This window comes from Chenopodium quinoa, unplaced genomic scaffold (genome assembly GCF_001683475.1).
Source record: "Chenopodium quinoa cultivar QQ74 unplaced genomic scaffold, ASM168347v1, whole genome shotgun sequence".
NCBI lineage: Eukaryota > Viridiplantae > Streptophyta > Magnoliopsida > Caryophyllales > Amaranthaceae > Chenopodium > Chenopodium quinoa.
Genome location: NW_018744466.1, coordinates 2750361 through 2822449, shown reverse-complemented (window position 1 = coordinate 2822449; position 72089 = coordinate 2750361). Strand labels below are relative to the sequence as shown.

The 72089-nt window shown below is 43.0% G+C and overlaps 1 protein-coding gene across 6 annotated transcripts; it reads left to right on the top strand.

Moving 5' to 3' along the window:
* Positions 1-47256: 47256 nt before the first annotated feature.
* Positions 47257-69574, top strand: LOC110697518. 6 transcript variants are annotated; one of them, XM_021874885.1, is made up of 4 exons: positions 47276-47571; positions 48042-48269; positions 68711-68998; positions 69106-69574. In XM_021874885.1, exons 2-4 carry the CDS (start codon positions 48179-48181, stop codon positions 69345-69347), a joined length of 621 nt encoding a protein of 206 aa, XP_021730577.1. In that variant the 5' UTR covers positions 47276-47571; positions 48042-48178; the 3' UTR covers positions 69348-69574. The 6 variants fall into 6 exon arrangements, 3 of the variants coding, with proteins under 3 accessions (XP_021730577.1, XP_021730575.1, XP_021730578.1); XM_021874883.1 differs by having other exon boundaries at positions 48034-48269; XR_002506506.1 differs by lacking the exons at positions 68711-68998; positions 69106-69574 and adding an exon at positions 49490-49891 and having other exon boundaries at positions 47257-47571; positions 48034-48269.
* The last annotated feature ends 2515 nt before the right edge of the window (positions 69575-72089 follow it).

Below are 72089 nucleotides of genomic sequence, written 5' to 3'. Positions count from 1 at the left end.
ATTAAAGAGTATTTAGTCTCGTATTCTCGACGTATTTTCTAACTTAGAGTATTTCAGTTTTGAGCAAAAATGATATTTGAATTTCGGCGCCTAAATAATTTATTTTAATTAAATGGATAAACTAAACATTTTATAAAGAGAATTTTGATTAAATAAATAATAAACCAAAACTATAAAATTAGAGGTATTTTTGGATTTAAAAATCTGATTTTTGTAAATAGTATTTTCGGATTTTTCCAATAAAATCCAATTTTACTTAATATCTTGCTAAACTAATTATTTTCATGAAATAAAATTAATTTCCTAAAACTAAATAAATGTTGATTAGGGGATTTTTCCCTACCAATCACCACCTGACAAGTGGACCAATCAGGTTCTGCCATGTGTCCGCCACGTGGGCCAACAGGAGCCTTCCCCGTATAAGGTACTGATCAGTCCACCATGGACCAATTACAACACGACACGTGTCCTCCCCCATGCCAAATGGAGAAACCGGCCACCTAGGCCCAAAGTCTTGTGGAAGACCAAGAGCCCTAGGTTGACCTAAGCCTAAGACAGGCACGCATCCCAAGGCATATAAATATCATCATTAATCCTCATTAAAAGGGATTACGCCAATTAATTACTCTCACCTAGAGAAAACACTTTACCTTTTTCCGCATTAATTACTCCTTAAACAAGTACTAACTTTACCGTCGGAGGCGGAGCTCCTTCCACCCGGAGTCTCCGTTGTTTTACAGGTACAGGTGCCCGGTTCCAGTCTCGGAGTTGTAACTCTCCCGCAAGACATCAGTAAACCCCAAAACATTTTGGCGCCGTCTGTGGGGAGGGTACCTTTGAGATAGCAACAACGTTTGTACCGACTCCAGAAGAGAGGCATCCAGTGGACGACCCTCAAGTCTACTCAGTTGAAGCACACACAGCCTCAAACGGGACCCTAAGGGCCCGACGCACCCGTCACACCGAAAGGAAAGAACGGGTAGATTACTAAGCTGGACCCAGCAATCCAGCTGGCTCACCGCCTGATCAACAACAGGCGGTTGAAGGATCCGCTCCTATTACAAGAAACGAACTCATGACCTTCATGAGGGGGTTCAAGGGAGAGATCCAAGAATTAATCAATAAGAAGACGCCTGCTCCCTCCAAGGAACAGTCGGCTAGGAAACCTTCTCAGTCTGGAAGAAGGAAGCCTGTTCAGGGTCGAGAGGCGACCCTCCACCCTAACTCTAGGAAGTGGGAGCCGCCTTTGATTGACTTAACAAAGTATCGTTTTCCCTCACTAGGGAAGAGAAATCCCATTCGTCATGTACAAGAGGATGGGTCAAAGAAAACATACTCAGATGCTCGGCTATTGCTAGAGTAGAAAAAGAATGACCGACAGTCAGAGTCAGCCTTTACTTCGGACTTCCAAGATAGTCTGCACAATACCTCTATGAGGTATACTCAATCAAACTATGAGAGTCAGACAGGCAGTACCTCCCGTCGATCTGGATTTCATAAAGAGCAGGCGGTACCAAACATGCCATACATACCGCAACAACAATACTTCTTGCAGCCACCTCTGTTTGGAGGACAGGCGGCAAAAAATGTCCAACCTTTGGACTGGCAATTACGGTTGCTAAGACTTGGAGAACAGCCGTCCGCCTTTTCCAAGGAAATTACAGAGCCCGCCCAGCCGGCCAAAGTTAAGAATGTGCTAGTAGGCTCCTATGATGGCACTACTAACCCTGAAGACCATTTGATGGCGTTCACCAACCTAATGTACCTCCAAGGGTTGGATGATCCCACTAGGTGCAAGTGTTTCCCAGCAACTCTCAAAGGAATCGCACAACAATGGTTCGGTAACCTACCGACTGGTTGTGTGAATAATTTCAGGGCGCTTGCCTACTTGTTCACCTCCAACTTTGCTATGAACATCCCTGCAAAGAAGACGGCCCTTGATTTAGGGACCATTCAGCAGGGTGAGAAGGAGGGACTCCGTTCCTATATCAGGCGGTTCAACCTGATGAGGATTCAGATTCAAGGGCTGCCGGATGAGGTAGCCTATACTGATTTTTTTAGAGGACTTAAGGATGGGTCGACCTTCAAGTTCGACTTGGTCCGGAAACGAGTTGCGACTCTTCAAGAAGCTTTGATTGAAGCTGAAGCCTATATACAGGCGACTGATCTCTGTAATACTGGAAAGCAGTAAGATGGGCGGAGGTCTGACAAAAAAAGAAAGCGACCAAAGCAGTTGGCCAATAAAGATGAGAAAAAGAGGAAAGAGGTCTGGGCCGCAGACTCTTCTGGACAGCCGGCCCAGAAAAAGAAGAAGGAATTCAAACCATACTCTCCCAAGTATTCGTTCAACAAAGATAGCCAAGCTATCCTAAAAGAGACCAAGAGCCGGATCTCAATCGAGAAGCCGGCCCCCATGAAGGGTTCTACAAGCAATCGGAACCAGGACAAATTCTGTCATTACCATGAAGATGTTGGTCATGAAACCAACGAATGTATCAGCCTCATGCGCTACCTGGACCGCCTGGCTGAAAAAGGAGACCTTGACTCCTATGTCAAGAAGTCCAAGGGGAATGCTCCCCCAAAGAACAAGCAGCCGGCCAGAAAGAATCATCAACAAGCCGACAGTTCTGATACAGATGACGCAGTTGTTTACACTATTGCAGGCGGCTTCTCAAGAGGCGGCCCCACTATTAGGGGCAATAAAGACAATATCAGGTGGCTAGATGTTAATTCCGTTCACCACGAACGAACCGCCAAGAGTTCATTCCCAGAGATTGTCATCACAGAAGAAGATCTGGGAGGAGTTAAGGGGCCGCATGATGACCCCATTGTCATTGAGTGCAAGGTGGCCAACCAAAGAGTTGGCCGGATCCTCATAGATACTGGTAGCTCCTCTAATCTCATCAGTAGCAAGTTCTTGGCAAAGTTTAAGTACAAGACTGATTGCATACATCCGGTATCCCATCCTTTAGTAGGGTTTGGAGGAGGAGTCGTACACCCAGTAGGGCGAGTGGACCTACCCATCCGCCTGGGTGAGAAAGGGGAGGACCGTCACATGGTCGTTCGGTTCTTAGTGGTTGAGGAACTCTCGGCATATAACATGATCCTGGGACAACCCACCCTGAACAACTCTAAAGCTGTCATTATCCCCTCTCTTATGCTGCTCAAATTTGAGAAGGATGATGGAACAGTCGGCTCCCTAAGGGGAGATCAGAAGATGGCTCGAGAGTGCTACCTCTCGGATATCAAACCCACTGTGGTGGCTGCTGGCCCAAGTGGTGAAAAAACTGACCTTAAACTTATCAAGGAGGATGCGTGTGCTCAAAAAGCAGGCCGCAAGAAAAGAAAGGTTGCCCAATTGGGGGCCGAGAGAAAAGGAAAAAGATAGCAATCACTGACAGAGGAGCAGCCGGCTGGTGAGCATACGGATGTCGTGTTGGATGACTCACGTCCTGACCGAACAGTCAAGGTTGGGACGACTGCTCTTGAAATTTTTGGTGAAGATTTTCACTATCTTTTGAAGGAATTCAAAGACATCTTTGCATTCGAAGTTCATGAAATGCCAGGCATCAGTCCTGACCTGGCGGTACACAAATTGGTTGTGGATCCGAAAAAGAAGTCGGTCAGGCAAAAGAAGTGGAACCATGGTGACGAAAGAAGTCAGGCGGCAGCCGCCAAGGTTAAAAAGCTGCTTGATGCAGGGTTCATTCGGCAATGTTATTTCCCTGACTGGGTTGCAAATGTGGTACTAGTAAAGAAGCTGAATGGTACCTGGCGAATGTATGTGGATTACACTGACTTGAACAAGGCGTGTCCCAAAGATAGCTATCCTCTACCCAAAATTGACAGTCTGGTCGACTCAACAGTCGACCATGCTTTAATGAGCTTTATGGACGCCTACTCTGGCTTCCATCAGATTCCTTTGTGGAAAAAAGATCAGGAGAAGACGGCCTTCGTCACTGATCAAGGGCTATATTGTTACACGGTCATGCCGTTTGGTTTGAAAAATGCCCCGGCCACCTTCCAAAGAATGATAAACACGGTCTTCTTTGATCAAATTGGGAGGAATGTCGAGGCATATATCGATGATATGATTGTTAACTCCAAGCTTCAGACAGAGCATTTGGCGGACCTCCGAGAAACGTTCACCACACTCAGGTTGCACCATGTCATGCTCAATCCCAAGAAATGTGTTTTTGGAGTTGAGTCCGGGAAGTTCCTCGGATTCCTCATCAATCAGAGAGGCATAGAGGCGAACCCTAAGAAAGTGCAGGCGGTCGTTGACATGCAGTCGCCTCGCACAGTCCGAGAGGTTCAGAAGTTAACAAGTTGTCTAGCGGCCTTGGGAAGATTTCTCAGCCGGTCAGGCGACAAGTGCCTTTACTTTCTCCAGGCAATAAAGAAGAAAGCAAGGTTTGAATGGGGGTCGAATGCTGAGGCGGCTTTCCAAAAACTATAAGTTCACTTGCATTCCTTGCCAAGGCTGGTCAGTCCCTTGCCCAAAGAAGTGCTTTACATGTATCTGGCAGTATCTGACCATGCTCTAAGTGTCGTTCTTCTTGCTGAAAGAGAAAGCTGCCAACTCCCAGTCTACTTTGTCAGCCATGTGTTGAAAAATGCTGAGTTGAGGTACCCCTTAGTGGAGAAATTCGGTCTTGCTCTCTTCATGGCCATTAGTAAATTGAAGCCTTACTTCTTGGCACACTCAGTCATCGTGTACACAGATCAACCGATCAAGTGGCCACTGACAACCATGGAGTCGTCAGGCCGAATGATCAAATGGGCAATAGAGATTCAGAGCCTGGAAATCACATTCGAGCCCAGGAAAAGAGTAAAGGGGCAAGCCTTTGCTGACTTTATTGTAGAAATGACTCGGTCCTCTGATTCTCAAATTCCAGACCAAGTCTGGAAGGTTTATGTGGACGGGAGCTCCACCTTAAATGGCTGTGGAGCAGGCGTCATATATCAGTCGCCAGAGGGTGACAGGTATGAGTATGCTCTACGTTTCAACTTCCAGGCCTCGAACAATGAGGCAGAATATGAAGCTTTGCTGGCCGGTATCCGCATGTGCAAGGCGGCTGGGGCAAGAAAAATAGACGCCTGCTCTGACTCACAATTGATAGTGAGCCAGTATAATGGCGAGTACGAACCCATCCGGCCATGATCAAGTATTTGCAGGCGGTACGAAAAGCAATCGGATCCCTTGAAGAGTTTCACCTGACTCAAGTACCATGATCTAAAAACAATCAGGCGGATGCTCTCTCAAAATTGGCCTCCTCGGCCTCCTGTGATACTCCAAGAACCGTCTTCAAGGAAGTTATGGAAAAGAGAAGTATTGAAGAAGATCCTATTGGGGTTCTAGATCAAAGTTCCACTTGGATGGACCCAATCAGAGCATATTTAACAGACGGCACCTTGCCAGATGATCATCACCAGGCGGCCTCACTGAAAAGGCGAGCGTCCAGTTTTGAGATGATAAAGGGGGAACTCCACAAGAGAGGGTACCTTCAACCTTTCTTGAAATGTGTTACCCCAGAAAAAGGACGAGAGGTCTTAGAAGATCTTCACTCTGGTTATTGCGCTTCCCATGTAGGCGGTAGGTCGCTTGCTCAACGAGCAAGGCGGCAGGATTACTTCTGGCCTACCTTAGAAGCGGACGCAATGGAGATGGTGAAAAACTGTGACAAGTGTCAAAGGTTCGGCAAATTAATTCACCGTCCGTCTACTGATCTCACTGCCATCCATAGCCCACTACCGTTTGCTAAGTGGGGCATGGATATCCTGGATCCCTATACGCCTGCTACAGGCGGCAGGAAGTACATACTTGTTGCAGTCGACTACTTTACTAAATGGGTAGAGGCAGAGGCTGTCAAGGGAATCAAGACAAAGGATGTGATTTCATTCATCTGAAAAAATGTCATCACTCGGTTTGGGGTGCCCATGTCTATGGTTTTTGATAATGGTCCCCAATTTGAGACGCCTGCTCTCAAAAATTGGTTGGGAGACCAAGGCATCTCGCATTACTTCGCATCAATCGGTTGTCCTCAAGCAAACGGCCAAGTAGAAGCTTTCAATAAGATAATCTCAGACGGCCTTAAGAAGAAGATTAAACGAGCAGGCGGCCTATGGGCAGACGAACTACCACATGTCCTCTGGGCCATTCGGACGACTGAAAAAGGGTCGACTGGAGAAACTCCATTCCTCCTAACCTATGGAGCAGAAGTTGTTCTTCCAATTGAACACTACGAGCCGACTGGGAGTCCATGCGCCTGGCATTGGACTCACTTCCAGAAAGAAGGGGCAATGCAGCCCTACGCCATGAAATCTACCGTCTGAGAATGGCAAGGTCATATAATAAAAAAGTGCATAGGCGTCCACTCAAAGTGGGTGACTTTGTGCTAAGAAAGATGGAAGCAGTCGGTAGGGCTAATGAGTCAGGCAAGCTAACTTCCAACTGGGAAGGACCCTATCGAATTTATGAAGAGGTTCGGGACGGTACCTACCGCTTGGAAACACCAGATGGCCAACCCTTTCTACGAACCTGGAATGTAGATAATCTCAAAAAGTATTATTTTTGAATGATGTAAATAGTCGAGAGCTACTAATATAAATTTGTTATTTCACTTCATCTATTTTGTACTAGGAGGGGCATGCCTACTGGTAAAACAGTCGGCTACTCTCCATACTTTTCAAATACGCATTCAATAAAGAGGGGCATGCCGCCTGTACCTATACAGCCGGCTACTCTCCCCCAAGAACTACCTAAGGCCTATGGTTGAAATGATCAGACCATGCGCCCAGCCAATTGATCCAACTTTATTCAAAAAAAAAAAACTAATCCGACCTGTCCCAACATCATAGCAGGCGTCCGGCGGCATCCATTCGGATGAAATCCGTCGCAGAGAGTAGCTCCCTTTTGGGTGGAACATTGTTCTATAAACTAATTACACGGAACCTATACGACTGTCCACAAAGACAACCACGTAGCCGTTTTTGAGACAAGGATAACTCTATCACCGATCCAACGAGTGTTAGCAGTTAACATCCACATCGGATAACCGACAGTATTACTTGGGATAAGTACAGCCGATACCTCTTGAGTTAATAGCCAACAAACATTGGCGAATCAAGGGGTCCAGCCAGCCTCCGCCGCCTGGTACCTCTACTACTCAAACAAAAGTGACGGCGACTAAGTAACATCAATTGTCAACTTATAGTCACTCCCTAAAACTTGGTTCGAAATCTAAAAGGTTTTTGAATAGACCGCCTGTTTCTTAAATAGGAGCATTCAAACCCCTATTCTTACTAGCTTATCGCATCTTGAGTAAATAACCAACAAAGTTGGGGAATCAAAGGGACTAGCCGGCCTACGCCACTTGGTGCCTCTACTACTCAAGCATAAACATGACGATTGAGTAACCTAAAAGATTACCCATAATCACTCTCATACTTAGCCAGGATTCAAAAGGTATGACGAGTCTGCCTACCTAAAGGCGAACCAGAGCATTCGTACCCAAACCCTGCTAAAATGTTTTCTCTTCAAACCAAGCATGTTTGAAAAGTTGGTTCATAGGTCGACTGCTTTTTGGAAATCAAGGACTCGAGAACTATTTCTATTTTCCTTTCTAACTTATTTCAAGTTAAGCAAACCTAACGTTTTCATCAAAATATGTTGGGGTCCGACTAGGTAAATGGCCGACTGATCGCCTAACTTGGAACTAAGACAACCAGTCGACCAAGGGCATAGGCAGCCCTCACATTGTACCTGTTCGCAACGTTTGGCCATGCAAAACAGTCGGTATGACATATAAGCGGATATAAAGGATCCTCGACACTTAGCAAAAAAATTCGAAAAAAATAAAGCAAAATTCGAAACCTGGATAAGCAAAGACGACCAAAAAGATGGTCGCCGAAATCATATAAACAGCCGGCCATAAAGACCGGCAAAATATTCGGTACCCCGGCCCCCCGGCCGGGTAAAGAGATACAAAAACAAATGGCACACAGGCCGAAGAAAAGATTGAATATAAAAAGCTTTAAGGTTGTGGTAGAGTTTCGGTATTGATTGATGCCTGATCAGTAAGGGACGCCTGGTTCTGAGAGGCATCCTTCTTACTTGTCTCGGCATCAGGGGCAGCTTCTTTAGATGCTTCCACCACAATCGGCTGCAGAGCCACGTCTTCCGCCTCCTCTTCTGAGCTGGACTCGGCCGCCTGGTCTTCTTCAACCGCCTGCTTCATGATTTGCTGGTTGTACTTTTCAGTACAAGCAACGAACTTCTTCTCCCAGGCGGCATAATGAGCTTTTGGGAAGAGAGCCATCCAGGTCATTCTCATGATTTGAACCGAGTCCTCCATCATAGCTTGGGCTAGCTCCATTTTCTCCTTTTCGGCCTTGGCCGAAAGCTCATTAGTGAGGCTCTTCTCCTGTTGGACTAGGCGCTCTTTGACAGAAGCCAAGGACTTCTCCAAGGTCTCGAACTGAGTCATCTTCTTCTTAAGCGGCCTCAGCTCATCTTTGAGGCTCTTGACCGTCGCCTCCAATTCGTTGTTCTTCTTTTTGGCCGCCTCCAACTCAGTATGAATAGTGGCAGTGGCCTGCGTCTGATAATAAAGAATATCAGTTATCAAAAAATTCATTTTGGGCAATTTGAAACATTGCCTTATCAACGTCAGAGGTGGCCATAGCTTTAGCAGCCTTTACCTCTTTTATTTTGGCGTTGATCGGCCTACAAAGGCCGTGTACTCTCAACATGGTCTGAAAACAGGAAAAACAGGCGTCAGATTAAAGAAAAGCAGGCGGCATGCAAAGTAATAAAGTGGAAAAATATTCTAAGTCTACCTCAGATAGGAGACCCATGATTCCATCTAGGTCAAGGGTGTCGACTCCCTTGACCGCATCCCTTTCCTCTTGAGGGACGACCTTAACCATGGATTTGGCCATTTGGACCAAGTCCGGTTCTAAGGGGTCGTCTGCATAAAAAACGAAGAAAAACATCAGAAACATGAAGAGAGTGATAAAGAAATAAGCAAGTCTAGCAGAGCAGGCTATACTTCTCGGCGGCCGTGTAAGAACAAGCGGTGGGTTCCCCACACTTTGTGGGGTGGCCGGCTGCTTGTCAGTCGACTGTTTCCTGGTAGATCCAAGCGTACTTCCACCAGTCAGCTTCTGAACCTTTGAGTCCGGTTGGTGGGAGGATGAGGGTTTGGAAGTGCCCGTCTGCAAAAAAGGCGAGTGGTCAACCTTTATTAAGCAGCCTCTTAAAGACAATTTCTAAGAATCGAGACTCACTGTGGGCGTCTCCTTGGTAGGAGAATCTGAAGCAGTCCACTTTTGTTGCATTATGGAGGCGCGCAGCATGGAAGCCGCCTTCTTAGAATCAGAAATTTGGTCCATAGCGTCAACTGCAAGCAAGAACCACCAGAGTTAGGGAAATTTTTTCAAACAAATCAAAATGAAGGGCACATATTTTCAAGTGGCTGGCTACCTCTAGAGGACCGACTGCTAAGGCCACAAGCGGCCAGGAAAAACTCGTCATAGAGCCATTGAAACTCTGGGACGCAGTTTAGGGGCACCTGCTCTCGTACCCCAGTAGTAGAGTTTGCCCTAATCTCTACTTTAAACAGCCCTCGGTCCAGGATCTCTTCCTTGGCCTTGAGGGGGACAAGCGGCATGCTTTGACCGCGTGCTAGAAGAGGCGGATCCTTGTTCCACTTGTTGTAGCGTTTGTTTAGCAGACGGTCAGGGCTGGCAATGATGAGGAAGGTGTTTCTCCAATCCTTCCATTTATTTTCCTTGCCCCTTGTCATCAAATAGCCTTTGTGGCTCATTATTTGGTACCATCCGGTACGCTTGCCTTAGGGGTCCGGCTGAGATAGTTCATATGGGTGAACGCCTCAAAATTCGGCTCCACCCCGTGCATTTCACATCCGGATACGTAGCCAAGAATGTTGAACCAAGAATTAGGGGCTAACTGCCAAAGCCCCACCTCGTATCCATCGAGGATTTGCTGAACGGTCGGATGCAAGGGAAATCGCAATCCAGCTTTGATGGCCGCCTCGTAGCAGCCAAAACAAGCGACCCCATAGCTGGACCCTGCGGGCCAGATGACGGTATCCTCGCCATCCGGCACAAAAACTTGATAATCCGGACCCATCGTATGGTCCGAAAGAAAGGTGTCTATTCGCTCTTTCATGGCCTTGATCCGGCCCTTGGGTACGTGGCAGTAATAAGGAGTGTTCAACTCCCTATGAGAGGCGGATGGTTCCGACCAACCTTCTCCCTTTTCAGCCGCATGAGAATCTCTCGCCTCACGCAAGCGATTATGCCTCTCCTCTGAGCTTATGGACAGGCGGCTTGTTAAGCTAGAGCCAAACTCGCTATCAGAAGAGTCCGACTCCTCCCCATTCCCTGAGGGGGCCGACCCCTCTTCTTCTTCGGGGGTCGTCTGCTGACTAGCTAGGTCAACAGTAAAGTGAGAAGGAACTACCTTAGCTCCCTCCTCAGAGCTCTCGGCTAGGGGGCCGCCTTGGGTCCTTGCAGTATCAAGCGGCTGGTCCGATGTTTCACTAATCGGAACCCGGAAAGAGGAGCCATCAGAGTTTTCTATTCTCTTGGTCTTCTTTGTTCTTGCCATACTGTCCTGCATAGATACAAAGACAGCTGGATTCCGGGACTTGCGCAAAGTTTGAAGTACCGCAGGGCAGTCGGCACCCCTAGTCCTAGACTCAGCCGTCCCCGGTGACCGGCTGATTGCTAACCTAGGCCGTGCCGGATGCTTTTGAGGTCTCATTTTCAAAAAGAAAGTGTAAAAGCAAAAAGAATAAAGAAACAGACGGTTACCTGAAACTTAAGTTCTGAAGATCTTGATCAAGTAGGCGCCTAGTAAAACAGTCGTCCTGGCAGGTCAGAGGTTGCAAAGTGTCAGAGCTCAAGTTCAGGGGTCCGAGAGTTCTCTTGAAAAAGTTTGCAAATGTGAACAAAAGACTTGGTCAACATGTCTTTATATAGGGCAAAGGAGAATGCGAAGAGTCGCCTTCGAATTCAAAAAATGGGCGAGAAAAATGTAGTAGGCCGTCACCTGTTACAGGCCGACACCTGTCATAGGTGACATGTGAACAGTCACGTGCCACCTGTGAGGGGCAAATGATTGGGGGATTTTTCCCTACCAATCACCACCTGACAAGTGGACCAATCAGGTTGCCATGTGTCCGCCACGTGGGCCAACAGGAGCCTGCCCCGCTTAAGGAATTGATCAGTCCACCATGGACCAATTACGACACGACACGTGTCCTCCCCCCATGCCAAATGGAGAAACCGGCCACCTTGGCCCAAAGTCTTGTGGAAGCCCAAGAAGCCCTAGGTTGACCTAAACCTAAGACAGGCACGCATCCCAAGGCATATAAATATCATCATTAATCCTCATTAAAGGGGATTATGCCAATTAATTACTCTCACCTAGAGAAAACACTTTACCTTTTTCCGCATTAATTACTCCTTAAACAAGTACTAACTTGACCGTCGGAGGCGGAGCTCCTTCCACCCGGAGTCTCCGTTGTTTTGCGGGTACAGGCGCCCGGTTCCAGTCTCGGAGTTGTAACTCTCTCGCAAGACATCAGAAAATCCCGAAACAAATATCATTTTCGAATTTTACAATTAAAATTCTGATTTTACTCTAAGTAAAAGTATCTTCATAAAATAAAATTAATTCCTAAACTAATGAAGCATATTTTCGGATTTTATACATTAAAAATCCGATTTTTCTTAATTATTTGCTAAATTAATTATTTTCATGAAATAAAATGATTTCCTAAATTAATCAAATAATATTTTAAATTTTATATAATAAAAATCTGATTTTGTACTTTATTATAAACCACATTTTCGGCCACCGTAATAATTTAGCAAGAAAATTGATTTTATTCTTCCAAATATTTATAAACTTATTAAATCATTAATTTTAGACAAATAAATTATTTTACAAAATCCCTAAACCAACATAATAGGTCCGAAAATATTGAGTAATATTTTGCTCAATATTTTCGGCCATTCATGATTTTTCTACAAAGATTTTCAAATTATTTTATTTAAAATAAAATCCTTTAAATTTCCTTACTTCTATTCTTAAATCTAAAATTATTTGATTCTATGTCATACTTGCACCCCAAGCTTAAAACCTACCAAATAGAATTTCATGATCAAATAAATATTATAGCCTTCCATATAATTTAAATCTTAATTTCTATTTCTCAAAACCTTCCATAAATTATAAATCCTAAAATGCCATAAACCCATCACCTAAACACCTATAAATACCCCTTTCAAACACCCCAAAAATCACACCAAAAACATCAAGAAAATTCTCTTCTTCTTCCTCCATTTTCTCACGGTTTTCTCCCCTCTCCTCCTTCCCATTTTCCGGCCACCGCCACCACCGGCGGCCACCTGCTGACCGGCGACCACCAGTAGCCGCCCCCTGCCGGCCACTCTTGCTTCCCCTTGCCTTGTTTCCTCCACCATCCTTCAATCCCTCCTTTCTCTTAATCTTGTTCTATATTACTAATCATTTTCCTAAATATTATTTCTTACACAAATTAATTATTTAAATTGAAAACAGTAAATTATTAATTCATGCACATATAGGGTAGTTTAATTAAGTTGTTGTGTTTATTTGATAGCCTTATATTAATTAAAGTTATAATTATGTGTAGGGTGTTCGTGAATTAGAGAAGTAGTTGTGAATCGCTCAAGGTTGATCAAGGTACGTTATGTGGTTTGATACTTTCAAACTATATTTATGAAATTATAATTCATTCCGTATAAAATTATGAATATTTACATTCCGTGTGAAATTATATCTTACTACGTTCCATGTGAAATTATGACTTAAATTATGTCCGTATGAAATCATACTTTATTAAACTCCGTATGAAATTATATTTTTTTACAACATCATATTTATTCCGTATGAAATTTGATAAAATTATAACTTATTAAGTCCCGTATGAAATTACATTTATTGCATTCCGTATGAAATTATGTTTTATGTTCCGTATTAAATTCGGGTTGAATTTAATGTTTTGGATTTAAATTAAAAGAGGCTTTGAATTGTGATTTGAAATTATTGGAAAAGATTTACAAGTTTATTGTGATGCAAGTGCAACGGATTTTTAAAAAGGAACTTTTATGCAAATCAATCAATGTGTTATGAATCCCATTTAGGGAATAGATTAGAGAAGACTATGGACTTTGCATGACCTAGTTTTTCCTCAAGTTTGGCCTTTGATTATAAAGTAAACCACTTGGGGGGTTTGCACACTTAGTGAGGAATTGGTTTTGGATTGTAATCGATTGAGTTTTAAACTTGTCTTGAAAGAATTAGATTGGAAAAGTTCTTATTTGAATATGGCATTGGTATTTTTTATAAATTAAACGTAAACGTTTTAAATTACGTTTGACTTATCTTACACATGACTTACTTAGCATATTTTGCTAATACGTGCTTTTGTTTTGGCTTTGCTCTGTTTACCATTTATGGTAAACAGAATATTTCAGGTGGAAATTGATTGATGCATACGGGAGTCCATGGGAATTTCACCTAGTTAGGAAAAGTTTGAGTCATTTTGTGTCACGAATTATGAACGAATTTTACTATGGTTTATTTAATAAAGAATAAAGTTTTCCGCTGCAAAAGTATTTTTGTATAAGCCTTGCGTTATTACGCGGCGGTAATACGCCCAAGTCTATCTCTACGGTATTTATACGTATTTTTCTACAATCTACGTAGAGAGAGATTTGGGGGTGTTACAAAATCTATGTATAAAATGTGTATATCAGGCTTGCCTCGGGATTCGGGCCTTGTTGGCCGTTTTCCAGGTTGGCTGGTTTTGGGCCACATGGCATGACCTGATTTGTCCATGTTGGACCTCAGAATGACAAGTGGCGGACGCTGATTGGTCCTCGTGGCGGACACGTGGCAGGTCCGGAAAGGTCCATTTGTCATGGGTATTTTTACCCTAATCAGAAATAATGTGATTTTTTCACTGTTGGGGACCGCGTATGTGTCATAAGTGGGAGCCCCAGATCTTGACATATACCCCATGAAAAACAAAACTTGTTCCTCACAATGAGAAAAAGAGAATTACTCGTTTTTAAATACTTCTCCATTTTTACTTTTTGCACTATTTATTTGTTCTACTTTACTAATGTTTGTAATTTATACACAAGAAAATATATAGTCTTGTAGGTACTTTTTGGAATCGTCACAATAAATATATTTTTAATTTTCAATTATTAGAATTTATACTTATTGATAATTAAAGGTATTATTGATTAAAGATCAGCATCGGCATATGTATTCAAAAGAAATGGAGCAAGTATTTAAAAACAGAGGGAGTAATTCAATAGTAAAGGGTATAAACTTAGTAGACCAAAGTGTAAAGTATGACCTCTTTTTATACTTCAATCATTTTTAAATAATAGGGATTTTCATTTAATATCACCGTATTTTGGGCTTTTTTAATTTGGTACTCAATTTCTATATAGATTTCACATGATACCACTATGGGAGTTGATACACATACAACTATTGTATGTGGTCCCAACATATAATTCTAATAAGATGATGCCACATCAGCAGTAGCAAAAAAAAGAAGAGGGAAAAATGGGTGGGAAAAATTTCACCCATTTGCCGCCTTCAACTTAACTGGCGGGATTCTTGGTGGGGTAATTGTGTGGCCCCAATATTGCATTAATTACTCTTCTTCTTTTTCAGAATTAATATCCATTAATGTAGGATAAATTCCAACTATTTTACAGTAAAATAAAAATGCTTACTTAGAGAAGATGGACATCATCGCCGGCAAATTTTCCACGGAAGTAAAAGGTCTTTGAAATCGTGAGCTTGTTCAGTTCATGGCAAACAAATTCGATTTGTCCAACAATTCATCTTTGTTTGATTCATACGTCATTTATCTCAGATTTTCATATTCTGAGAAATCTTGTACATGATATCAATTTAGTTAAAATAATTCTTTATATTTAAATAATTTTATGTCATTTTGTTTATTTGTCTAGATGTTGATGAAATTCTAAACTCCTGTAGAATTTGATTAAATTATTTGTTAACAAAGAAATCTGATAAAAATATGCCAAATTTGTAGTTCTTGCGACGTCCCTGACTCGTCCAAAGTTTGATAATTTTTTAGTGACGAGTGGTTCGTAAAAGCAATAAATAAATAACTCCAATTATATCGTTTTTATTTATAATCTATACTATTATTTTATAACAGGAAGTTGGAAGGATAAGTGTCCCTTTCCTTTTTTTTAATTAAAAAAAATATTTAACAAAAATAAATAAATCTAATGCCTTTACAAATACCTTAATTTTCAAACTAACTTTATACATGAAAATTGATCATGTCTTTACAAAAAAAAAAATGATCATGCCTTTACAACAAAAAATTGATCATGCCTTTACATAAAAATTAAAAAAAAAAAAAAAAAAAAAAAAAAAAAAAAAAAAAACCCTTTTTTCAAACTAACTGTAGATTAATGTTAACCGTTATTTTAAAAAAAAAATGTGTGAAAAACGTCTTCTTAAACTTACAAAGGTGACACTTCAGTTCGTTTTAAGAATGTAAATACAGGGATGCTAAACCCAAAATTAGGTTTATTTATTTATTTTATTTTTTTAATGAAAGAGTAGTGGTTTTTTTTTTTTTATAAAGGGAAGTTAATTGTTTATAGACCCACCCTATTTAAAATAGTAAGTTCCTTTCTATTCTTATTCCACTATATATGTATTCGTATTTTAAGTTTCATTTATGTTATTATGTACGATCAATTTGTTTTCCAAATTTAACAAATTTGTTATTTTTAATTTGCATAAAGGTGATTCTGGGTTAATAGTGAAACTGAAGAATAAAGCGGGCTGCAAATTATGTTTAGGTGAGCCTGTTTCTTTAATTTGGTGTATAAAGCAAATTTAATAACTTGGAAAATTTTTATTTGTAACCCTCTTATGTATATTGTTTTAGGGAATACATGATTTTTTTGCATGGTTGATACTACATATATATATGGTATAGTTAGAGGATCAAAATTAAACTTATCTGCCTTATAAGTCACAATATTGCATATGACAAAAGAAAAAGAAAGTTGTTTAGGGTAAAAATTACCCTAGACACGTGGCCCTATAAGGGCCTGACACGTGTCACCACCCTACAGCACCATGGGCATCCAACCAATGGATGTCACGTGGCATTGTACCCCCAATGGGGGAGCAGATGCATCTGCTATAAATAGAGGAGTCTACCTCATTTATTGGCATGCATAAATACACCCACAAAACCCGAGCAATATTAATTGCGGAATCTCCCGGAATCCGAGAGAACCAGTTTACTTTCCACGTATAATTTCATCCGGAATCACACTAACTTAACCTTCGAAGGCGGAACTCCACCCAACCGGAGTTTCGTGGTTTTGCAGGTACAGACGTCAGGCGTACATTCCCGGTGCTGTAACTCTCCCGTAGGACACCTCAAAAAACCCCGAAATATTTAGCGCCGTCTGTGGGGAGAGTACCACTGAGATGACATCTGAAAATGTACCAATCGTAGAGGGCAGCCGGCCCACGGCTGACCCTGAGGTCCATACGGACCACGAAGGCGGAAGTGGGGACGACTACAATGTCGAAACCTATATGGCCCCAGACGGTCTTTCCGTTCTAGGCGCACTCGTTCCAAAGAAAGGAAGGAACAGGGTCAAGACAAAGCTTGCCCCAACAACCCAGGCGGCAAGCATTCTGGACAACCCCAGGCGGTGGAGGGGTCAGCCCCCGTCACCAGAGACGAGCTCATGAACCTCATGACTAGTTTCAAAGGGGAAATCACGGACATCATCAAGAAGTCAGCTGACTCCAGCAAGGGCCAGTCGGCCAAGAGGGCTTCTGTGAAGAAGCCAATTAAAGACCGGGTGCCTACTCCCCACCCAAAGCCTAAGGGGGTGGATGGGCCCCTGATTGACCTTTTAAAAATTCGTTTCCCTGAATCAGGGCAGCGAAAGGCCTTCCGGCAAATACAGCCGGATGGGTCAAAAAAGACCTTCTCTGATGCTCGGTTATTTATCCAGGAGAAGAGAGGTCAGAGTATGTCTCAGTCGGCTTCTACGTCGACCTACTCAGACAGTTTCCGCAATTCTTCGATTAAGCATTCGGAAACCCACCCGAGGAGCCAGACGCATGGCACGTCCGTTCGTACTGCTCCTCATGTGATCCACCCGGCCCCATATGTGCCTCAGCAACCATATGTAGCTGGATCACCCTACATGAAGCTGTCTCCCTTTGGGGGAATGGCGGCAAACACCGTCCAGCCCATGGACTGGCAGCTCCGGCTGCTAAACCTGGGGGAACAGCCTTCGGCTTTCTCCCGGGAAATAACCGAGGCGGCACAGCCGGCTAAGGTTAAGAACGTGTTGGTAGGTACCTACGACGATACCACCAACCCGGAAGACCACCTGATGGCCTACACCAACCTCATGTACCTACAGGGGTTGGATGACGCTGCCTGGTGTCGATGCTTCCCGGCAACACTAAAGGGCATAGCCCAACGGTGGTTCGGCAACCTGCCGGCTGGGTGCATCAATAACTTTAAGACGCTTGCATATTTGTTCGCGTCCAACTTCTCCATGAACATCCCGGCCAAGAAAACCAGTCTCGACCTAGGGGTTATCCGGCAGGGTGACAAGGAGGGACTTCGGTCCTATGTCAGGCAGTTCAATCTGATGAGAATTCAGATACAAGGACTGTCTGACGAAGTTGCGTACACAGACTTCTTTAAGGGTCTGAAAGATGGGTCGACATTCAAGTTCGACCTAGTTCGCAAGAGGGATACTACCCTCGAGGAGGCACTAATGGAGGCTGAAGCCTATATACAGGCGACGGAGCTCTGTGCCATCAAGTACTCGTCAGAACCCAGGCGGTCTGACGTAAAAGAAAGCCGGTTCCAGCAGTCGGCCAGAAAGGAAGAAAAGAAAAGAAAAGAAGTCTGGGCAGCTGACCGCCCAGGTCAGTCATCCCAGAAGAAAGAAGTTGGAACCGTACGTCCCCAAGTACGAGTTCAACAAGGACTGCTCCTCCATCCTCATGGAGATAAAAAGCCGTTTGACCATTAAGAAGCCGTCTCCTCTGAAGAGCGCTGTCAAAAATCGGGATAAGAGCAAGTATTGCCAATTCCATGAGGACATTGGCCATGACACCAATGGTTGCTACAGCCTCAGGCGGCTATTGGATCGATTGGCTGATGAAGGGGCTTTGAAGTCCTATCTGACAAAGTCCAAGGGTAACCCCAAAAACGGTGGACAATCGTCTAAGAAGCCGGTGGTGAGCTCTGACACAAATGAAGAGCATATCTACACCATTGCAGGCGGCTTCGCTAGCGGTGGTCCCACCATTCAGGGTGCCAAGGACAACATCAGAAAGTTGTCCACCTCAGAGGACGAGGGCCAGGTGTCGAAAGACGTCTTCCCAAAGGTCTTCATCTCTGATAAAGACAAGGGTACGGTCAGGCGGCCCCACGATGACCCCATCGTCATCGAATGTAAAGTTGCCAATCAACGAGTTGGCCGGATCTTAATCGATACTGGGAGCTCGTCTGACCTGATAAGCTATTGTTTCCTGGCGAAGCTAAAGTACAAGCCCAGCAGTATGCACAAAGCTCCCCACCCCCTAGTCGGCTTTGGAGGTGGGGTAGTGCATCCGGTAGGTAGGATCGACTTACCTATCCGGCTGGGAGGCAAGGGGGAAGGACGGCACATGGTCGTCAAGTTTCTGGTAGTTAAAGAGCTGACTGCCTACAACCTCATATTGGGGCGTCCGACCCTCAATAAGTCCAAGGCGGTAATCATCCCCTCTCTCATGCTGATAAAATTCGAGAGGGATAATGGGTCAGTAGGCTCCCTAAGCGGGGACCAAAAAGCGGCTAGGGAATGCTATCTCTCAGACGTTAGGCCGACTGCCCATGCAGCCAGCCCCAGCGAGGAACCTACTGACCTAGATGACAAAGAAGTCGGGCCTGTCCCTAGGGCAAGCGGTACAAAGAGAAAGGCGGACCAATTGGCCCCCGCCAGAAAAATGAAATAGCAATCACTAGCGGGGGAAAGGCCAGACGATTCCCGGCCCCAGCCGGCTGGTGAAAGCCTTGATGTCGTCCTGGAAGACAGCCGCCCTGACAGAACAATTAAAGTTGGGACGTCCGCTTTTGAAAAGTTGGGGGCAGACCTGCTCCAAATCCTGAGAGAGTTCAAAGACCTCTTCGCCTTTGAAGTGGAGGAGATGCCAGGCGTCAGCCCGGATCTAGCCGTCCACAAGCTAGCCGTTGATCCCAAAATAAAGCCAGTTAGGCAAAAGAAGAGGGATCATGGCGAGGAGAGGTCACAGGCGGCAGCCCCCGAGGTCAAAAAGCTCCTCGACGCTGGGTTCATTCCGCAATGCTACTACCCGGATTGGGTAGCCAATGTTGTTCTTGTTAAAAAACCGAATGATACCTGGCGAATGTGTGTAGACTACACAGACCTGAACAGGGCATGTCCAAAGGATAGCTACCCGCTTCCTAAGATTGACAGTCTGGTTGACTCTACAGCCGGCCATGCCCTGATGAGCTTCATGGACGCCTACTCAGGCTTCCATCAAATTCCCCTATGGAAGAAGAATCAGGAAAAGACGGCCTTCGTCACTTATCAGGGGTTGTACTGCTATACGGTGATGTCGTTTGGGTTGAAGAATGCACCTGCTACTTTCCAACGAATGATTAACACGGTTTTTACCAATCAAATCGGAAGGAATGTAGAGGCGTATATAGACGACATGATAGTCAAATCCAAGCTCCAGGCGGATCACCTAGCTGACCTCCGAGAAACCTTCACCACACTCAGGCGGCACAAGGTCATGCTTAACCCCAAGAAGTGTGTCTTCGGTGTTAAGTCTGGGAAGTTTCTCGGATTCTTGATTGATCAAAGAGGCATAGAGGCCAATCCGGAGAAGGTCCAGGCGGTGATTGACATGCAATCACCCCGAACCGTCAAGGAAGCCCAGAAGCTAACCGGTTTCCTAGCGGCATTAGGAAGATTCCTCAGCCGGTCAAGTGACAAGTGCCTTTACTTCTTCCAGGCAATTAGGAAGAGGTCCAGATTTGAATGGGGAGAAGAGGCTGAGGCGGCATTTCAAAGGTTAAAACAACACCTGCACTCATTGCCTAGACTGGTGAGCCCCCTGCCCAAGGAGGTTCTCTACATGTACCTAGCAGTCTCATATCACTCCCTCAGTGTCATTCTCCTTGCTAAGAGAGACGGCAGACAGCTTCCAGTGTATTTTATTAGCCATATTCTCATAAACGCTGAGCTCCGGTACCCAATGATTGAAAAATTTAGGCTGGCTCTCTACAAAGCAGTCAAGCGGCTGAAGCCATACTTCTTGGCCCATCCGATGATTGTCTATACTGATCAGCCACTCAAACGACCACTGACTACCATGGAGTCATCCGGCCGAATGATAAGTGGGCTGTTGAAATTCAGAGCCTGGAAATAACTTTTGGGCCTAGGCGGGCAGTGAAGGATCAGGCGTTTGCTGACTTTATTGTCGAAATGACTAGGCCGGCTTAGCCGGAAGATGCCGGTCAGGTTTGGAAGTTATTTATAGACGGAAGCTCTACGGTACACGGCTGTGGTGCAGGCGTAATTTGCAAATCTCCGGAAGGAGATACATACGAATATGCACTGCGGTTCAAATTCCAAGCTTCAAACAATGAAGCTGAGTATGAGGCCCTGCTAGCCGGTATGCGTATGTGTAAGGCGGTTGGGGCAAGAAAAGTTGACGCCTGCTCAGACTCTCAATTGATTGTCAGCCAATTTAATGGTGACTACGAGGCCACCCATCCGGCAATGATCAAATACCTGCAGGCAGTCAAAGACGAGGCGGGGGCATTTGATGAGTTCCATCTGTGTCAGGTGCCCCGGTCCGAGAACAACCAGGCGGATGCTTTGTCCAAGCTGGCCTCATCCGCCACTTGCGATACGGCTAGGTCAGTCTTTTGGGAAGTCATGGAAAAAAGAAGCATTGAGCATGATTCCATTGGAATCTTAGACCAAAGTTCCACCTGGATGGACCCCATCAGGGATTATTTGGTAAACGGCACCCTGCCGAATGCCTCACCAGAAGCGGCAGCACTTAAAAAGCGAGCTCTAAGCTTTGAAATGTTCAAGGGGGAACTCTTCAGAAAGGGTTACCTCCATCCGTTGCTGAAGTGCGTCACCCCAGAAAGGGGAAGAGAGGTGTTAGAGGATCTGCATGCGGGCTTTTGTGCTTCACACATAGGCGGCAGGACTCTAGCAAAGAGAGCCAGACGGCAAGGCTACTTTTTGCCGACCCTTGAGGCGGATGCCATGGACTTAGTGAAAAAGTGTGACAAGTCTCAGAAGTTTGGCCGGCTCATACATCGTCCGGCAACTGATCTAACGGCTATCTACAGCCCGGTTCCCTTTGCAAAATGGGGCATGGACATCTTGGGTCCTTATACGCATGCCTCAGGCGGCAGAAGATATATTCTGGTGGCTGTAGATTACTTCACTAAGTGGGTTGAGGCCGAGGCGGTCAAAGGCATCAAGACAAAGGACGTCATCTCCTTTATTTGGAGGAACATCATCACCCGGTTTGGGGTGCCTATGTCTATGGTTTTTGACAACGGTCCTCAGTTTGAGACGCCTGCCCTCAAGGATTGGTTGGGAGATCAGGGGATCTCGCATTGTTTTGCATCTGTTGGCCGGCCCTAAGCAAACGGTCAGGTTGAAGCCTTCAACAAACTCATCTCAGACGGCATAAAAAAAAAAGATCAAAAGAGCCGGTGGTCTGTGGGCGGATGAGTTACCACACGTCCTTTGGGCCATCAGAACAACCGAAAAGGGGGCAACCGGTGAAACCCCGTTTCTAATGACGTACGGCACTGAAGTGGTTTTGCCAATCAAACTCTATGAGCTAACACTCCGAGTCATGCTCTATGATGAGGAGGCTAACTGGGAGGCCATGCGCCTAGCATTGGATTCACTCCCAGAACGCAGGGGCAATGCCGCCTTGCGTCATGAAATATACCGTCTGAGAATGACGAGGGCTTACAACAAGAGAGTATGCAAGCGCCCCCTCAAAGTTGGGGACTTCGTATTACAAAAAATGGAAGCCACTGGCAGGGCAAATGAGCAAGGGAAGCTGACCCCCAATTGGGAAGGCCCCTACTGGATATATAACGAAGTCAGAGGCGGCACCTACCGCCTGGAAACCCCAGACGGTAGGAAGTTACCTAGAACCTGGAATGTAGATAACTTAAAGATGTACTACTTCTAGAGAGATCATTTTTTGTAAATAATAAATGAATGAGAAATTCTTTATTTCAACTTCTTTTTGTACACTAAGGTCCCAATGTGAACGAACACATACGGGCTTCTCCTAAAAACCTACCTGTGCAATGCACGACCAGGCATCCGTTTGCCCAAACTAAAAGCGAAACGCTAAGTACTTAACTTAGCCGTTTAAAGGCACCGAGCCAACATATTTAAATAGTCTGCTTCACCCCCGAACAGACATCCGGCAACGCCCTTCCGGGTGAATTTGTCGAAGAGAACATCTCCCTTCCGGGTGGTACATTGTTCTAAGCGTCAAAACGTCGGACGGTCTTAACCGGCTAGTTTAAGCCCGTGACCGTTCGAATGACCTATTGCAAACAAGATAGAGCCAGTTATTACCCCAAGGCAATACAGGCGGCAAAAATTAAATCTTGTTGGGCAGCCGGCTATTGCCAAAAAGCAACCCAGCCGTCTTATGCGCCCATTAACCAACTTTTAACAGATCTTCACCAACTGTTACTCCAAGGTACCACAGCCTTCTTTGCTCCAAGGCAACTAAGGCGGCGAAAATTCTATCAAATTTACTTCCCACCAAGTTGGGGAAGATTCCCTATGGCTGTTACCCCAAGGTAACCCAGCCGGTGAGAAGTCTATTGTCAGCTGGCATAGGCCGGCTCAGACTTCTCGCACAAGCGGTCACATAGGCCCCGATTTCATTCTCAAAGCGCGGCTCAACAGCAATCAGCGCCTTAACATGCATCTGACCTAAACCCGCCTGACCCAGACCGGTTAAGTGTGATCTGGATATGTATGGGAGGCTATTTGCTTAGTGTTTGCACTAAACAACCACCCACCCAAGGGCACGCATAGTAGACACATCTGGCAATATCATTTTTTCAAACAAAAAAAAAAAGAAGAGAGAGCAAGCAAACAATGAAAAGCAAACAAAGAAAAAAATAGAACAAGTGTTGCAAAGATGATCGACTCAGTCGGCACAAAATTATATTAACATCAAAACTTGTTCAAATGTTAGCCGGACCCCCTGTCCGGTAAAAGATACAATAGAAGCACACGACACGCAGGCCGGAAAATTAGAAGACTAAGAGCTTATGGCTGAGGCGGAGGCTGATCCTGGCCCTGTGAGGCGGCTCCTGGGGCAGGAGGGACAATCTCTTCTTGATTCTCTCCCCCTTCTGAGTCGATCTCCGCCTGCATGGCCTCAATCTCCTTTCGGACCCACTCCTCATAAGGCTCCGGAGCCGGCTGGTTCGTTTCCTCCAAATCAATGGCAAGATCTGCGTATTTGTAGGCAAGCTCCCAGACGGTGTACTCCATGTCTGGATGAACCAGGGACCAAGCCTTCTGCATTCGTGCGATGCAGTCTTGCTCATTCTCTTCAATGAGCCGACTCTTTGCAGCCTCCAGCGTAGCCTTGAAATTGTCGTTGGCCTTGGCTTCCGCTTCCTTCAATCGGACGTTGTCAGCAAGAAGAATTGTGTTCTCCTTCCTGGCCACCTCTAGAAGCTTGGAAGAGTCGTTCACCTTCTTCAGCTCCGCCTCAGCATTCTCCTTTTCCGCCTTGAGATTGTCGAGTTTGGTGCCGGCTTCATCGAGCGCCTTCTGGAGCGTCTTGATGGAATCCGCCTGTTGCATGATTATGCTTTTAGTTTTCAATTCATGCATAATCATGGAATACTGGGCAACGTTATGGGCGTCAGACGCATCCCGCTTAGCCCGTCTTACCTCCTCACACTTGCGGGCAGAGGCTTTCTTGAGCCCTTCCACGCGCAGCATTGACTGCAAAAGCCCAAACGGTGTCAGAAGGGGTCAGGCGGCATAATAACTTAAACAGTTGGAAGAGCATATACCTCAGACAGTTCGGTCAGAACCTGGTCGGCATTGAAGGTGTGGATCCCTGGGATCGCCTCCTTCTCTTCTTTGGGGATAGCCTTCAGCATGGCCCGAGCGTACCTTTGTACATCCGGCCAGCGAGGGGAGTGATCTGCACTAGAAAAAGATGGTGAGAAGGAAACATACTCCCCTCCTATTGACTTCCGGCTGCCAGAAGAGTCTTCTGGCTGGAGCTGGGAGTGCGACTTGACCCGCATACGCTTGCCAAGCAAAGAAGGGTCAAAGGGGTCAATAGTACCTTGGGATGTAGGCAGAGGGTCGCGACTTCCCTTAGCTAGTACTGAAGCGCCGAATGCCCTAGGCGGGGCCGTCTCCTTCTCAGGAACATACGGCTGCCTCTTCGTTAGATCAAACCCCAAGCCGAGGTTTTTGACAGATTTACCCCCAACCGTCAGACGGCTGGGTACTGTCGAGGAGGAAGTCTTCCTCGCCTTGTTGTGGATAGGCGACTCCTCTCTAGGCCGAGGCCTTATTATTTTGGAAATGGAATGGGGCACCTTGCTCTCATCCTGAAAAAACGAGCACAGGGATCAGGCGGCATAGAAGCCAAACGAAAATTGATGTAAAAAGAAAAGGAAAAAGCAAGATACCTTATTTTTTACCGCCTGGGCAGCAAGTTTTTTCTCCGCATTAGCCTTGCGGATTTCAGCGGCTGACTTGGCGGGTGTCTTGTCAGCAGGCAGCATAGCTAATCCACGCACTGCACAAAAGAACCCATCCGGTCAGAAAAACAGACCAAACAAGGAACGAGTTATTGCAAAATAAAATAGGGGCAATCTCTAATGTGACCTACGTTTATCAAACTGAGTGCTAAGCTTACAGACGGATAGAAACGCCTCGACTCGAAGAAATTTGTGCCTAGGTACCCAATTTCTGGGTACACTTATTTTGTCCCCATTGGAGAGAGTTGTTGTGATCTGTTCAAAGAATTTAGACTCGATTATTCGCTCGTAGTCCTCATCCGGGATACGAGGCTTCTTGCACTTGTGGCCCAGAAGGGTTGGCTTCCGGTTGTATATCCTATACTCCCGGTTTTCCTCCTGAGTAGGGGCGAAGACCAAGTAGAACTTGTTCTTCCAGTCTGACCACTTAGACGGTTTGTCTAAGGTCATCAGGTACTGGGGATAGGTGGTCAATGTGTACCAGGCCCTCCAACCGCCTGGACTTCTGCTCAAGTAATGCATGTGAGCGAAGGCCTCCCAGCCGGGGTTAATTTCCTACATCTCGCAGGCGGCAATGTAACCCAAAATGTTAACCCAGGAGTTGGGGGTTAACTGCCACATACCTAGGCCATACCCTCGAAGGATGGCCTTTATTGTGTTATGAAGGGGGAAGCGGAGGCCAGCTAGAAACGTCGCTTCATAGCAGCCGAAATACTCGTTTGCATTAGGCTGCTCGTCTTCCCAAACAATAGTGCCCATCTCAGGCGGCACGATTATTTTCCATTTTTTCCCAAGAGGACGAATTTTTATGAAGTCCTCCAAGTTATTGGCCATGCTAGCCCTATCCTTGGCAGAAACGGCGATGAGGAAGGAGTCGCCTTTATTATTCCGATTAGGCCTCTCCTCCGCCTCACTATCAGCATCCGGCGTCAAGAGGTTGCTGGTGCTGTCACTCTGCTCTCTACCGGATGAGGAGGCGGCCTCGTCGTCGCTGGCTCCCCTTTCTTGGTGTTTCAGCTCGACTCTAGAAGGCGAGGCGGCATCTTCATCGCCTCCCATACCCATTCCTAATATCCCATCACTGGGAGTGCTTAGGGTGCCATGCGGTGAATCCCTTTTCACCTCTACCTGATCGGGGTCAGGCGGCAGCTCGCCAGAGTCTGCTTCTCTGTACTTTGGGTCAAAGGCAGTCGTTTTTATGCGAGCCATTGCGTCCTGCACAGAGACAAAGACGATCAGTTTTGGAGATGAACAAGGAGACTCCCCGTACCCAGAGGCGGCACCCCCAGTCCTAGACTCAGTCATACCAGGAGACCGGCTGACCTCTAAATTGTGGTGTGCCGTGTGTGTGATGGGTGAGGTCATTATTTTAAGGTATATACAGCCAAAAGATTCAAAAATAAACTCCAAAAAGACAAGGAACCAAGACGTTACCTTGAGATTGAATAAAAGTTTGAAGACGGTTGTTGACCAAAGATACCCCAGACGATATCACTTTGAGCAAACTGCAAATTGGCAAAAGAAGAAAAATTAATCACCAATGTTGCCCAAAGATACCACAGGTGGGAAAAGCCGGTTGGGTTAGATTTGCAGAAGCAAATAATTTGGGATTTTTATCAGATTGTCCAAAGACCCCCCAGACGGCATAAACCGGCTGAGGCTCACAAGAGGACAGCTCAAAGAATTGAACGAAACCAACACAGGCAACCTGAAGGCTGGCTGTGTATTCGTTAAAGATGAAAAGGCTGTTTGAAGGCATCCCAGGCGGTGGAGGACCGGTCGGGGGTCCCAGCAAAACAGTTTAGGAAGAATTGCTTGCTCACCCCCCAGACGGTGTGAGACCGGCTGAAAAAACAGCAAGGCAGACCAGAAGAAAGTTTGATCAAAGATCCTCAGACGGTTTACACCGGCTGAGGGACTATTGAATGCAACTCACCAATGAGATTGCTTGAAGATACCTCAAACGGTTTACACCGGCTGAGGGTCTATTGAATGCAACTCACCAATGAGATTGCTTAAAGATACCTCAGACGGTTTACACCGGCTGAGGGCCTATTGAATGCAACTCACCAATGAGATTGCTTGTTTGATACCCCAGACGGTGTAAACCGGCTGAGGGTCTATTGAATGCACCTCTTCAATAAGAGAGTGCCTGAAGATAACTCAGACGGTCTACACCGGTTGAGATTTTAAATAAACGCAATTTATAAAAAAAAATTGCCTAAAAAAGCTCCAGACGGCAAAAGCCGGTTGCAGCATAATCAAACATCCAATCAAAAATACCGATTAAGTCAGAAGGATACCTTAGTGAGACGGATTGCGCAACTCAAGCAGTATCCGGAAGAAGATAAAGGTTGTTTGCACGAGCAAGCAAGCGGGGTCAGGAGCTCTCGCTTTTTCTCTCAAGAAATTTCTCTCAAAAATGACAAAGTGAGAAATGAAAGGAGGGGGATTCCTATTTATAGGAAATCTCAGAAGGTGAACCGTCACCTCCTCTTTCCCCTTAGTTTAAAATTTGAAAAAAGAGGGGGAAGGAGGCGAACCGTCGCCTTCCTTCCCGGTTGGCACGTGTCACAGGTGCTACGTGGCATAGCCACGTCAGCACTCGTGAGGGGCAAATGTTTAGGGTAAAAATTACCCTAGACACGTGGCCCTATAAGGGCTGGACAGATGTCACCACCCTATAGCACCATGGGCATCCAACCAATGGATGCCACGTGGCATTGTACCCCCAATGGGGGAGCAGATGCATCTGCTATAAATAGAGGAGTCTACCTCATTTATTGGCATGCATAAATACACCCACAAAACCCGAGCAATATTAATTGCGGAATCTCCCGGAATCCGAGAGAACCAGTTTACTTTCCACGCGTAATTTCATCCGGAATCACACTAACTTAACCTTCAGAGGCGGAACTCCACCCAGTCGGAGTTTCGCGGTTTTGCAGGTACAGACGTCAGGCGTACATTCCCGGTGTTGTAACTCTCCCGTAGGACACCTCAAAAAACCCCGAAACAAAAGTTAAATTTAAAGAAACCTTACTTTTATGCAAAATGCAATGCATATTATAGAAAATTAATAATTAGAGAAAGTTAAAGAATATTGATATTGAAAAATGAAATTTGCAAGTTTGACTAAATGAATAGGAGATGCAATTTTTCACAATGTGACATACATTTAGTTTTTTTATTTTTTTCATTTTTATAGACTTTTAAGTATGTTTTACTTTTAAAATACTTTTTTTTAGTAGTACTTTAAAATACGAAGTACTTATTTAACATTACTATTAAAATATATTCTACGGAGTACTATTCCTATATGAAATTGAAATACTAAGCAAAAATACAAATAAAAAAACAATTATTATAATAAATTAAAAGTTGTGCATCGCACGGGTTTAAGACTAGTTATATATAATAACTGTTTAGGGTAAAAATTACCCTAGACACGTGGCCCAATGGCTTTGCGACACGTGGCAGCCAACCATAGGTCAACAGGGCACCAATCCCCTGTTGCCACGTGTCCTTTGAACCCTAGATGGGGTACTGGTCTTCCCACTAAAAATAGTGGGTCAGACCTCATTTAATGGGGATCCAAAAAATACAAAAACGAATCCCGAGCAATATTAATTGCAGAATCCTCCTGTATTAGCGAGGAGTATTTACTATTTCCGCACTTATTACCTCCTGTACGTTACTGACTTGATCGTCGGAGGCGGAGCTCCCACCAACCGGACTCTTCGTGGTTTTGCAGGTACAGGCGTCGGTTGCACATACTAGGAATTGTAACTCTCCCACAGGACACATCAAAAACCCCCGAAACATTTGGCGCTGTCTATGGGGAGGGTACTTCCTAGATGGCTTCTGAAACTGTACCAACGAATGAAGGCAAACGGCCTACGGTCGAGCCTGAGGTCCATACGGACCAAGAAAGTGGTACAATTACAAAATCGACACCTATGTGGCCCCAGACGGGTCCTTCAGAACAAAACACATCCGCTCCAAAGAAATAAAGGAGCGGGGTGGAAGTCAGGCTGCTCCAAGTAGCCCAACTGGCAGGCCGACTGGGACAACCCAGGCGGCAGAAGGTGCTGCTCCCGTCACGAGGGACGAACTCATGAAATTCATGACAAGTTTCAAGGGCGAGATCAAGATCCTCCTAAACAAGTCCACTGGCCCTCATAAGGGTTAGCCTGCTAAGAAGCTCCCGTCCTCCAGGAAGAAGGCGCTGAAAGATCGTGTGCCTACCCCTCACCCGAAACCAAAGGTGGCGGATGGGCCCACGATTGACGTCTCAAAGCTTCGTTTCCCTGAGACGGAGCAAAGGAAGCCCATCAGACAAGTACAGCCGGATGGATCAAAGAAGACTTACTCTGATGCCCGGATGCTCATCCACGAAAAGAGAAGTCTACAGCTGTCCGCGTCGGCTTCAACGTCGACCTACCCAGACAACTTCCGAAATGCTTCCATAAAGTATTCGGAATCAGACAAAGGGAGTCAGTCGTGCGGTCCGTCCGCACGTTCTAGTCCCAAAATTATCCAGCCGGTACAGTACAAGTCACCTTTCATGCCGTATGGATCTCCATACATGCAGCCAGCCCTCTTCGGGGGGTCAGGCGGCACAACCGGTCCAGCCTATGGACTGGCAGCTGCGGCTACTTAACCTCGGGGAACAGCCAACGGCATTCTCTAGGGAAATTACCGAGGCGGCATAGCCGCCTAAGGTGAAAAACGTGTTGGTTGGTGCCTATGACGGTACCGCCAACCCAGAAGATCACCTAATGGCCTATACCAACCTCATGTACTTACAAGGGTTGGATGATGCCGCCTGGTGTCGGTGCTTTCTGGCAACATATAAGGGCATAGCCCAACGATGGTTTGGCAACCTGCCAGCCGGATGCATCAACAACTTCAGAACTTTGGCGTACTTGTTTACGTCGAACTTCTCAATGAACATCCCTGCCAAGAAAACAAGCCTCGATCTTGGGGCCATACAGCAGGGAGAGAAGGAGGGACTTAGGTCCTAAGTCAAGCGTTTCAATCTGATGAAAATTCAGATTCAAGGGCTGTCTGACGACGTTGCTTACACAGACTTCTTCAAGGGTCTGAAGGACGAGTCGACCTTCAAGTTCGACTTGGTAAAAAAGAGGTTTGCCACCCTCCAAGAGGCATTAATGGAAGCTGAAGCCTATATACAGGCGATGGAGCTTTGTGCCGTAAGGCACCCGTCGGACCCCAAAAAGTCCGAACGGAGAGAGAGCCGGCCATCCCCGCCGGCAAAAAAAGAAGAAAAGAAAAGAAAATAAGTCTGGGCGGCAGACCGATCTGGTCAGCCGGCCTAGAAGAGCAGAAGAAAATCAGAACCATACGTCCCAAAGTACGAGTTTACCGAGGACTGCTCTTCCATCCTCATGGAGATCAAAGACCGATTGTCTCTTGAAAAACCGGCAGCAATGAAAAGTCCCGTCGGCAGCCGGGACAAAAGAAAATACTGCTAATTCCATGAGGATGTTGGCCATGACACCAACGGTTTCTATAGCCTCAGGCGGCTGTTGGATCGTCTAGCCGAGGAGGGGGCTCTGAAGTCCTACTTACCCAAGTCCAAGGGTGCCCCCAAGACAAACAAAGGACACCTGTCCAAACAAACGGCTTCTAACTCTTAAACAGACGAAGAAACAGTCTTCACTATAGCAGGCGGTTTTACGGGTGGAGGTCCTACCATCCGGGGTACCAAGGACAATATCAGGAAGCTGGTCAACTCAGTAGATGAGGGTCAGGCGTCGAAAGATACCTTTCCTGAGGTCCTTATTTCTGAAAAGGACCGAGGCCAGGTCAGACGGCCTCACGATGACCCCATCGTCATCGAATGTAAGGTTGCCAACCAACGAGTTGGCCGGATCTTAATTGATATCGTAGCTCGTCTGACCTGATAAGCTATCAGTGCTTGACAAAGCTCAAGTACAAGCCCAGCAGCATGCATGAGGCTCCTCACCCCTTAGTTAGTTTTGGGGGAGAGGTGGTGCATCTGGTGGGAAGGATTGATCTACCCATCCGGCTGGGGGAAAAGGGGCAGGGGCGGCACATGGTTGTCAAGTTCCTTGTCGTTGAGGAGCTGACCGCCTACAATATGATTTTTGGTCGCCCCACCCTCAACGAGTCCAAGGCTGTCATCATCCCATCTCTCATGTTGATCAAGTTTCAGAAGGATGATGGGGCATTCGGTGCCCTGAATGGGGACCAAAAGACAGCTTGAGAGTGTTACCCCTCAGACGTTAAACCAACTATGGCTTCAGCCGGTCATGGCGAAGAACCCATGGAACTAGATAACTGCGATCAGGCAGTACCGGCTCCAAGAGCAGCCGGTAAAAAGAGAAAGGTGGACCAACTGGCACCCGTCAAAAAAGAAAAACAATAGCAATCACTGACCGGTGAACGGTCGAATGATCTCCGACCCCAGCCGGCTGGTGAGAGCGTCGATGTCGTCCTAGACGACAGCCGACCCGACAGAATCGTTAAGGTTGGGACGGTCGCTTGTGAGAAATTGGGGACAGGCTTGCTCCAACTATTGAGGGAGTTCAAAGAAATTTTAGCCTTTGAAGTGGAAGAGATGCCTGGCGTCAGCCCGAATCTTGCTATCCACAAACTCGCCGTTGATCCCAAAAAGAAGCCGGTTAGGCAAAGAGGAATCACGGAGAGGAAAGATCTCAGGCGGCAGCCACCGAGGTCAATAAATTGCTAGATGCTGGGTTCATCCGGCAATGCTACTACCCGGATTGTGTAGCAAACGTTGTCCTTGTTAAAATGCCGAATGGCACCTGGCGGATGTGTATAGACTACACAAATCTGAACAGGGCATGTCCGAAGGATAGTTATCCACTTCCAAAGATCGACAGCCTAGTCAACTCTACAGCTGGTCATGCCCTGATGAGTTTCATGGACGCCTACTCAGGTTTCCATCAAATACCCCTGTGGAAAAAAGATCAAGAGAAGACGGCATTCGTCACTGATCAGAGGTTATATTGTTATACGGTGATGCCGTTTGGGTTGAAGAATGCGCCTGATAATTTCCAACGAATGATAAACACGATTTTCATCAATCAAATCGAAAGGAATGTAGAGGCGTATATTGATGACATGATAGTCAAATCCAAGCTACAGACGGATCACCTGGCTGACCTCCGAGAAACCTTCTCCACCCTCAGGCGGCACAAGGTCATGCTTAACCCCAAGAAGTGTGTCTTTGGTGTTGAGTCTAGGAAGTTTCTCGGATTTCTGATTGATTAAAGAGGCATAGAGGCTAATCCGGAAAAAGTACAGGCGGTTATTGACATGCAATCACCCTGCACTGTCAAGGAAGTCCAGAAACTTACCGGTTGCCTGGCGGCATTGGGGAGGTTCCTCAACCGGTCAGGCGACAAATGCCTCTATTTCTTCTAAGCAATCAGGAAGAGGTCAAGATTCGAGTGGGGTGAAGAGGATGAGGCGGCATTTCAGAGGCTAAAACATCTGCACTCTTTGCCAAGGCTAGTGAGCCCCCTGCCCCAGGAGGTTCTCTACATGTACCTAGCCGTCTCAGATCACTCCCTTAGTGCTATTCTCCTTGCTGAGAGAGACGGCAATCAGCTCCCGGTGTATTTCATCAGCCACGTTCTCAGAAATGCTGAACTCCGGTACCCAATGATTGAAAAATTTGGGCTGGCTCTTTACAAAGCAGTCAATCGATTGAAGCCCTACTTTTTGGCACATCCAGTGATTGTGTATACTGATCAGCCACTCAAGCGGCCAATGACTACTATAGAGTCATCTGGCAGAATGATCAAATGGGCTGTTGAAATACAAGGCCTGGAAATAACTTTCAAACCCAGGCGGGCAGTGAAAGGTTAGGCGTTTGCCGACTTCATTGTTGAGATGACTAGGCCGGTACAGCCGGCAAATACGGATTAGGTTTGGAAGTTATTTGTAGACGAAAGCTCTACTATGAACGGCTGTGGTGCAGGCGTAATCTGCCATTCTCCAGAAGGGTATAAATATGAATATGCATTACGGTTTAAGTTCAAGCCACAAACAACGAGGCGGAGTACGAATCCCTGCTGGCTGGTATACGCATGTGCAAGGCGGCAGGGGCCAGAAAAGTTGATGCATGCTCTGATTCTCAATTGATCGTCGGCCAATTCCATGGGGACTATGAAGCCACCCACCCGGCAATGGTCAAGTATCTGCAAGCAGATAGAGAGGAGGCTGCGACACTTGACGAATTCAATCTACGTCAAGCGCCACGATCCGAGAACAATCAAACGGATGCACTCTCCAAGTTGGCATCATCCGCCTCCTATGATACGCCTAGGTCAGTCTTTTGGGAGGTCATGGAAAAAAGAAGTATTGAACATGACCCCATTGGAGTTCTTGACCGAAGCTCTATGATCCATCCGGGCTTATCTAACAGACGACACTCTGCCGGATGTCCCTTTAGAAGCAGTTGCTCTTAAGAAACGAGCTCTGAGCTTTGTAATGCATCAAGGGGAACTCCTCCGAAAGGGGTACTTGCAGCCGTTTTTGAAATGTGTTACCCCAGAGAAGGGGAGAGAAGTCCTAGAGGATCTGCATGCGGGTTTTTGTGCATCACATATAGGCGGCAGATCCCTAGCTAAGAGAGTCAGGCGGCAGGGCTACTTTTGGCCCACTCTTGAGGCAAATGCCATGAATTTGGTGAAGAGATGTGACAAATGTCAACGGTTTGGCCGGCTGATACACCGACCGGCCACAGACCTAACAGCCATTCACAGTCCAGTTCCCTTTGCAAAGTGGGGCATGGACATTCTGGGACCATACACACCTGCTTCAGGCGGTCACCGTTACATCTTGGTTGTTGTGGATTACTTCACCAAATGGGTTGAAGCAAAGGCGGTCAAAGGCATAAAGACTAAGGATGTGATTTCCTTCATCTGGAGAAACATAGTCACCCGGTTTGGGGTTCCCATGTCCATGGTTTTTGACAATGGTCCTCAGTTTGAAACGCCTGCCCTCAAGAGTTGGTTGGGGGATCAAGGGATCTCACACTGGTTTGCATCCGTTGGTCAGCCCCAGGCAAACGGCCAAGTTGAAGCCTTTAACAAGCTCATCTCAGACGGCATAAAAAAGAAGGTTGAGAGAGCTGGCGGTCTTTGGGCGGATGAGTTACCTCATGTCCTTTGGGCCATCAGAACAACTGAAAAGGGGACAACCGATGAAACCCCATTTCTCATGACATACGGCACTCAAGCCGTCCTGCCCATTGAACTTTATAAGCCAACACTCCGAGTCATTCTCTATGATGAAGAGGCTAATTGGGAGGCCATGCGTCTTGCATTGGGCTCACTCCTGGAGCGCAGGGGCAACGCCGCCTTGCGTCATGAGAAATACCGTCTGAGAATGACAAGGGCCTACAACAAAAGACTACACAAACGGCCCCTCAAAGTGGGGGACTTTGTGCTACGGAAAATGGAGGCAACCGGTAGGGCGAATGAGCAAGGGAAGCTAACTCCTAATTGGGAGGGCCCCTACCGGATTTTTGAAGAAGTCAAAGACGGCATCTATCGCCTGGAGACCCCAGACGATAGGCAGTTAGCCAGAACTTGGAATGTAGACAACTTGAAAAAGTACTACGTTTGAGAAATTATAAATTTTTGTAAATAGAGTGTATTAATGAGAATGCTTTAATTCCAAATTTTCATTTTTTGCATAAATTCGCCATGTCCTGTGCAATATGCAGGCAGCAGCTATAAAATTAAAGGCCAACCAACCAGCTAAAAATAAAATCGTCTGCTCTAAAAAAGCAGACATCCGGCGACGCCCATTTGGGGTGAATTTGTCGAAGAGAACATCTCCCTTGCGGGTGGTACATTGTTCTAGCGATCACGAATCAAACGGCTTTAACCGGCTGTTTGAATGATCCTTTGTATCCAAGATGCGACTGGTCTTCACTACAAATAGTACATCCGGTCATTTTTGCAATGCGGTACCCAAGGGTTGTACTTCAAAGTAATACAGCCAGTACCTTAACAGAAAAATACAGCCGCCCGTACCACCAAAAAGTACAAACGGCATACGAAATCTTGGTCATGCCATAACCAGCTTTTATACAAAGGCACCTCAAACGGTTATGCCATTGAACCTAGCAAGGTCCAAACCTTGGCATTTAACAAATGACAGACCTACAGCCGGCCAAATAACTGGCTGCATACAAACATGGCAAAATGGGGTGCTTTACGAGTACACCCCAGCCGATTAATAATGCGATCAGTTTCCTTCAAACAATCAAGCGCCGCTTGTCTGTCTAACCGGGTGCACACGTGGACGTCTGCCTATTAACCTTTTGAAGTTAACAACCATCTATCCAGGGGCAAACTCAGTAACCCCACCCGGTATATATGGGAAGTCAGGCGTCATTATACTTGACAAAAATTTGCGAAAATTAGAAAAATTTGCGAAATAAACTGAGAATCGAATCAAGGCAAAGCCGACACAGTCGGCGAAATATATTCAATAAAAATAAAAATTGAAAATGTTGAAATTGTTAACCGGACCCTCGTCCGGTGAAAATAGATACAAAGATACACGGCACGCAGGCTGGAAATTACACTCATTCAATTTCAAGAGTCAGCCGGGTTATTGGTGTTTGAGCACTGGGCGCCTGAGTCTACTGCGGCTGAACCTGGTTGGTATCAATTTCAAGGCCAGGGAGGTTGGAGGTTTCCTCAACTTCCGCATGATCCTCCTCCTCCTCTTCGGCGCCTTAGCCCACAGCTTCTCAATCTCATTTTTGGCCCATAGCTCATAGGGCTCTAGTGCCGGCTGACCCTCCTCTTGTGCCAGAATGGTAAGATCTACGTATTGATAGGCGAGCTCCCAGGCGGTATAGTCCGCATCCGGATGAATAAGGGAGAACGCCATCTGCGATTCTCGCAGTCTTGCTCATTCTCCTCAATGAGCCGGCTCTGTTCCGCCTGAAGGGTTGCCTCTAAGTTTTTCTAAGAAGTGGCAGCCTCCTTCTTCAAGCGGTCATTCTCTTTCTTCAGGGAGGAGTTCTCCGTCTGTGCCTTCTTCAAGGTCTGGAGAGAATCCTCGTGGCTCTTCAGCTCCGTCTCAGCATTGTCCAGCGCCACCTGAAGGTTGTCAGCCTTGACCTTTGACTCATTGAGGGCCTTTTGAAGGGTCTTAATCTGGTCCTCCTGTTGCATGATTATAGATTTATTTTCTAAGTCATGCACAATCATTGAATACTGAGCTACATTATGGGCGTCATTGGCCTCTAAGTCATCCATGTAGGCCTCTCCTCCTCCTCGCTATCCACAGACGTCGTGAGATAGCTGCTGCTGCTGCTTCCGCCACCATCAGAGCCGGACTCAGAGCCGGAACTGGAAGCGGGATTCTCGTTTCTTACTGAGGTTTCTTGATCCTCAGCTCTAGAAGCAGAGGCGGCTTCCTCTCCGCCTCCACTGTAAGACCCTAGAATTCCATCACTAGGGGTACTCGGGGTGCCTCTTGGAGATCCCCTTGTTATCTCATCCGGGATCCTCTCCTCAGGCGGCAACTCTTCTGAGCCTCCACCTCTATAATTGGGATCCACAGCCGTCTTCCTGGTTCTGGACATTATGTCCTACACAGACACGGAGACGGTCGGATTGGGAGATGAACAAGAAAGATTCCAATGCCCAGAAGCGGCATCCCCAGTCCTAGACTAAGCCGTACTGAGGGACCGGTTGGTCTCAAAGCTATGTTCCGGGTGTGGGTATAAAGGGTCCATCTACTTATGGAACTAATAAAGAAAAAAGCACAAACGTAAATACATGGAAGAGCTAAAAAGAACAGAGGCGGTACCTAAGTTAATTGAGAAGGAGAGAAAACCGCTTCACCAAGCTGGAAAAACTTCAAATGTCTTGCAAAGACTCAGGCGTCCTCGTAGCGGATGTGTTCTCTGAGTAGCAGCTGCAAATTTGCGATGATGTTCACAACACCCACAGACGGCAGAAAATTCTTTGAAAGAGGCGGAAAAAACCGGATGTATACTCGGAAGGTTTTATGGAGAAGTTTGCTCTCAAAATCGGTTGCTCTAAAAATATTTGAAAATTGCTTAAGGTTGTAAATGTGAACATGGGGGAGGAGTTTTGCTATTTATAGGCAATCCTTAGAAGGTGAACCCTCGCGCCTTTTCACCTTCTTCCTCTTGCACTTCAAAAATTCGAATTCGAATTCCATAAAAAAAAAAAAAAAACGGTCTCATGTGCCACGTGGCACCGCCACGTCAGCAGCTGAGAGGGGCAAATGTTTAGGGTAAAAATTACCCTAGACACGTGGCCCAATGGCCTTACGACACGTGGCAGCCAACCATAGGTCAACAGGGCACCAATCCCCTGTTGACACGTGTCTTTTGAACCCTAGATGGGGTACTGGTCTTCCCACTAAAAATAGTGGGTCAGACCTCATTTAATGGGGATCCAAAAAATACAAACACGAATCCCGAGCAATATTAATTGCAAAATCCTCTTGTATTAGCGAGGAGTATTTACTATTTCCGCACTTATTACCTCCTGTACGTTACTGACTTGATCGTCGGAGGCGGAGCTCCCACCAACCGGAGTCTTCGTGGTTTTGCATGTACAGGCGTCGGTTGCACATACTAGGAATTGTAACTCTCCCGCAGGACACATCAAAAACCCCCGAAACAATAACTATATTAATAGTTGTGTAAATGTTTTGTTGGAGTGAATATCCCCTATAAATTTTTTAAAAATTATAATCCTACATGGCGCTATCTCAAAAAGAAAAGAATATATATATATAGAGAGAGAGAGATTACAAGAATTTGTTAATATTGTTATATGCATCACATCATTCACTACATGATTATTTTGAGTACAAAAACCTTATTATTGATAAATTATCCCTTATGTTTAATTATTATTATTTTTTTACTCAGTGTGCTGTTACTAAAAAAATTGATTTATATATTTTTTTTATTTTACTCTAACATATAAATGGTTACTAATAAATGAACTAAGAAGAAGAACCAAATTGGAAAAGGGGAATTATTTAATTAAGGGGGGATTTAAGTCATCTAACGGATACAAATATAGGCTACTACTTTTATACATTGCAAAACAAGTATAAGTGTCAAATTATTATCTTTTAATAGAAAGTAACATTATTGGAAATAGAAGGTGTTAGATAATGTTTCTTAGTATAATTCATGATATTTCATTTTGCAAAAAGCAAAACTATTTCATCAAGCTAGTATTGTGCAATATTAAAACATTTGCTAGAATTAAAAACAATTTAAATGAAATTAATTGTGATCTTATTCATTGCTTATTATCGGTGTGCAACTCGATTGTTATTTACTTGTTTCGCTTTACTTATTCAACTTTATTTCTTATGACTTTTCAATAATTGTGTCTATTTCACATCATCAATCAATAATAATAATAATAACTATATACTAAAAGACACACCAGTAATGACATGTGTTTTTTTTCTTGTGTGTCCTTTAGGTTTTTTAGGGTTTTTTTTTTTTTTTTTGTGTCTAAAAAAAACTAATTAGGAAACAAATTAACTCTTATACATAAATAGAAGACTTAAAATATTTAATGTATCCGTCCACAATATGTATTGATACCATAAGCTTGAGTGTAAAAAAAATAAAAAAAACAAGTTCTTAACATAATTTGTGATAGTTATGTACTACTCTAGCATTTTTACAATATAACATGAGGCTTGCCTAACTTTCTCACCAAAAAAAAAAATAATAATAATAATAATAATAATTATTATTATTATTATTATATAACAAGGATTTTTTTTTAATATTTTTGTATTTAATTATGTAGGAAAAAGCTTGCCATGAAAGAGAAGAAAAATTATTTTAAGCTAGTTGATTATTGAGAAAAAATTACTGTGCATTACACGGTACTTAACCTAGTTTAGAACTCTAACACTTGTCGCATATTTCTCTCGGACATGAAACTATTTCAAACAAAAACCATTACACATGATCAATGTCGCTTTATTTCCTAACGATCGATGTGTTTTACCATTTAAAATTATACAGGGTAAAAAATTATTGAAAATTATATTCAATATATTAATTTATAATTTATTATTAATAATTGAATGTTTACAATTTTTTTTGGGCTTAATGTCTTTGTTACTAAAAAAGTGTATTTATAAAATATAACTAACTCATCACAAGATTTAGGATAATAGTACTATATTTGATACTATTGATGCATATATCAATGTGATGAGGGTAAGGGAAAAAAAAAAGGTAAATCATGCCTTTGCAAGGGATTGAACTCTAAACAATGTATCATCAATGCAAATTAATGTTCAGCGTTAGTAATCAAGATTGCAGGATAATCACCATGTTAACATTTACATAAAAAAACTATTTATATTAATTAATGCTATGTCGATTTAAGATATGTGGTTACCAAACAAAACAGCTTGTGTTATTAAATAATTTCCTTGTGTTACTAAATACTTTGCAAATTAAATTGTTTGATATTATTGGGGGTTTTCTGCCATTTTAGCCGACCTTAAACCTTTTTTAGCCTTTACTAAGGTCCTTAGCTCGGTCTCTCCAATTTATTTACGTATTAATGATACGGGTTTGACTATTATTGTGACTTTTTTAATTGATATATCTCTACACAAATTTCAAATTCAATAGAAAACGCAAAGAAGAAAAAGAAGAAGATGACCCATTTCAATAGTTGATAATAAAAAATAGGAAGAAGACCTATTTCAATTGTTGTGAATGATTAAATGATGAAAATTAACTCTATAGCTCAATAGAACAGGGGAGTAAACCACAAACTATTTTCCACAATATCCTCTGCAAATATTACACAGCAATTAATTAGTTTATTGGAATATACTATATTTGAACTCCAAAAAATCGAAAAATCTAAGCCCCTGTGTATGATTTTGATTCAAGTGAAAGACAAAGAAAAATTCTTTCATGGCAAAATTGATGAACAAACCAACGGGAAAAGATGATCAATACAAATTAACAAAAAAAAAAAATACATTTTCTTTTCATCTTCCATGGCTGTCGTTTCTCCGGAATGATAGCTGTTCATGGCATGAAGAAATGAACAGAATTTTTTTTAATTTTTTTTTTTGGAATTTTTTTTTTAAAGTAATTAAATATTACATTGGAAATGACATAAAATTTAAAATTCAAAGATTAGCTTAACTAGAAATTTCAAAAGTAGTGGAGTTTGGGGCCCAATTAATTAACCAATTATAGATTGTCATGTCAAATTGTATGTGGTCTTCACATACAAGGGTTGTATGTGTAGCCTCTGCCATACCACTATACTTAATACTTTGAATTTATTCCCTACCTTAACATTCCATCAAATTTGCTTTGTTTTTTTCTATTTAGGTGATTAAATTTGTTCGTTTAAGGCTTTAAAGAGGTGTTTAACTTCTTAAGATTCAAATTTGAGGTCGAAATTAGAAGAAAAAAAAACGCTTAAATGTCTAAGTTTACGTGCAAGATTAATTTTTTGATTTGTTTCACGCCAAAAAATTTGTTCGGTTAAAGTTTTAGAGGTTATTATAACCTTTAACGATCAAATTTTGCAGTCGTAAAAAAAATTAAAAAAAAAAGAAAAAAAGAAAAGACCACAAATGCTCTAAACAGGTGTTATCTAGGGATTTGTTAAACATCGCCCGCAAATCTCCACATAAAGCCCACAAAATTCACTTGATTTGACAATATTGCCCTTGACCTAAAAAAAACACTCACACTTTCATCACTCACACTCTCATCGCTCATCTTCTTTCAACATCTCAAAAAAAAAATATTCAAACAACGGCAATGTCGAGGCGGCAAGGCAAGGAATTGGCGGCGGCGGCGGAGGGAAGGAGGTCTCAAGGAGGCAAGGTACAATTTGTTTAAAAAAAAAAGGGAAAACCGCCGTGACGGAGGTGGGGCGCCTTGGCCGGACGCCCAGCCAGCGGTGGTGGCGCCAGCTGCAGACGCCGCAACCAGTAGGCTGGCGCCTGGGCTGGACGCCATAGCCACGGTTGTGGCGTTTATTCAAAGCGCCACAGCCGTGGCTATGGCGTCCAGCCCAGGCGCCAGCCCACTGGTTGCGGCGTCTGCAGCTGGCGCCACCACCGCTGGCTGGGCGTCCAGCCAAGGCGTCCCCCCCCCCCCTTTTTTTTTTTATTTGTATTAATTTTTTTTTTTTTTTTTTTTTTGTTTGATATCTTTTTCAATTGTTTTTATATTTTGTTGTTTATTTTTATAAATTTTATCAATTTTGTTGTATTTTTTCTATGTTTATATTTTGTTACAATTATTTGTTTGTTTTATTTGTACATTTTAAAAATACAACTATTTTTTCTATGTTTATATTTTGTTTACAATTATTTGTTTGTTTTATTTGTACATTTTTATTTTTATTCTCAATTTCAATTTGTTAGTACATTTTTTTGTTCATTTGATATTGTTTTTGGTTAGTTAATTTATTTTAATTTTTATTATTGATATTGTTTTTGGTTAGTTAATTTATTTTAATTGGGAATGAATTATTTATGTTTATATATATTCTTATGTGTTGGTTTTATTTCCTTTCTTAGTGTATTTTTTATTCTATTATTTTTATTTAAGTGTTTTGTTAATTTCTTTATTATGTTAATTTGTTAGTATGTTTTTAGTTTATTTGATTTGGGTAGTGGTAGCTATTTTTTGTATAATTTTTTGTATGTTTATATATTTTTAAATTTTTTGTAGAATCCACTGCGTCGTCATGGTTCGGGGAAGAATGTAGAGCTTCTTAGTAGAAGCTATTCAGTGGAGAGGTCGGGGCATAGACATGTTAGATCCCGTGGTATTTCGGCCTCGGCTCGTAGAGAACGGATCCACCGTCGGGATGAGGATGACGATGACGATGATGATGCTGAGGAGGGTGACCAAGAGGAGAAGCAGGAGGAGGGCGCGGATGAGGATGAGGATGTGGACGATGGCAGTGGACCGTATGATGATTACGGTCCATTCAGTCAGAGGGTTGATGACATGTGCGAGACACATATGGTGGAGGTGCGTAAGGGTAGGGGTGGTAGGTTTGTTAGTAGATCTGGCACATCATCTGCGTCCACTGTATCTGGGGCAAGCAGGAAACGGTCGAGGGTCGTTAATGATTCTTGGGTTGTTAGGAGTGAGGTGCCCGGTGGAACATGTCATGAAGTACATGAGTAGCGTCACGAATAATAGAAGGATGGCTAGAGGACACTCGGTCGTACATCGAACGAAACTGCTCCAACTCCTCCTGTTCACGGTCGGCCGTTTGAGTGTCTGCATGCTCACCAATAACGAGCGTCCTCCAGAATGAATGGACCTGATCAACATGTAACGGCGCCCTTTCTTCTGTAATAACGCGGTGAATGGTGCATGCGCAAGGTAATCCATGAGTTACTGAAATAGCACACCCACACCGAGCATACACTTCGTCAGCCAAGTCCCTCATCCTGTTCAGCTCAGTGAGAATCAACCCCAAGCAGTAGTGCGACACACGACCATGGAGAATCTTAAATATAAAATGGCTATACATCGTACCATGTCGTCGTCTGGAGTCCTCTAGAGAGTTCCTGATGCCGTTCTTCTGAGTTTCAATTGACTTGTTAAGTCTATCGAACAGTGTATCCAAAGCAGCGGTCGATGAATCAATCCAGTCCTTGGTAGCTCTATGAGCGCTCTCAACTCTACATGTTGTAGTGTTCCCGAAATGAAGTACCTGGTTTGTCTAATATTTGACAAACTTTTCCCTGTGAGGGACCCGTTGCTGCATCACATAGTCCACCAGTGTCGGACACCACTGGTATGAATCCCTGAAATTAGCCAATGCTCGCTCATACGCTTCCTCTGTGGTAGCCTGTAGGATCTTCCGCCACTTACCATTCACCAATCTCTCTGCCATTTCCAAATTCTTGTTGAAAAGGTTGTAGGCTTTCACTTTCACGCAGTTGTTGATGTGCCATGTGCACAATAAGTGGTTCGATTCTGGAAACAGCTCTGCTATGGGAGCAAAGAGACCTCCCTCACAGACGCTGACGATGGCTGCTGGATGAACATTAGGCCCAATGTAGTTTCTCAGCTTCTCTAACACCCAATAATAACTTGGAGCCGTCTCATCCTTGATGATTGCATGACCAATCAGAAAGTTCTGGTTCGTTGGAGTCATCCCCATGATCTCAACCAGTGGGAACTTGTACTTGTTTGTCTTGTACGTTGAGTCGATCAAAATCAATAATGGCCAAGACTTGATCATATCAGCACAATCAGGATGCACAAGGAAAAGATGAGTCACCTCCGCTGTATCTTCATCAGAATCAAACCAGAACAGGTAACCACGTGATTGTGCCTGGTGTAGCAGCTGTTGTATAGGGTTCCTTCCCTCTGACCGTTCAAACCTGAGTTGATGTCTGACGTTGTAGATGTGTCTTCGGTTTGGATGGTCTTTTGGAAATTTCTCTAACACAGATGCTAATATTTCAGCAGGCTTTACTTGAGCATCACTCATTTCTTTCACAACTAGTTTCGCAGCAGGACTTAAGCCGCTCAACTGTCGATGACCCTCTTCATATACTATCATCTCATGGTTGTGATACCCCCATTTAGAGTAACCAATCACTTCCCAACCGTCATGACTCCGTAGTTGTCGAACCTTTACTCTGAACTCACACCCACAACCTTTCCGCTTTGTATCAAACCGAGTGGTTGTACGAAAATCTCTTTCTTCTCTTTTGTGATAACGGTCACATCTCAAAATGCGATCCATTCTACCATCCCGTTGAGATTTATGAGTTACTACTACCAAGCAAAATCCAGCTGCAATTGCAACCTGTTTTGCCCAATCAATCGCCTGTTGAGCTTCTTCGAATGGACCATCATGTCCAAATATCCCACTGTAATCATTTCCGTTTCCACCATAATCCTGCATCAATTATATATTATAATAAATACATTTAACGGATAATACATTTAATTTCTATATTTACACAGAATTAACACAAAAAAAAGCATAATTATGTATAATCAAACTTAATTTTTATAAAAACCCAATTCCAATTTTCAAACTAAATTTAAAAATATACCATTTCGAATTTTCAAACTTAATTTTAAAAAAACCTATTTCGAATTTTCAAAATTATTTTTAAAAAAACCCATTTCGAATTTTTAAAAAAAATCATTTTCGATTTTTTTAAAAAAAAAATTTAAAAAACAACAAAATCAAAAAAGAAAAAAGAAAAAAAAAACAAAAATAATATTTAAAGGTGGCGTCTGCCAGGGCTGCCACAGCCACTGGACTGGCGCCTGGCAGGGCCGCCTCAGCCAGTAGAGTGGCGCCTGGCCAGGACGCCAGTCTGGTGGTCTGGGCGTCTGGGCTGGACGCCACTGTGGTGGTTCTGGCGTCTGGCTTGGACGTCCAGGCTACGGTTTGGGCGTCCATCCTAGGCGCCGGAGCCACTCCGACGGTAAACCGTGAATTTTAACGGTAACTTACCTCGTTTTCCGTCGACGACGACGTACCTCCGGCGTCCCCCTCATCTCCGGCCTGCCCTCCGGTCTCCCCCGGCGAGCCAGTACGGCTCCACATTTTTTAAACCGAGATTATTTCAATTTTAGAAAATGGGCATAATGGTCACACCAAGTCATATTTGTGGGCTTTATATGGTAATTTGCGGGCGATGTTTAGCGATTCACTTTATCTAACGGGAAGTTATAGTAGAGAATAAGGGCTAAATACAAATTTCTCGATTGAGATACCTTGTAAGTTTTTCAAAGGGTTAAAGTTGTCTTTTTAGCCAATAAGATAGAGATAACAATGTAATTTTATGATTTTCTCTTTGCTTTATTTCACAATTCACTATCATTCCTTTTTTTCCCCTTTACCTTCTTTCTCTCTCCTCTAGCTATACTCCACCACCATCAGCACTCCCAACTACACAACCACCACTACTCCGCCGCTCTAACCTCATGACCTAACATTACCTCGCCACTTTAACTACCCGGCGGTTAGCAAATACTTTACTCTAAGGGGTTAGTATGCGCCTAATTTACACTATGCTACTAGGGTATCTTTTGTTCGTTCGACTGGCCGCCTTGCTGCCGCAAAGTGGCGATACTTCTGTGAAGCAACGGTCCACTGAAGCAGCCTTTGAGTGTTCCTTCCACCATTGAAGCAACTTTTGAGTTAATTATCGAATTTTCAATTTCAAAATCTAGTGGCTTCACCGGTGGAAATGGCCGCTGAAAATGGTTGGTTGGGGTTGGTGAATATAGTGCTGTTGGGTTATGTCTAAGGTTTTGGTGAAGAAACCGTCATTATTACATTGAGAAATTAAGAAGAAAGGAGGAAGAAGGAAGAGGGGTGAGTCAACAATATTTGAGAAATATCCTATGTTTCTCAATTGAGAAATTCGGGCTCACTCAGGTAATCATTTCAATGGTACCATGTGGAATAAAAATAAGAAAAATGGGTTAAAAAAAAATGGTAACAAATGAAAATTATGCCCCATTTTCACATTTGTGAAAATTTTTAAGTTTATAAGTTTGATTGAAGGGGTATTAGAGATTTAGAGTCATTTCATCATATAGTAGGGAAATCTTTGTCATTTCATTTGTTTTCTTCCCATTTCATATTTTTTTAAAAAGATTAAAAAAAAATGGTGGTTGTTTTACAAATTTTGTAAATCAGCATGATTAATGGGAACGTCCTCATATTTTGCATTGTTTATAACTTTGACTTTGACCCATTAGAGTACATAAGAAAAAAATTATATATAGTCATATGGGTATTTGTTTGATCGTCTTAACATATAATTTATAATTAATACATGATGATAATTAAAGATATTTTTTTTATCAAAATGATGAATTGACATATGTGTCCAGTCATATTGGGGCATTTTTTTTTAAACTAGGGGAGTATCAATATTACATGACGATATAGAAAATGATTTTAGAGCACGTTTGATACAATTTCTTAAGACTCTGTTTGACCTCTCTAGTTTTGCCTGGAATTACTGAATTTATGAGAACTTATTGCACTCCCTCCGTTTTTAAATACTTGCTCCACTTTTTATTTGCGGTTGTTTTTAAATACTTGCTGCATTTCCTTATTTAAAAAGTTTTTATAATATTTAATACATTTCTCTCAACTAATGGGACCCAATTTTATTACTTTTAGATTCTCTCTCCTTCAATTTACCTTCCACTAACTTCACTATCTCTATATCTTATTACTTTCTCCAATTTCTTTAAAAACTCCGCACATGAAAAAATGGAGCAAGTATTTAAAAACGAAGGAAGTATCTTTTTAAAAACTTATCTGAAGTTCTTCATACCTTGTGGTATTTGATCTCAACTTATTAGAATATATAGACATTTTTTTTTTGTCTTTTTGAGTACATGTTGCCATGGTTGCACGGCAAATAACGCTAGGCACTGATTTCCTTTCGGTATTTTGTTGTTGACTCATCAAGGCACATTAAACTAGTTCTGATTGTTCATTATTATATTCTGCCCTTTGCCTCCAAAAATAAGATTTTTTCACCGTGCCAATCTTGTGCATGAGCTCCACGAGGAGAATCTAGAAACTTCTTTGCTTCCCTTTACTATTTTAGTTTTAGTTTTTATTTTACGTACCCTCCTTTAATTTCATAATAAAAGATTCATTTCACATTGGAGTATTAACTATTACTAAAACAGAAAATTGTTGACATCATCCTCTCCTCAAAGTGTATACGTGTCGCTCTCTCATAAAAAAATTTCCCGCCTAATGCACTTATGATATCATATATGTATATATTTTCTTAGAACTTGGTTATTTTTAATTATTTTTATTTCAATCTTTGACTGTGTCAATAAATAAATAAATATTATTTTTTTAGTTGGAATAAATAAAATTGATATTGAGCTAAAACATTTTAGGTAACTAAGATATTTTTTTAATTTTTTTAAGGTTTTACTGTTATTTATGTGTGTAAACTAAGGATTGTACAAGCAACCTATCTATGAAGTCATGTAATAATAATATGGATATTTGTTGTTAAATGTTACCATTGTTTCGCAGCATTTCCAAGGTGTTTCAATTTTGGTTTTTTTTATTACATCGCTTCAATTTATTTAAGTTACATGTATTTTTAACTTGTATTTCAAACTAGATATATAAATTCATATGCATATAGTTTGATTAGATCAGATTGACTTTCATTTTTATATTTTGTTACTTAGTAATTTATGATGAAAGATATGTTTTTATGATCTAATTTATAATGTACTATATATATAGAGAAAGACTCATGTAAGAACCAAATCTTATATAAGAACCAATCTCAGTCATTTATTAGTTTTGATTTAATCATCTAAAATCATCCCTTAGTAATGACATTTTTGTAATTGTGTAAAAATTTTTTTATTACCTTTCTAACAAAATACACCCTAAATCTCAAGACAATTCCTTCTTCCTCCTCAACATTTACTCTCTCCTCGGCATCTTCTCTCTCTTCAAAACTCAAAAACTCAAAAGTACCCAATCTTCATCAACGAATTCAAACTCTGGTAAGTTTATCAATTCTTAAAATATTATGATTTCATTTTATTCCTTGTTTTTTCCGATTTTTTTCCAGATTTCTTTTCAGATTTTGCATGCGATTTTTTGTTTCGATTTTTCTGTTTTTTTTTTTGGTTGCAATTTTCCTTATTTTTGTTTGTACTTTCATCAATTTAGAGTTTACATCCTTAGATTTCTTCGTTTTTATTTTCAATTCATTTTTTTTTTTTTTTTTTGCGATTTTCCTTATTTTTGTTTGTACTTTCATCAATTTAGAGTTTACATCTTTAAATTTCTTCATTTTTTTTTATTTTTTTTTTTTGTTTGTACTTTCATAAATTTAGAGTTTATATCTTTAGATTTCTTCGTTTTAATTTTCAATTTGTTTGTTTTAATTTTCGAATTTTTTTTCCAAATTTTTTTTTTTGAACTTGAAGCATAAATAAGTAAATAACAGACCCTTCTCGCAGCAATGCAGTCAGCACTCAGCACAGAGCAAACTATTCTTTCGTCTTTTACCGAACAATACTGTTTTCTTGCTCACAAAATGCAATGATATGACAAGTTTCCTAATGGCCAAAAGTGAGGGGTGCTCTGTGTTAGATATCTATTATCATGTCAAAGTGGTTACTGAACTTTTTGAATTTTGATCCTATTGTCTTCACCAAAATTCAGAAGAAACATTTCCATTATCTAATCCAAAAAGGTCTGTACTTTACAGCTCTAATCTTGCTTCAATGTTGTATTTTGTAGGTTGTTGTAGTTGATTAGTTAAATTAAAATGTCAACCTACCACCTGAATCTTGGGACAGAACTGGATATATATTCTACAGATTCATATTATTCTAGCTAGAGTAGACTTTAGTCAATTTGTGATACAAACCATTTTCTGGAAATAAGTTATGCTGCCAGCAGTAGCTCACTTTTTTTATTTTCATATGCCAACTGACTTGATAGGTCATTTTCTGCAATTATTGTTTATACATAACAGAGTATACATACTCCCAAGCCATATGGATGTGCTCTAATTTTTCAGACTGTTCATTCCCTCAACCTTTGGTCATTTTTTTTTCGAATTTTTTTTTTTTCGAATTAAGTCACGGGTATTATGTTCTAAATAATTAATGATTTAGTGCTTATGCTCAAACTTTTATTGCATATATTCTAAAATATCATTGCATATGTTTAGCTAGTCATTTCTATTTCTTTGTCGTAACTTGCTTATGCATAATTTACTTCTGAGATTTTTTTTATTTTATTTAGTTTTTAGTAATTTTGTAGTTTAAAGCTTTTATATACATTAGCCTACAAGCTCAACGGGAGAGCGTTGTGCAAATGCACATAAAATGTGGGTTCGAATCCCACATAAAATTTAGAATATAGGTAGAAAATTTTTATAACATAATAAATAATATAGAACATAGTAAAAAAAAATTAGAACATAGGAAAAAATTCAGAACATTTAGAACATAAGCTAAAAAATAATTTAGAACATAGGTAAAAATTTAGAACATAAGCTGAAAAAATAATTTAGAACATAAGTTGAAAAAATAATATAGAATATAGGGAAAAAAATTTAGAACATAGGAAAAATTTAGAACATAAACAAACAAACATTTAGAACATTTGAAAATTAATTTAGAATCCAACATAGGTTCATTTTCATAGTGTGGAGACAAGAGTTTGTATGTGAGTTAAGTTGTAACAAAGTTTCCATAGTCGTTAATCATATCAACCAATTTATTCTTGTACAAAATATAACTTAGAGCTAATTTAATTTTCCTTTTAAAGTTATTTTTAAAGTTAACCTATGTAGGAATCGAACCTAAATCTTCTATGCATTTGCATAGTGCTCTGCCAATTGAGCTAATAGGTTTTAGCATATGTTCTAAAATTTACTGAATTTGTTCTAAAATTAGAACATAGAAATTGTTTTATAGAATATTGCTATGGAACGGGTCGACACACACCAGCAAACACCTATTCGGGTATACGGGAAGAGGCACAAACAAAAGAGCAAGGGACAAGATCAACAACAACAGTAAAGTGTAATGAGGAAAAGACAAAGAATTTCAATGATCCACTAAAGAGTGGCAAGGAGTATTTTTCTGCACTGGCAGTACATGACAAAATATTAACGTTAGAGTACTTTGTGAGAGAAAGCTTGATATATAAAGGATTAGCAATGCAACAGCAACTTCATGTTGTCGGAGAAGTTAGTAGTAGTGTAGTAGTAGTTGTAGTAGTCCTCAAGAGTAGTAGCTCTGATATTTCCTCATTGTAGCCGTTATAATCTTATTAATCAAAAATCCTTCAAGCTTTACTCTATTTATCTGTTATTATTATTGCAAGTCCATAATCAGATTTCCTAGTCTATAGCAAATATAGAATGCTAAATAAAGAGCATATGACACATTCTTAAGAACATACTTTAGTTACAGAATATTCTTTTTTTATGTTCTAAATTTTTTTTTGCCTACTCTTATGTTCTAAATTTAGTCTACTTATGTTCTAATTTTTTTTTCCCATGTTCTAAATTTCTTCTACCTATGTTCTAAAGTTTTTATTTTCCTATGTTCTAAATATTCTTTTACATATGTTCTAAATTCTTTTGCCTATGTTCTAAATTCGGTCTACTTATGTTCTAATTTTTTTTTTCTCTCTCTTATGTTCTAAATTTTTACTACCTATGTTTAAAAAGTTTTTTATTTTTTTATTTTTTATTGTTCTAAATATTCTTTTACCTATGTTCTAAATTTAGTCTACTTATGTTCTAAAGTTTTTTTTTCCTATGTTCTAAATTTTTTCAACCAATGTTTTAATTTTTTCCTATGTTCTAAATTTTTTCTACCTATGTTCTAAAGTTATTTTTTTCGGATTCTAAATATTCTTTTACCTATGTTCTAAATTCTTTTGCTTATGTTCTAAATTCAGTCTACTTATGTTTAAAAGTTTGTTTGTTTGTTTGTTTGTTTTTTTTTTATTTTTTTTTTTATGTTCTAAATATTCTTTTACCTATGTTCTAAATTTAATTTTCCTATGTTCTAAATATTCTTTTACCTATGTTCTAAATTTAATTTTCCTATATTCTAAATTTTTTTCAACCTATGTTCTAATTTTTTCCTATGTTCTAAATTTTTTCTAACTATGTTCTAAAGTTTTTTTCATAGTTTAAAATATTCCTTTATCCTATGTTCTAATTTTTTTTTCCCTATGTTCTAAAGTTAGTCTACTTATGTTCTAAGGTTTTTTTTTTCCTATGTTCTAAATTTTTTACATCGTTCCACAACCGTTGCCAAGCTCCTGAGGTTGGAAGTTAGCCATATCATGTGCTACATTATTTTCACGTTTTTTCACAAAAGACCAATCTAAGCTATCAAAATCAGAATTCAGAACATAAAATTTTAATATTCCATCCGGTTTTAATTACTTAATCTATTTCAATACTCTAATATGGCCGAAAATGAAAAGTGGAGCAACGAGGGAGTATCATCTAAAAACAAATGAAAGATTCGTGTCTAATGCTCGGTGGAAGGAGAAGTCGTTAATAAAAAAAGGTTCACGGCAAGAGCAATAGCTCCTGTCCACGGCCCAAAGAACACTCCTGTGTTCCAATATCGTCATAGCAACATACATACATAAACAATAATAAAATACACAAAGCAAACACAACTACTGTAGTGATAAGAGCTTCAGTGTGTGTAACAAACAAATCATAGATCAATGACCTCACTGAAATCCACTAAGATAATGATGTGTAAGCAAGGTGAGAAACTTGTTTACAAACGGTCTGGAATGCGTGTTGTGTTTAGTTGAATTAGAAGTATCAATGTGGAGTAACTAAGAAGGATTAGGGGAACTCTCACCCTTAACCTTGAGGATATAACAATGAGGAACACTCACTCACTTGTTTGGGCGTAGTAGTGATTAGGGAACTCTCACCTATTCGACAACTACCAGTTTAAGTCTTAGGAACTCTCACTAAAACACAAACTCTTCAAATTGAGATAACTCTCAAGTTTGGAAAATCAAACCTGACTAGCACAAATCAAATTTGGATCATACACTCGTGTGTTTCTTGCAAATTTCTGGAATGTCTTTCATTGATCATTAGCATGCTATTTATAGCTTTAGTACATCATTTAATTGCCACTACACTTAGCTAAAACAAGCAACAAATCAGAAATAACAAAACTGAAAAAAGGGTAGATTAAGTGGCTCATAACCGTCCAACTTAATCCCTATTACAACTAATTATTGCTCTAATTAAGAAAGCTTATAACAAGGGAAGAATAACTCCCAAAACGTCCAGCAAATTGACTCCAACATGCTGTCCAAATTCGTCCTCCAAAGCAGCCTTGAAATGCGCCTTTGTAACCCCCTCATTTAAGCCTTCATTCAAGCTCCTTTATTACGAAGTTAAACCAGCTTGAAACTCTCCATAAGGTCTGCATTGAATCCGTCTACATTCCCCCACTATCAAGGTAATTAGTCACGCTCAATATGGTGCAACCAGTTGAGGAATTATATGGACCGTGCACACCAAAATCCATAGGAGTAGCATCGAAGAAAGTCTTGGACAAAATCAATTCCCTAACGTTCAACTCTTGGACTGGAATATCCGAACCTTGGCCACTTTGGTCATCCTCCCCTTCTTCAAAGGGAATTGCCCTCAATTCTTCATCATTATAGTACGGTGCTAGATCCCCCACATTGAATGTGCTTGAGACGCCATACTTTCCTCCCAAATCTACCTTGTAGGCATTGTCATTGATCTTTTCCACTATCTCAAAAGGACCCTCGGCTCGTGGCATGAGCTTGTTCTTCCTTTGATTGGGAAACCTTTCCTTCCTCATGTAAATCCACACTAAGTCACCAACTTCAAAACTTCTCACGTTTTTGACTCTCTTGTTGGCTTGCTTCTTATAGATTTCATTAGCCTTTTCGATGTTCTTCCTTACTTCCTTGTGGATTTTCACCATGAACTCGGCTTGTTCCTTGGCACCTCCATGCACGAACTTGTCTCGAGGCAACGCTATGAGATCAATTGGAACATAAGGATTAGAACCATAGACTACTTCAAAAGGAGAATCCTTTGTAGTAGCGCTAGGAGTTCTATTGTAAGCAAACTCGGCATGAGCGAGTTTGACATCCCAATCTTTGGTGCTCTTACTAACCAAGGTCCTAAGCAAAGAACCTAGTACCCTATTCACCACCTCGGTTTCGCCATCGGTTTGGGGGTGATGTGAGGTAGAAAACAGCAACTTGGTTCCCATAAGACGCCACAAGGACTTCCAAAAATGACTTTGGAACTTTGTATCTCGATCTGAAACAATGGTGCGTGGGATTCCATGGAAACGAACAACCCCATCAAAATATAATTTCGCCACCTTCGCAGCATCCTCGGTTTTATGACAAGGGACAAAGTGAGCCATTTTTGAAAAACGATCAACTACCACCATGATTGAGTCCTTACCTCTTTGAGTTCTAGGTAAAGCCACAATGAAATCCATGCTTATGTCTTCCCAAGGTCTCTCCGGAATTGGCAATGGCTTGTAAAGACCTTTGTGAAACACCATCTTTGCCCTTTGACAAGTAGAGCAACGTGCCACAACACGGTGAACAGTGGGTAGCATACTAGGCCAATAAAAGTGAGCTTGAAGAAGCTCCATAGTCTTTTGAACTCCGAAATGGCCTGCTAAACCTCCCCCATGCGCTTCATGAATCAACAAGCTTCGAATTGGACATTTGGGAATGCATAACCTATTTCCCTTAAAAAGAAAATCATTTTGTAAGGAAAATAATTCATAACTACTGATTAGGGGATTTTTATCCACCAAGCGCCGTTTGACAAGTGGACCAACCAGGTTCCGCCACGCGTCCTCCACGGACCACTTAAGACACGCCACGTGTCCACCCATGCCAAATGGGACAACCGGCCATCAAGGCCCATTTCAGTCTAGAAGCCCGTTCGGCCCTAGGTTTACCTTAAACCTAGAGAGTTGCACGCTTCCCAAGGCTATAAATACTCGATTAATCCTCATTAATCGAGGGACCGAATACATTACGGAACACACTAATAACCGGCTGATCTCGCTAGCAAAGCAGATTACCTACATTAAATACTCTCACCTAGAGAGACCTTATTACTTTAATTTCTGTATTAATTACTCCTTAATCAGGTACTAACTTGACCGTTGGAGGCGGAGCTCTCAGGAGTCTCCGTTATTTTGCAGGTACAGGCGTCCGGTTCCAGTCTCGGAATTGTAACTCTCCCGCAGGACATCAGAAAACCCCGAAACATTTGGCGCCGTCTGTGGGGAGAGTACTTCAGAGATGGCATCCAAGTCTGTACCGACCCCAGAAGAGAGGCGTCCCCTAGACGACCCTCAAGTTCAGTCGGACCATGATACCGAAAGTGAATTTGAAGTTGAAACTCATACAGCTCCAGACGGGACCCTAAGGGCCCGCCGTACCCGTCATACTGAAATAAGGGAACGGGAGTATCTTCAAACAGGAAGTGAGCCAGCAGGCGCACCGCTTGCTCGGCAACAGCCGACTGATGGGTCTGCTCCGATCACAAGAAACGAACTCATGACCTTCATGAGGGGATTCAAGGGAGAGATCCAAGAGTTGATCAACAAAAAACCGCCTGCTTCAGTCAAAGAGCAGGCGGCCAAAAAACCTTCCACTTCACTCAAGAGGAAGCCAGTTCAAGGGCGAGAGGCGACTCCCCATCCTAAATCTAAGAAGCGGGAGCCGTCTGCTCTTGATTTCACAAAACTCCGTTATCCTACGGGAAATAGGAAACCGGTTCGTCATATTCAGGCGGACGGGTCAAAGCAAACGTTCACAGATGCTCGGCACCTGCTAGAGCAGAAGAGGAGTGACCGATTATCAGAGTCGGCTTCTACTTCAAATTTTCAGGACAGTTTGCGAAATGCCTCGATGAGGCCAACTCAGTCGTACCATGAGAGTCAGTCAGGCGGCACCTCCCGACAGTCTGGCTTTCATAGTGCGCAGGCGGTACCAAATTTGCCATTTGTGCCGCAACAACAATATTTTATGCAGCCACCTCCATTTGGTGGACCTGCAGCAAAAAACGTCCAACCTATGGACTGGCAGCTACGGCTGCTTAGACTTGGTGAACAGCCGTCGGCCTTCTCCAAGGAAATTACTGAAGCCGCTCAGCCGGCCAAAGTAAAAAATGTTTTAGTAGGCGCCTATGATGGCACTACTAACCCGGAAGACCATCTGATGGCATTCACCAACCTGATGTACCTTCAAGGGTTGGATGATCCCACTTGGTGCAAGTGTTTCCCAGCAACTCTCAAGGGAATTGCACAGCAATGGTTCGGCAACCTGCCGACTGGTTGTGTAAACAGTTTCAGGACGCTTGCTTACTTATTTGCCTCCAACTTTGCAATGAACATCCCTGCGAAGAAAACGACCCTTGATTTGGGAACAATTCAACAGGGTGAAAAGGAGGGGCTTCGTTCCTACATCAGGCGGTTCAACCTGATGAGAATACAGATTCAAGGGTTACCGGATGAGGTAGCTTATACTGACTTTTTTAGAGGTCTCAAAGACGGGTCTACCTTCAAATTTGATTTAGTTCGAAAAAGGGTGGCGACTCTTCAAGAGGCCTTGATTGAAGCAGAAGCCTATATACAGGCGACTGATCTGTGTACAATGAAACAGTCGGACGGAAAGAGGTTCGACAATAGAGAAGGACGACAGAAACAGTCGTCCAACAAAGATAAAAGAAAAGGGGTCTGGGCGGCTGATTCCTCTAAACAGCCGGCCAAGAAGAAAAAGGAATTCAAACCATACTCCCCAAAGTATGTGTTTAACAAGGATAACCAGTTTATCCTAAAAGAAATAAAGGGACGGCTCTCAATTGAGAAACCGCTCCCCATGAAGGGTTCTGCGAGCAACCGGAACCAAGACAAAATCTGTGCTTATCATGATGACGTTGGTCATCACACCAACGACTGCATTAGTCTCATGCGGTACCTAGACCGCTTGGCTGATCAAGGTGATCTTGACACTTATGTCAAGAAATCTACGGGGAATACTTCCTCAAAAAAGCAGTCGGCCAAAAAGAATCAACAGGCCGACAGTTCCGATACAGATGATGCAGTCGTCTACACCATTGCAGGCGGCTTCTCAGGAGGCGGCCCCACTATTAGGGGCAACAAAGATAATATAAGGCGGTTAGATGTAAATTCCGTTCACCAAGAACGACCGTCCAAATATACATTTCCTGAGATTGTCATCACTGAAGAGGATCTAGGAGGAATAAGGGGGCCGCATGACGACCCTCTCGTTATTGAATGTAAAGTGGCCAACCAGAGAGTTGGTCGAATCCTCATAGATACTGGGAGCTCTTCAGATCTCATCAGCAGCAAATGTCTGTCAAAACTGAAATATCAGACGGACTGCATACATCCGGCCTCCCACCCTTTAATAGGGTTTGGAGGAGGAGTCGTCCACCCACTGGGACGAGTTGATCTACCCGTCCGCCTGGGCGAAAAAGGGGAAGGACGACACATGGTAGTCCGATTCCTAGTTGTAGAGGAACTCTCTGCCTACAACATGATTCTGGGTCGCCCAACCCTGAATAGTGCCAAGGCTGTTATAATCCCGTCACTTATGCTGCTTAAGTTTGAAAGGGACAATGGAACAGTCGGCTCCCTAAGGGGAGATCAGAGGATGGCCCGAGAGTGCTATCTCTCGGATGTCAAACCCACTGCTAAGGCCACTGGGTCAAGTGGAGAAAAAACAGACCTTGACAATGTCAAGGAAAGTGCGCCTGTTCAAGAAACAGGCGACAGAAAAAGAAAGGCGTCCCAGACAGAGTCCGCCAGAAAAGCAAGGAAAATAGACGCCTGTTCTGATTCACAACTGATAGTCAGTACAATGGCGAATACGAAGCAACACATCCGGCCATGATCAAATATTTACAGGCGGTCCGACAAGCAGTCGGCTCCCTTGAGAATTTCCATCTGATCCAAGTACCGAGATCAGAAAACAACCAGGCAGATGCACTCTCGAAATTAGCATCATCCGCCTCCTCCGATACTCCTCGAACTGTGTTTTGGGAAGTAATGGAGAAGAGAAGCATCGAGGAAAATCCTATTGGAATTCTAGACAGAAGCTCAACCTGGATGGATTCAATCAGGGCATATCTGACAAACGGTACACTGCCGGATGATCCTCAACAGGCGGCATCACTGAAAAAACGAGCCTCCTGTTTTGAAATGATACAGGGGGAACTGCACAAGAGGGGGCACCTTCAACCCTTCTTAAAGTGTGTTACTCCTGAAAAGGGACGAGAGATACTAGATGATCTTCACTCTGGTTTCTGTGCTTCCCATATAGGCGGCAGGGCTACTTTTGGCCTACTTTGGAAGCAGATGCAATGGAGATGGTGAAAAAATGTGACAAGTGCCAAAGGTTTGGCAAATTAATTCACCGTCCGGCTACTGACCTCACTACCATTCACAGCCCACTACCGTTTGCTAAGTGGGGCATGGACATTCTGGGTCCATATACGCCTGCTACAGGCGGCAGAAGGTATATACTTGTTGCCGTTGACTACTTCACTAAATGGGTAGAGGCGGAGGCTGTAAAGGGAATCAAGACGAAAGATGTAATTTCATTCATTTGGAAAAACGTCATCACTCGGTTCGGGGTTCCCATGTCTATGGTTTTTGATAATGGTCCCCAATTTGAGACGCCTGTTCTCAAAAGCTGGTTGGGAGACCAAGGAATTGGACATTACTTTGCATCTGTCGGCCGTCCACAAGCAAACGGCCAGGTAGAAGCCTTTAATAAAATCATCTCAGACGGTCTCAAGAAAAAAAATTGAACGAGCAGGCGGCCTATGGGCAGATGAACTACCACATGTTCTTTGGGCCATTAGGACGACTGAAAAAGGGGCGACTGGAGAAACTCCATTCCTCCTAACTTATGGTGCAGAAGCTGTTCTTCCAATAGAACACTACGAGCCGACTCTTCGAGTAATGCTATATGACGAAGAGGCAAACTGGGAAGCTATGCGCCTGGCATTAGATTCACTTCCTGAAAAGAGGGGCAATGCTGTTTTGCGCCATGAAATCTACCGCCTGAGAATGACTAGATCATACAACAAGAAAGTGCACAGGCGTCCACTCAAAGTAGGGGACTTTGTACTTAGAAAAATGGAAGCAGTTGGTAGGGCTAACGAGTCTGGCAAACTAACTCCCAACTGGGAAGGACCCTACCGAATCTATGCGGAAGTCAGGGACGGTACCTACCGTCTGGAAACACCAGACGGACAACCGTTGCCTCGAACTTGGAATGTAGATAACCTTAAGAAATATTTCTTTTGAATGATGTAAAGTAAAGAGCTACTTAATAAAGTTGGCACTTACTATTCAATTTTGTATTACGAGGGGCATGCCGTCTGTACCTTTACAGTCGGCTACTCTCCATTGAGTTTTTTCACTCTATCTTCAGAGGGGCATGCCGTCTGTACCTTTACAGTCGGCTACTCTCCATTGAGTTTTTTCACTCTATCTTCAGAGGGGCATGCCGTCTGTTCCTTTACAGTCGGCTACTCTCCATTGAGTTTTTTCACTCTATCATCAGAGGGGCATGCCGTCTGTACCTTTACAGTCGGCTACTCTCCATTGAGTATTTTACTCACAATACTTAGCTAAAAAGATTAGGGCCTGGCCGACCCTGTGCCTAACAGGCGGCTACCCTTCTTTGACTTAGCACCTACGTTCACCAAGAACTTACCAAGGCCACCGGCCGAATGATCAGACCAGGCGCCTAGTCAACTGATCTAACTTTTAAAAACTAATCCGACCTGTCCCAACATTATAGCAGGCGTCCGGCGGCATCCATTCGGATGAAATTCGTCGCAGAGAGCAGCTCCCTTTTGGGTGGAACATTGTTCTATAAACTAATTACACGGCACCTATACGACTGTCCCAAAGGGCAACCACGTAGCCGTTTTTGAGACAAGGATAACTCTATCACTAACCAAACCAGTGGTAGCAGTTGACATCTGAGTCAGATGACCGCCTGTATTACTTGGGATAAATGCAGGGGGTACCTATTGAGATAATAGCCAACAAACATTGGCGAATAAAGGGGTCTAGCCGGCCTACGCCGCCTGGTACCTCTACTTCTCAAACAAAAGTGACGGCGACTGAGTAACTCCAAAGTTAACTCATAGTCACTCCTTCAAATTTGGTATGGAACCTAAAAAGTTTGAGTCGTCCGCCTGTTTTATACAAACAAGGGCACTCGAACCCCTATTCCTACTGGATAACCTATTGAGTAAATAGCCAACAAACATTGGTAAATCAAGGGGTCTAGCCGGCCTACGCCGCCTGATACCTTTACTACTCAATCAAGATTGTGACGAAGACTAAGTAACTCCTATGTTAACTTAATAGTCACTCAAACTTAGTACTGAGCCTAAAAGGTACGAGTCGTCCACTTGTTTTTATAAACAAAGGCTCTCAACCAATACTCTTGCTAGGTTAACAAATAACAAATTAGAGGCCAACATTGGCAATAAAGGGAAACAACCGGTACCCGCCGCTTGTTTTCCTACTTAAATTCCTTGGCTACTTGGTAATTCTATTTACTTGGTCAAATTGAATAAAGAGTTCGAATACCGATTGATTAAATGGCCGACTGATTATCTATCCTGGAAACAGACAACCAGTCGTCCAGGGGCATAGGCGGCATACTTACTATTTGTACCTGTCTTAACGTTCGGCCATACACAACAGTCTGTCTAGTGAGCAAATTTCAAATACTTAGACAAATTTGAACAAAAACAAAAAATTTGATTAAAATGAGCCGGCCATAAAAGACCAGCAGAATATTCAAAACCCCGGCCCCCTGGCCGGGTAATTACAAAGCAAACGGCACGCAGGCCGTGAAAAGAAAAAATATACTTAAAGCTTAAGAAGGGGGCAGTTCAGTATCAGCAGCAGCCGCCTGGTCAGCACTCTTCTTGCTGGACTCGGCCTTAGCTGCATCATCTTTTGATGCCTTACCCCCAAGTGGCACAAGCGCCACAACAGCCTCTTCCTCCTCCAACGCAACGTCCATCGCCTCTTCTTCAGCAGCCGCCAGGATCTGTTGATTATATATTTCCGAACACTGGCGGTACGTTCTTTCCCATGAGGCAAAGTCGGCACTGGGGAACAGTCGTTCCCAGGTCATGCGTTGGATTTGGGCGGAGTCTTCCACCATCTCCCGGACGAGCTCTTGTTTCTCTTGCTCGGCCTTGTCCGAGAGCTCTTGGGTAAGACTCTTCTCCTGGTTCACCAGGCGTTCTTTTACGTTAGCCAAAGATTTCTCCATGGCTTCGTAAGAGTGCATTTTCTGACGAAGGGGCTTCAGCTCGGCTTTAAGTTTGGTGACGGTCCCCTCCAGCTCGTCAACCTTCTTTTGGGCCGCCTCTAGCTGAGCCCGAACAGCGGCGGTCGCCTGCGCCTGATAATAAAGAAGATCAATGGTCAGTACTTCATTTTGGGCAATTTGAAACATTGCTTTATCACAGCTGGAGGCGGCCATAGCCTTTGCGGCCTTTACCTCTTTGTTTTTCCGATCAATCGGCTTGCGAAGGCTGTTGACTCGGAGCAGGGCCTAAGTACAAAGAAAAACAGGCGTCAGTTTCCAATCATAAGGGTTAACAGGCGTCCTGGAACTTCAAAAGGGTATACCTCAGCTAGGATCCCCGAAATTCCATCGAGGTCAAGGGTGCCGGCACCCTTGACCGCCTCCCTGTCAGAGGGAGGAACTACTTTAACCATTGACTTGGCTACCTCAACCAAGTCAAGTCCCTGGGGGCCGGCTGCATTAAGCAAAAGGAAAAACAAGTTAGACCTAATCAAGAAGGAAGCAAGAGTGAGTTTTTACAAGCAAGTGTCCATACATCTAGGCGGCCCCGCCTGGGTTTTTGAAGAAGTGGCCGGCTGCTTCTCAGCCGCCACTGTTTTCCTGGAAGACCCAGGAGAGCTTGCAACAGTCGTCCTCCGGGCCTTGGGGTCCGGCTGTTGCGAGGAAGAAGCCCTTGGAGTGCCAGACTGAAAACAAAAAGAGTTAGTATATGCATAATACAACTAAAAGGAGAAGAGTTTTCAAGGCTTACCAAGGGTGCCTCCTTGCTGGGGGAGTCGGCATACGACTGCTTCATTAGCGAGACCCGCAGCATGGCCGCCGCAGTTTTAGACGCTGTTATTTTACTCATGGCGTCGGCTGAAAGAATTAACCAGCAAAGTTAGTAAAAATCCCAAGTAAACAAGGCGTGAAAAAACAGAGTATTCGTCAGGCCGGCTACCTCTAGAGCACCGACTGCCGAGGCCACAGGCGGCCAAGAAGTACTCATCATAGAGCCACTTGAAGCTCGGGACGCAGTGTAGGGGTACTTGCTCTCGTACCCCTGAAGTAGAGTTCACCCTAGTCTCTACTTTGAAGAGTCCTTTGTCTAGGATCTCTCTTTTAGCCTTTGGGGGAACAGGCGGCATGCTGCGGCCGCCTGCAAGAAGAGGCGGATCCCTGTTCCACTTGTTAAAACGTTTGTTCAGCTCCGTGTCTGAACTCTCGATAATAAGGAAGGTGTTCCGCCAATCCTTCCATTTGTTTGCCTTACCTCTCGTCATGAGGTAACCCCTGTGGCTTGTTAGTTGATACCAGCCGGTACCTCCCGACTTAGGGGTCCGGCTGAGATAGTTCATGTGGGCGAAAGCCTCAAAACTTGGCTCCACCCCGTTCAGTTCGCACCCGGCCACATAGCCGAGTACGTTTACCCAAGAGTTGGGGGCTAACTGCCATAACCCCAGATCATACCCATCTAAAATCCGCTGAACAGCCGGATGTAATGGGAAGCGCAGACCAGCTTTGATGGCCGCCACATAGCAGCCAAAACAGCCGTCACCATAGCTGGTACCAGCCGGCCAGACGACAGTATCTTCTGGATCCGGCACAAACAGTAAATACTCCGGGCCCATTTTGTGGTTAGCAATAAAGCTCGCCACGTTGTCTCGCATGGTTGCGATCCGGCCCCGGGGCACCCTGCAGTAGTAGGGGGTGTTTTCCTCTCTGTAAGAGGCGGACGGCTCTGCCCAATTATCCCCCTTCTCCACTGCATGGGAACTTCTCGCCTCTTGTAGGCGGTTATGTTTTTCTTCTGAGTCAGAAGAACTATGGTCAGAAGAGCTGGAATCGGACTCGTCCCCTGACGAGTCCGAAGAGGACGACTCCTCCCCTCTCCTAGAGGGGCCCGCCTCCTCTCCCTTAGAAGGAGCAGAAGGTAAATTGGACATGTCCACGGTTAGATGAGAAGGGAACACCTTGGTCCCTCTCTCAGAACTGTCAGCTTGACAGTCGCCTCGTTCCACATCTGGCGCCTGGTCAGATGTTTCGCTAAGGAGTACCCTTTGGGAGGAGCCGTCTGAGTTTGATATTCTAGCAGTCTTTTTTGTTCTGGCCATCACGTTCTGCATAGACACAGATTCAGTCGGACTTTGTATAAAGGGCAAAGATGGGTCCAGAAAAGGGCAGGCGGCACTCCTAGTCCTAGATTCAGCCGTCCCCGGTGACCGGCTGATCACTAACTTAGGGCGTGTCGTGTGCTTCCATGGTGCCATTTCAAAAAATAAAAAGAAAATTAAGAGTAAGAGAACTGAGTTACCTGAACGGATGACAGTTGATGAAGTCCTGGAAGTTCGGGTCAGTCGGCTTGTCAGAACAGGCGGTAGGCAGAAAAAGTCCGAAAATGTCAGAGCAAGTTCAGGGGTCCGAATGTTCTCGCAAAAATTCTCAAATGTGAAAATGACCGAAGTCAGCACTTCCTTTTATAGGCAAAATGAGAAGGCGAAGGGTCGCTTCCGAATTCAAATTTGGGCGGGAGAATCTCCCGGCCGTCTGCAAGGTGACACCTGTAACGGGCCGTCGCCTGTCTCCGTGCGACACCTGTCACAGGCGACACGTGACCAGTCGCGTGCCACCTGTGAGGGGCAAATGATTAGGGGATTTTTATCCACCAAGCGCCGTTTGACAAGTGGACCAACCAGGTTCCGCCACGCGTCCTCCACGGACCACTTAAGACACGCCACGTGTCCACCCATGCCAAATGGGACAACCGGCCATCAAGGCCCATTTCAGTCTAGAAGCCCGTTCGGCCCTAGGTTTACCTTAAACCTAGAGAGTTGCACGCTTCCCAAGGCTATAAATACTCGATTAATCCTCATTAATCGAGGGACCGAATACATTACGGAACACACTAATAACCGGCTGATCTCGCTAGCAAAGCAGATTACCTACATTAAATACTCTCACCTAGAGAGACCTTATTACTTTAATTTCTGTATTAATTACTCCTTAATCAGGTACTAACTTGACCGTTGGAGGCGGAGCTCTCAGGAGTCTCCGTTATTTTGCAGGTACAGGCGTCCGGTTCCAGTCTCGGAATTGTAACTCTCCCGCAGGACATCAGAAAACCCCGAAACAACTACCATTCACGCATTTCTCCAAAATGACCTTGAAGTCATCATCTTCCTTGTAGTATTCTTTGATTAATTCGAACCCAAGGACTTTCGCCTCAACGACTCCAAGTAAAGTATGCCTTCGAGGTAAGGCATCCGCAAAAACATTTGCCTTTCCACTCTTGTACTTTGATGAAAAGTTAAATGTTTGCAAGAATTCCACCCACTTTGCATGTCTCGAATTCAACTTCTTTTGGCCATGGATGAACCTCAAAGATTCATGGTCGGAATGAAGTATGAATGGTTGTGGCCTCAAGTAATGCGACCAATGATTCAAGGCTCGCACCATTGCGTAGAACTCCTTATCATAGGTGGAATAATTCAGCTTGCCTTGGCTCAATTTCTCACTAAAGTAGGCGATAGGACGCCCTTCTTGAATCAACACGGCACCAATCCCCTTTCCGCTTGCATCACACTCAACTTCAAATGGTTTTGAAAAATCTGGAAGTGCTAGGATGGGTGTATTGCACATTTTTTTCTTTGATCACTTCAAATGCCTTTTGAGCTTGAGGAGTTCACTCAAATGAGCCCTTCTTTGTGCACTCGGTGATAGGGGTCATGAGAGTGCTGAAATTACGAATGAACCTCCTATAAAAGGAAGCTAATCCATGGAAAGAACGGACCTCCGTGAGTGTCTTTGGACTAGGCCATGATTGAATAGCCTCAATCTTGCTAGGATCATATTTCACACCTTCTCCTGAAACAATGTAACCAAGAAAAGTGACCTCATATAGCATAAAATTACATTTTTCAAGTTTTCCATACAATTTTTGTTCTCTCAAAACCGTAAAAACTTTAAATAAATGTATCAAATGTTCGTCCCCATCTTTGCTATAAATAAGGATATCATCAAGGTACACCACCACGAATTTGCCAAGGAAAGGCCGCAACACCTCGTTCATCAACCTCATGAAAGTGCTAGGTGCGTTGGTGAGTCCAAATGGCATCACGAGCCACTCATACAAGCCGTGCTTGGTTTTGAAAGCGGTCTTCCATTCATCTCCTTTTCTCATCCGAATTTGATGATAACCACTCCTCAAATCCACTTTTGAAAACCACTTCGAGCCACTCAGTTCATCAAGCATGTCATCTAGTCTTGGAATTGGAAACCTATACTTGATAGTAATATTGTTAACAGCCCTACTATCAATACACATGCGCCATGTACCATCCTTTTTAGGGACCAAAAGAGCAGGAACATCACACGGACTCATGGACTCACGTACATACCCCATACTCATCAACTCCTCAATTTGTCGTTGCAATTCCTTAGTTTCCAAGGGATTACACCTATAGGCAGGTTTGTTAGGCAAAGGAGCACCCGGAATGAGGTCAATTTGATGTTCAATTCCCCTCAAAGGTGGTAACTCTTTCGGTAACTCATCGGGAAAAACATCCTCAAAATCCTTAATCAACTGAGCTAATTTGGGATTTTGACTCATAAAATTTCCGTGGATTTCTTTAGAGTACAACAAGTATAATTCCTCCTCACCATCAATTTCCCTTTCAAATTCCTTAAGGGTAAGCAATGACACCTCCTTTGATTGTTTAGGATTTTGTGAAAACCGTGGGGGTGGTAAAGGGTGCAATTTGTTTTGTTTTCCTTGGTGAGTTATAGTGTAAGTGTTATGGTACCCATCATGTTGAGATTTTCGATCAGTTTGCCAAGGTCTACCAAGCAAAATGTGACAAGCATCCATAGACACAACATCACACAGTTGAGTATCATGATAAGACCCAATAGAAAAACTAACCATGCATTGTTTCCTAACTCCCGTGCTAGAATAAGAGTCCAACCAACTCAACTTATAAGGATGTGGGTGATTTGTCGTTGTAAGACCAAGTCTAGCTATCAAGGTTTTGGAAACTGTGTTTGCCTCACTACCACCATCAACAATTAAATCACATACCTCGCCTTTAATCTTGCACTTGGTGATGAAAATATGTTGTCTTTGCGGTGCTAAGGGTTCGTCAACGCGAGCTTGCAACGCCCTTCTCACAACCAGATTTGTTTTGGGCTCTTCTTCGGGGAAGCATTGTTCTTCCTCCTCGTCCCCTTCATTAGAATTCACGTCCTCCACTTCTTCAACCTCGAAATCCTCCCAATTGATAGTTTGATTAGCAATAAGCTTTACCTCTTGTATGGTCAAAGCTCTGGAATTTGGACAATCCTTCTTAAAATGGCCCCTTCCTCCGCACTTGTAACAAACAATGTCACTCATTTTGAAATCTTTCTTGTCCTTCTTAGGTGGATCGTTGGCTTTGACAAAAGAAGAACCATCCTTGACAGGGAAGGTTGGTCTTCGTGCCACTTGAGGGGTGACAATCGGCTTCTTCTTCTTCCTTTTTGAATCAAACTTGATCACATATTTGCAAGCTTCAGCAAAGGTTAAGTTGGTGTAACCTTCAAGTTTGTCTTGCAACTCTTGATCCAACCCAGCCATGAAACGTCCCATCTTGAGTTCTTCATTCTCCGTGATTTCACACACGATAGAAAGTCTGTCAAACTCTTTGATGTAGTCCTCAACCGATTCTCCATTTTGTTGCAAAGTGCTCCACTTCACATATTGACTTTGCTTGAAATTGTGAGGAATAAAGCGATCCCTCATCCTTTTCTTTAACTTGCTCCAAGTAGAAATGGATGCCTTACCCCTAAGAGTACGTCCCCTTTGCTCTCCTTGTAGCCAGTTATCTCCATAGCCTTTCAACTTCACCTTGGCTATCTTGTATTTTTGGAACTCCTCTTGAATGTCCTTGTAATCGAAATACCTCTCCAAGGATTTCTCCCATTCCAAGTACTTTTCTAGATCAAGTGTCCCATCAAAGGCAGGGACGTCCACTTTGAGACTCCTATCTTCCCTCCTAGGTGGAGGGTCTTCGCCTTGATCTCTCCTATCATGCTCGTTCATGAGCCTTGCCATCAAGGCAGCAAGGTTCCCTTGTAGATTGGCGTTGGTTTCGGCCAACCTCTCTTGACTAGCAATGGATCGATTAAGAGCTTCCAAAGCTGTCCTCAAGTCTTGATTTTCTCCCATGGTATGTAGGTATTCGACCCCTTTGGAAGAATTTAAGAAAACTCTCCCCCTACCTGACGCGCCAAATGATGTGTAAGCAAGGTGAGAAACTTGTTTACAAACGGTCTGGAATGCGTGTTGTGTTTAGTTGAATTAGAAGTATCAATGTGGAGTAACTAAGAAGGATTAGGGGAACTCTCACCCTTAACCTTGAGGATATAACAATGAGGAACACTCACTCACTTGTTTGGGCGTAGTAGTGATTAGGGAACTCTCACCTATTCGATAACTACCAGTTTAAGTCTTAGGAACTCTCACTAAAACACAAACTCTTCAAATTGAGATAACTCTCAAGTTTGGAAAATCAAACCTGACTAGCACAAGTCAAATTTGGATCATACACTCGTGTGTTTCTTGCAAATTTCTGGAATGTCTTTCATTGATCATTAGCATGCTATTTATAGCTTTAGTACATCATTTAATTGCCACTACACTTAGCTAAAACAAGCAACAAATCAGAAATAACAAAACTGAAAAAAGGGTAGATTAAGTGGCTCATAACCGTCCAACTTAATCCCTATTACAACTAATTATTACTCTAATTAAGAAAGCTTATAACAAGGGAAGAATAACTCCCAAAACGTCCAGCAAATTGACTCCAACATGCTGTCCAAATTCGTCCTCCAAAGCAGCCTTGAAATGCGCCTTTGTAACCCCCTCATTTAAGCCTTCATTCAAGCTCCTTTATTACGAAGTTAAACCAGCTTGAAACTCTCCATAAGGTCTGCATTGAATCCGTCTACATTCCCCCACTATCAAGGTAATTAGTCACGCTCAATATGGTGCAACCAGTTGAGGAATTATATGGACCGTGCACACCAAAATCCATAGGAGTAGCATCGAAGAAAGTCTTGGACAAAATCAATTCCCTAACGTTCAACTCTTGGACTGGAATATCCGAACCTTGGCCACTTTGGTCAGATAATATAAAGTATCATCATCAACTCTAATCAACCCACAAGCATTCATACACATATAGACAATTAATACAAAAACAAACAATAACTATACAAAAGCTGATATATATCTAATCTAATATCTAAAAGGCATACGAGAAAGCAATGAACTAAAACAATGAGTACTTAGACAGCCAAGGGTTTGTCTTCAACCAAAAGGTCAGAAGCCAATTGTAAGCAATTCGAGCAGATGAAAATCGAGCAGTAATGAGTAATCGAGTAATAACATTTGAGCAATCAATTGAAGGCGATTACATCTGAAAATCCTAAATAAACAAGCCAACAACACAATTTTAGCAATGGTAAAACCTTATATTAACTATACTAACACAAATAATTAGCGAAATTGATATTCATTGATTAAAAAGCTTTATTGATTAAAAAACATTACCTCAGAAGTTGTTTCAATGGAGGAGAAAGCCCAGAACTGCTTCTGGCGCTTTTAAGGAGAGAGAAACTCACAGACGTTTAGATTGAGGAGAGAGAAAGTGAAAGCTGTTTGAGTTTGAGGGTTTATGATTTGTTTTAATCGTGGCCGTTCATATCAATCTAATCCTACGATTATAACTAGGAACTAGGGTTCTTATATAACCAGGGTTCTTATACAAGGATGAGTTCTTACCGAATCCCTCCCTTATTGGATCATGTGAAAACAAATCTTAGGGTGAAAACTGAAAACCTACAATCTCTACCGTCCATAAAAATCAATGGCTGAGATTCTGAATTTTTCTACGGTTGTAGCAATGCAGCAGTAAATTCATCAGTATGTGTTCTGTTTTTTAGCTTGTTATTCCTCTCTCCATCTTCACAATCTGGAAAATCAAACACAGACGCCATGAATTCATCGCCATTAAACTGTGAAGCTTTGGATTCTCTCGTCATCGAATTCGACAAATCAGAAAACCTCTTCTTGGACAACGAAGAGTCTTCTACTCTCTCTCCTCCTTCTTCCTCCTCTCTCTCTCTCCTCCACCTCCTTCTTCATCGTCATCTTCATCTGAGTCGTATCGAACACGCCTCCTGATTCGTCGGATTCGCCACCTGTTAGAGTCTGGTGATATTGACTCCACTTTGGTTCTCCTTTGTCTTCATACTCCTTCCATATTACATGATCTTCGCCTCTTTTTTGCCTTCAAAAGCAGGTTTCATTATTATCCCTTTTTTTTGTTTTAATTTGTAATTTCTCAAATAATTATGTTATTGCTGGAATTTTTGATTGATTTTGATTTTGATTTTTGTTTTTCAATTTGAAGAAATTTATTGAGTTATGATTGTTGATTTTTATTAAATTGACTTGTAATGTGGAAAGTAATTGACGATGAGAATAGTCTGAATTAATGAATTTGCATTTTAATTGTAGATTTTAATTGAGCAACATATTATAAATTGTAAATTAAGTTGAGCACTATTATGTTTCGATTGTCGTAACTTTGTTTTAGATTGTGTAGATCAATTCATTGAAGATTATAGCTGTATGGTTAAGTTCCTTTGTAAATCCATTTGAACAGAGTATTTTTATTTGATTGCTCCGATTGATTTTTTTTTTTTCTTTTATAGGGTTTGACATTTTTGGGCTGAAATTATGGGGCGCGACTGCTCTTTTCTTCGAATTGGTGGCTGTCAGAGCTATTAACGCGTGGTCGAGGGCGGCTAGCTGGGATTGTGCGTGTGAGAGGAGATGTGCAGGTGTTGGGAAGGAGATGAATTATTGTTGTGAGCTGCTGCTGTTGGTGTGTGTGAGGTGGAGCTGCGTGAGTGCAGAGGCATCTGGGGTCAAATGGGGTGGCGAGGTGGCTGAAATGCGCAGTGGCAGTAGTGATTTGCAATATATTTTCTATTTTTCTGGTATTGTTTAGTTCAACAATTGTTTTCTATATTGAATTTGGTGAATATTTGCACTCTGATTTTTCCAATCTTCTTAATATTACTAAATGCTACTGGTTTGTCATTAGATGGTCCCATGATCTGGATTGCAGAAATAGTTAAAAGTTCAGATGATGGATCTTCCATTGTTAATGCTCATGTTGATGGTGCTGAAATAAGCACAGTCATGATTAGGATGCAAGATACTGATGTGGAGATGCGATTCCCTTGTGAGAGTGCAAGTAACCATGATGATTGTAGCACTAGCAGCACTCATCAAAATAAGAACTTGAAGGTTTGCCAAAAGTCGTGCATTTGGCGATGCACTTGAATATTCATATCAGTTTTTGTATATAGTGAGTGACCTCTATATGGTCAAAATTGAAATAGTTATCCTATTTTTGTATATAGGACCTCTATATAAATGTTGTCATATTAATATAGTTACCTTACTTTTGTGTATAGTGACTTATGAGAATATGATCAAAATTGATATATTTACCCTATTTTTGTATATAGTGACCTTAATGTAAATGTTGTAAAAATTAATATAGTTACTCTATTTTTGTATATTTACGTTATTTTTATATATAGTAACTCTACGTTATTTTTTTTTAAACCGTTAGACCTTGTTAGTAATAATGGATGGTTGAGATTTTCTGTTTTTAGTTTTCACCATAAGCCCTGTTTTCAGCGGAACCTCCCCGTATATATATATATATATATATAGGGTCGGGATCCGGTGAGAACCACCTTCTATGTGAGAACAAATCTCAGCCATTAAATTGTATTAAATCGAACGGCTGTGATTAATCACATAAACCTCCTCCAAACCACTTAAATGTCTTCTCTCTCTACCCAGTTAACTGACTTCTCTCCACCACGAAGCTTCATCAATGGCGATTGATTAATCCATTTGAAGGCTTGACAATTTTGATTTCATCTTCTTCTTCACAAGTACGAATAACTTCGATTAAAGAATATGAAGGCTCGATAATTATCAAGGTTTGTTTAACTTTTCAATTTCGATTTTACTGCTCTGAAAATTTCGAATTGCATAAATTATTAAGGCACTGTAAGTTAATTTGATTTTGATTTTCGTTGTTGTCTAGATTTAATTTGAATTTCATATCAAGATTGTACGATTTTGATTACCAAAATTTGGGTTTCACATTTTTTAATTTCGATTTTAGTATTCTGGAAATTTTTGAATATGAATGTTCTTAATTTTGGTTATCGAGTTTGACAATCTAATTTTTGCTTGATTTTTTTACTTTGAGTATTCTCAATTTAGGATTTTCGTTAAAAACTTCAATAGGATTTTCAATTTTGCCTGTAGACAAGATCCTTGACACCATCGAGGAGGTTGCGGACGAGCTAGACTTGCAGGTCCGCAGGAGGAAGAAGTATGGTGTCGAAGACTTGGTTGGGCCTAAGGGTGATTTCATTGAAAGGAATGGTGTCCTTCCAACAAGTGTATTATTCCGATAGAGGGTTCAGAATTATTACAGAGCTAATTCTTCAGTAAGGTCAAGTGATCGGAATGCCTAGGTGGAGGCTGCTTCCGATCAGTAATATCGAGGTACAATTGGTATTACAGCTTAATCTTAACTGAACCCTTCGGGTCGAACCCAATCGAACCTCCGATCCGAGACGACGAGTTAATCCGAAAGGATTTAATGAGTCGACAGAGTTTTACGAATACAGACGTCGGAAATCGAGCCTAGGGCGTCGAGACCGAGCGTCGCAAAATCACAAGCAACAAGTATGAGCGTAGCCGTAGCTAGGCTAGGCGCACCATGGTGTGCTAGGCACCATCGCAGCCTAGGCGCGCCCTGGCAGCCCATCGCAAGCTAGCAGCATGCTAGCATGGGTGCCTGGGTGCGCATGGCAGCTATCGCAAGCCACACAAGCACCAGGTAGCCCATCGCAGCTAGCAGCGTGCTAGCGAGGGTGCCTGGGTGCTCATGGGTGCTATCGCTAGCCCATCGCACCAAGCACATCCATCGCAGCCCTATCGCACCAAGCACAACACCCTCGTGTGCGTGTGTGTGCATAGGCGCTCTCGCAACACCCTAGCATCACGCACAACACCATCGCAGTGCTAGGCACATGCGTGTGTGCGTGTGCGTGTGCAACGTCGCCCAGCAGCCTCGCAATGAGGCACCTAGCTGTGTGCTTGCGTGCGTGCCTTCGCATGGCAGCACCAAGCACAACATGCTAGCAAGGAGCACCAAGCCCAGCATGCGTGGCTCGCTAGCAGCACGCATGCTAGGCCTTGCGTGCGTAGTGCGCTGGTTGGGTGTGCGCATGCTTGCCTAGCTGGCTGGCAGTGCGAGAGACCCTGTGCGAGAGAGTGTGCGAGGGAGTGCTAGGCAGCAACAGCACTAGGCTATCAGCACCAGCGCCCAGCAGCTCGCAGCGTGCTAGGGCTGATGCGTGCTAGGCCAGTGCATGCTAGCACTGCTTGCTAGCACACCAAGCTGGCTGGCTGCCCAGCCTTGGTGCTAGGCGCCAGCTGGCAGCCTTGGCAGCCAAGGCAGGCTGCCAGCCCAGCTGTCCATGAGGTGCCGGTTTACGTGAGGGGTGGGGACCAAGCTTGGGCAAGGCTTTGAGGAGCAAGGCAATGGTCCCCCCCCCCCCCACCCATTCATGGTCCTCACGTAACCTTCTCTCTCTATTTGACACTTGTTGCATTGTGATTAGTTTTGTTTATTAATTTATTTTAGAAATAAATTAATTAGCAAAATAAACATTCTCCCACATTGGTTGGGGAATGAAATACAAGGGTTCATTTCCCTATAAATACCAAGCTTGGGTATTGGGAAATGAACAACCTTGAGTGGAATTAAAAAGGCAACTCTAGAAAAGAGTAAACCTTTGATTCGTAAAACTCATAGTTATTTTGTCCTGGTCTTGACTAACCTTCAAGACTTAGGACGCTCGGGTCGGGTCGAGGGTACGATCCGTCGGAGATCTCGTCTTTTCGGGATTTTGAAGTAAGAGCTCTTTGGGAGCGAAGCACGCGTCAAAGGTATAATTCTTGTCCTTAATCTTGTTTGATTAAGTTCAT

Excerpts from the sequence above, each read along its gene's own strand:
- LOC110697518 (XM_021874885.1), top strand. The coding sequence starts at position 48,179 with ATGTCAAAGTGGTTACTGAACTTTTTGAATTTTGATCCTATTGTCTTC. Across the intron at positions 48,270-68,710 it reads CCATTATCTAATCCAAAAAG|GGTTTGACATTTTTGGGCTG; the intron begins GTCTGTACTTTA and ends TTTCTTTTATAG. Across the intron at positions 68,999-69,105 it reads ATATATTTTCTATTTTTCTG|ATGGTCCCATGATCTGGATT; the intron begins GTATTGTTTAGT and ends GTTTGTCATTAG.